Source organism: Crinia signifera, chromosome 7 (assembly GCF_055691185.1).
Source record: "Crinia signifera chromosome 7, ASM5569118v1, whole genome shotgun sequence".
Classification (NCBI taxonomy): domain Eukaryota; kingdom Metazoa; phylum Chordata; class Amphibia; order Anura; family Myobatrachidae; genus Crinia; species Crinia signifera.
In genome coordinates, this window is record NC_139223.1 from 58,784,976 (window position 1) to 58,845,923 (window position 60,948).

A 60,948-nucleotide genomic window follows, 5' to 3' on the forward strand; every position below is an offset into this window, starting at 1 on the left:
ACACATGATGCCACACACCATAGTACCCATTACACATGATGCCGCACACTATAGTACCCATTACACATGATGCCGCGCACCATAGTACCCATTACACAAGAATTGGAGCGAAAGCTGCAGGGGTGACAGTCATTGACAGCTGGGTAGAGAGCAGGGGGCTGCCTGGCTGTATTCAGAGCACTGCAGGTCACGGCTGTTTGAAATAATGCCCCTTTCACAACAGAAAATGCAGGGATTTACCCGGGTATATTGTCTCAGGATCATGCAGGGACATTCCCAGGCTGACCCATATACACCATTTTCTGGTGTGAGGGGGAGAGACAACCACTCCCATCTCCCTACCCCCCTTTAACCAACCAACTCTATCTTCGGAACCAAATGACCCATTTACATGAGACCAGTATCATATTGAAGAACTTTTGAGTTGGCTTCGAATAATTTTGGTCTAGTGAAACTGGGCTGATTGGTTCCAGAGAAATCTGTCCTCAAAGAACATAAACATGTCATGAAATTACATTTAAGAAATGAAAAAAAAAAAACGGTTTAACCTCAATATCCCTGGAACCAATTAACACATTATTGGCAGAGTGTATATAAGTACGTGCAGTGTGGTTGTTACTTAGCTGTAGCGTTTTGGCGCGTGCAGGGTAAATGACAGTCTGCTGGTTTACGCTGCGGTATCTCTCCCAGTCTCGCTGCTGCCAATGATGACTGATCTCCCTGTGCAAAAGGTCACGCTGGTAACGGGTTTACAGCGGGGACTTGCTCCTATGCGCTCCGGTGCACGTGGAGCTACAAACAGCATGGACGGAGTCACACACGATCTGAGGCACACTCTAACGCGGGGACTTCCTCACAGGAAAGAGTAACGCTGCCAGCAGGGTCAGGGGTCTCTGCCCTGCTATTCGCTTAAGCGACCTGTCACTCAGGGTGACGCTTAACTACGTTGGCTGCAAGGGGGAAAGGGAAGACTGTAAGTCTTACACTAAGCAGTGTATGCGGAGACAGGCGCTGAGCGCTGCAATCTAACACTCCCCCTCGCTTAAGGCTGTCTTCGGCTACATAAAAGAACTCAATGCAATGCTTTGTCCTTTTGTAATACCTGTAACCGAAAATATGGTTAGAGAGAAAAAAAGACATTCAGAACATCAAAAACTTCAAATCAACATTTTTGAACTTAGACAAGTCCACAGTCCTTCACGAACTTAATAAGCAAGTTTCTCGACAGTCCTTTAGTAAGCATGTCAGCGACATTCTGTTCACTTGCAATGTATTCAACATCGATGGACTTGTTCTCCACTAGTTCTCTGATGAAGTGATGTCTTATCGCGATGTGCTTTGACCTTCCATGGTGCTTGGTAGTACAGGAAAGATCTATTGCTCCCCTGTTATCACATGCGATACTGATAGTCTCTTCTTCATAAAGTAGACCTAACTCACACAAAGTCTCTTTGATCCAGAGTGCTTCTTTTGATGTCTCTGTGAGAGCCATGTATTCGGCCTCGGTTGTTGAGAGAGCAACGGTCGGTTGTTTTCTACTCGCCCAACTAACTGCTGCTCCGGCCAGTGTGAACAGGTAACCGGTGTGGGAACGACGATCATCTTCATCTGCTCCCCAGTCGGCATCGCAGAAGACTTTCAAATTTGAATTGCTTGTCTTGGCGAATTTTAATTTCAAGGAACTTGTACCTTTTAGGTATCTCAGGATCCTCTTCACTGCGATCCAATGTTGTCTTCCAGGATTTATTTCAAATTGGCTCACCCGACTGACTGCATGAGTGATGTCTGGACGAGTTCCAATACTTGCATACATAAGACTTCCAACCTCGTTCTTGTAAGGAACATCTTGCATTTCCTCTATTTCTTCTTGTGTGGTTGGTGACATACCTTTTGTAATCTTGATGCTTTTGTCAATTGGTGTATTCACTGACTTGGAGTCTGCCATCCCATACTTCAAGATTGTTGCCTCGATGTACGTTTGTTGGTCGACTGTGACTGTTCCCTTTTGCAAGTTTTGAACAATCCTCATGCCCAACAGATGATTGGCTGGACCTAAGTCTTTCAACTTGAATCTCTGTTTCAGTTGATCTCTCACACTTGTGATGTGATCTTCGTGACCTGCTATAAGTATATCATCCACATAGACTGCTATGATGAACAATTTTTCTCCCAGAGTTTTGTGATAAAGGCAGTGGTCAGTCTCTGATCTAATAAAATTCATTTCAAGCAGTACTGTGTCCAATTTTATGTACCAGCAACGACCACTCTGCTTTAGGCCATATATGGATTTCTTCAGAAGACACACTTTCTCTGTCTGAAGTTCATTCTCATCATAATGATCTGGTGATTCCATATAGATCTCTTCAAGTAGTTCTCCATTTAGAAACGCTGAATCGAAGTCTAGTTGGTATAGCAGTAAGTCTTGTAAAGTGGCGACTGCAATTACTAATCTGAGAGTGTTATACCTCGCAACAGGTGAGTATATCTCCCCATAGTCAATTCCGGATCTCTGTGTGTATCCCTTAGCAACAAGACGGGCTTTGTAACGGGCAACTTCTCCGTCTGAATTTAACTTCTTGCAGAAGACCCACTTGTTCTTGACTGTCTTGCGGTTGCTTGGCCTATTTACTATGGTCCAAGTATCGTTCTCTCTCAGTGCTGATAACTCTGTGTCTATTGCAGATTTCCATTTCGCCCAATCACTGCACGCTTTCGCTTCTTGAATACTCTGAGGTTCACTGAAAACAATATTCGCATATTCTTCCTCATATCTTCTGGCTGGTATGCCCTTGTTTCTTCTCACAGAAGCTCTTTTAGTTGGTTCGCTTCCTTCTTCAGTATTTTCTGTTGCAGGTATGCTTTCTATTTCACATACCTCTACTAGTGCTTGCTTTTCTTGCTCTTTTGCTTTTGTGGGTGATGCTGTTTCTTGAAATATCACATCTCTTGATTTCAGGAGACGTCTGTTCTCTGCATCCCAGAGCCTGTACCCTTTGCTCTCCTCACAATAGCCTAGCAATATGCACTGTCTTGATTTTGGGTCAAGTTTCTTCCTTTTCTCCTTTGGTATATGCGCATAAGCTCTGCTCCCAAAGACGCGGAGGTGACTGATGTCTGGCTTCTTCCCAGACCAGGCCTCTAAGGGGGTTTTTCCCTTCACGGCCACTGTAGGTGTTCTGTTTTTCAGGTATACTGCAGTAGATACAGCTTCTGCCCAAAAACTCTTCTCCAGGCCAGCATCGTTCACCATCGCTCGTGCTCTTTCAACGATTGTTCTGTTCGCCCTTTCACTTACGCCATTCTGTTCAGGCGTGTAGGCCATCGTCAGCTGATGCTTTATGCCATGCCTTTTTAGGAAGTCGGTTAGTACTTCATTTTCGTACTCTCCCCCATTGTCGGATCTCAGGACCTTTAGTTTTAGGCCCGTCTGAGTTTCCACTAGGTTCTTGTACTCCACAATTTTCTTGACCACCTCACTTTTCTTCTTTATGAAGTATACGTGTGTCATTCTTGTGGCGTCATCGATGAGAGTCATGAAGTATTTGTAACCACTGGTTGACTCCTCTTCCATTGGTCCGCACACATCTGTGTGCACCAGAGCTAGTTGTGTTTCTGCTCTGCCTGCTGACTTGGGAAATGGGTTGCGGGTCTGCTTGCCTTTTATGCAACTCTCGCACACAGGTCTTCCGGTGTCTTTCACTGTGATTCCTGTTGCCATCCCATCAGCTAATTTCTGGACATTATCATATCCTAAGTGTCCCAAACGTCTGTGCCAGAGCTCCATGGACTCATTTTCAGCAGAGGCTGCCAAAGCTACACATTCATCTGTGTCTAGGACGTATAGTTGGTTGCATCGGGTTGCTGAAGCAATTACAGTCCCTCTTTCATTATGCACCATGCACTTGCCCTTTGCAAACTGGACTCTGTAGCCTTTTGCCTCGAGTACGCTGATAGCGATGAGGTTACTTCCCAATTCTGGTACATACAGGACGTCTTGGATATCTGTGACTACTGTCTGTCCCTCAATTCTTAGTCTCACTGTGATTGTCCCAACACTTGAAGCAGTAAGGATCTTTTCACCAATCCCGGTAACTGTTGTGGGGTTACACTGTGTTAAAGAATTGAACCACTCCTTGTTGCAGCTGAAGTGTCTAGAGGCTCCCGAGTCCATGTACCAGAGATCCCTCCTTGGCTTGTCTGTTACATTCAGTGCTGACTCGTTCTTTTTATCATGCCGCTTGTGCATGCCACTAGTGTTCTTCAGCCTGCATTCTGAAGCCTTGTGCCCTACTTTGTGGCACACATAACATTTGAATGTGCATTTCTTGGGTTTCGCGCCCTTTGCTACTAAGGCAGAACCTTCAGCTATGGCATCCTTGTGGATTCTCTCTTGGAACTGTAGTAGTTTGGCTCTCACAACTTCAGTTGTAAGCTTGGTCTCATTTGACTCTAGTGCGACAACCAGAAAGTCAAATTCCTCTGTCAAATTCTGCAGCATTACCATTGCTACTTCTTCCTCATCCACTTTTGCTCCTACACACGCCAATTGCTGAGCTATCGATAGTATTTTATCAATATAATCGTTCATGTCCTTGCATGCATTCAATTTTGTTCCATACAGTGTGCGTCTCAGACTTATCCTTCTCATTAAGCCTTTATTTTCATAAGCACCTTGTAGAGTTGTCCACATGTCCTTAGCGGACTCCTTCCCACAGATAGTAGAATAAACATGCTGCTCCACAGCCAGGCCTATTGTGCCAATGGCCTTGTCTACCTCTTCTGGGTTTGGACTTTCTCCTGGGGCTATTGTGACTTTCCATAGCTTCTCCCTCTTAAGCTGCATTTCCATAGCGAACTTCCATGTAGTGTAATTCTCTGAGCCTTTGAGCTTTGGAAAGTTCATGCTATGCCCTGTACTGTGCATTCTCGTTAACTCTTCCACAAATGGCAATTTAGAAATAATTCCTTTGTGTTCTTTTATGTACTGCGCTAGCACTTTGTCTTCAGGGGGTTAATCTTCGCGCACGTGACGTGCTGGGCCCATAACCTATTGGCAGAGTGTATATAAGTACGTGCAGTGTGGTTGTTACTTAGCTGTAGCGTTTTGGCGCGTGCAGGGTAAATGACAGTCTGCTGGTTTACGCTGCGGTATCTCTCCCAGTCTCGCTGCTGCCAATGATGACTGATCTCCCTGTGCAAAAGGTCACGCTGGTAACGGGTTTACAGCGGGGACTTGCTCCTATGCGCTCCGGTGCACGTGGAGCTACAAACAGCATGGACGGAGTCACACACGATCTGAGGCACACTCTAACGCGGGGACTTCCTCACAGGAAAGAGTAACGCTGCCAGCAGGGTCAGGGGTCTCTGCCCTGCTATTCGCTTAAGCGACCTGTCACTCAGGGTGACGCTTAACTACGTTGGCTGCAAGGGGGAAAGGGAAGACTGTAAGTCTTACACTAAGCAGTGTATGCGGAGACAGGCGCTGAGCGCTGCAATCTAACACACATATGGATCCAGCCTGGTATCAGATTGAAGGCCCAGCGATTTGGGTTCGACTGAGATCAACCTTGAGCTTTAGTGATGCCGAAGGGGGAACTGGCAGCCGTTGAACTGGGTGGGGGTGGGAATTAGCGGGTCCCATGTTATCCTATAGGGCATGGGTCCTCAAACTGCGGCCCTCCAGATGTTGTGAAACTACAAATCCCAGCATGCCTTGCCACAGTTTTGCTATAAGGGAGTGTTAAAACTGTGGCAATGCATGCTGGGATTTGTAGTTTCACAACATCTGGAGGGCCGCAGTTTGAGGAACCATGCTATAGGGAAAACATTCCAGCTTTGCCTGGCAGTATCTCTGGTTCCCAAGGGGCTAGAGACACAGGGCTGGGCTCGTTGGAAAGCCCCATCCCTCAGCTATACAATGGGCTAAATGGGTGGTCCTGTGCACCCCCGGACCACCCCCTAGATTCGCCTATGTGCATAGGTAGCTATTGTTCCCTAACCCAGGGGGCTGCTGCTACTTGGCCTGCAGTCGTGGCACTAGAAGTTCCAGCATCATAACAGTGTAGCTTGGCTTTCACTTGTAGTGCCTCAACAGCTGGAGAGCATCAGCTTGCTCATACTGTATCTTCCTCAGTCCCTGTATGTAGGTATGTCTGTGTTCCCCTTATGCAAGCACTGTTTACAGGGCAGACAACACAACACACTATACAGCATGCCATGTACTGAGGTGGTGTGGGGGAGGATGAGATTATGTATAAAGTGCACTCCCTCCCCTGCTCTCCATCTAACCTCTCATATTTCTGTCTCTCCACTCCTACTCACAGCCTTCCATTTCTCTTTTCTCCTCCCCCTATATCTCTGACACCCTCTCTCTTTTTCACTCCTCTCTCTCTCTCTCTCTAACCACCCCTCTCTCTCCCCGACACCCTCTTTGACTCTTAATTCCTTCTCTCTTCTGCTACATACCTCCCAACTTTTGATGATTCTGCGGCGGGGCCCAGCTGATGCGCTCCGTAGGTGCGGCGGAAATTTCGGGGGCGTGCCTAATGTTGGGGGCGTGGCCTATACTCGCGGCTCTCCCGCAAGGCCACGCCCCCATTTTGCCGCTATGGGGGCATGACACAGAGGCTCTGTGAGCCTCTAGCCATGCCCCCAGCCCCCTGTCTGCGGGAATAGACGCTGTGTGCATGCGCACAGCGTTTATTCCCCGCTGCCTAGCAGCCGACGGGGGACTCCCAACAGCCCCCCCTCACCGCGGGACACTGCCGGCCGCAGGAGGGACAGCAGGACAGGCCCTGATAATCGGGACTGTCCCGCTGAAATCGTGACTGTTGGGAGGTATGCTGCTACCCCGAGGGTCATTGTAGTGACATTATAAAACAAGGGCCGTATAGGCCCGAGTGCATCTAAGAGCCTGTGAATTTGTGATTGTAAATAAAGCTATTGAAAGATAGGGTAGAGGCCAAAAGGAAATCACAGGTGAGTGGCAGCTAGATCTGCCTATCAGGTAGCAGGTGGGAGTGAGCTTAGAAGAGGGGTATATATAGGCAAGTTGCTTCCTCTTTGAGTTTGGATTTGATCAGGACAGGACAAGCTGACATAAGTACCTCATACCTTCTCTAATCTTTCCTTTTCTCCTTATTGCTTCTACTGTGCCTGTCTCAGCTACCCTGTCAGCATGTCAGGCCGCCCAAAGAGATCCGCTCCCCCCCCCCCCCCGCTGGCTTGCGGAGGCTGCTCGCCCGTTAGCGCATGTGGCGGAGCGTGGCGGAGGTAGTGTGCCTGTTAGGCCTAGTTACTCCACGGCCGCAGCGGGCAGCGCTTACGCCGGCACGCATGAGGCGTCCGCGTCACGCAGCCCTGCTGACCCCCCAGTTACAGACGGCGCATATGCGCCGGTGGATACGCCCCCAGCGTCCCAGGTCCCTGCTGTGTGCAGCAGCGCACCAGCTGACGGGGGGGATGCCAGGCGAATCACGGATGCGCGCGCAGTGACACCGGACCCAGCATCCACCTCCCCTTTGCCCCGGTCCACGCCGGGCACCCTGCTGAGGGATGCCGGCTCCCCTAACAGGTGGCCCAGACCGGTGGTTGCCCATAGCACCCCTGCGCACGCATCGGGCGGGCGGACATCCATTGCTGGTTCCCCGGAGGGGGATTGCAGGGGCAGCCCCCTGCAGGTGATCACGGGGGGGCCTAGTGTGGGGACATCCACATCATTAGGGCCTGCCATATTTACAGGACATCCGGGCATAGGCCCTGCCTTACACCCAGCGGTCGGGCACCTGCTGTCTGCCAGCATGGATGCTGGCCCTGGGCCTTCTCGGGACGGTCGGAGGGTGGCCCCTTCATATGCGCCCTCTCAGGGTTTCCCCTCCCCGATCACGGCCACAGCCGGGTGGCATTCCCCTTGGCATCACGGTGCGGGGCCAGCTGGGCCCCAGCATTTCTCCGGCCAGTGGCACCAGCCTGCAGGCTCAGGTTTCCCTGCTCCCCCTATGGGAGCGGGCCTGCAGTCATTTATGCAGCACCAACCCCCACCACAGGCCCAATCCACCTGGACTTTCACGGGGCCACAGGTTCCCTGTTTCCCGGTTCCCCCGGCCCCACAGTAGTGGGGGTCCCAAGCATCTGGGGGCCACAGCTCGACATTCCCGTATTTTGCGCAGTCGGGCGGGCATTTTGCACCGCATCCCGGGCAGGGTTTCACGGGGTATCCCACACAACAGTGCGGCCACTGGGCACCCGCCCAGCAGCAGGCATACCCACCGTGCGGTTACCCTTCACAGCAGGAGCAGCGGGCTGCCTATCATACCCAGACAATACAGGTCCCCACAGCCCCTCCCACAACTAGTGGTCGTGCTAGGGAGGATGATGAGGGATCTACTGTTTCAAGGTCCAGTGTTAATGTTCTCCCTGTTTTAGCAGACATGACTACAAGTGGAGGATCGGTGGCGGGATCAAGCCGCTCTTCACGGAGGGTTTCAACAGCAGTTTCGGCCCCCAAACGGCCCGTCGTCCCCGCGGGACCGTCCACATCCGGTGGGAACACGCCTCCAACCCCCTTGGCCCAGGTCGGTTCCAGCAGCAGGGGTCAGTCCGATGGGTTTTCGAGGCCTACAGTGGCGGATGCTGCAGCAGCCTTGGCAACACCTGCAGTTGAACAGGACGCTGGATCTACTGATGGTGAGAACATGGATAATTCTTTATGTGATTCCTCCTCTTACCACTCGACTGCTAGTAGTGGGGACGAGGGGACAGCAGAGCGCCCGCGTAAGCTTGCAAAATTGGTGGCGAGGGCTGTAGCCAAACGAGTTAAGGGCCCCAAGCGCACGCGTTAGGACAAGTCCCCGGCCGAGGCTCCTTCGGCGGGGGACATGGTCCACTGCTCCAACACAGCCGTGTCCAGGGGTTTGCGCAGGGGGGTAAAGGATAGGATCAAGAGGGGCAAGTTTGTGGACCTCTTTACCCTCACAGCAGACATGAAAAAGGACTTTGACAAGGCTAAGAAGTCCTCAGCCAATGGGTAGCTCGCCTTTAAGAGCTTCCATAATTGGCTGAAAGGGTTCCGCATTTTTGCCTCTTGCTATCTGAGCACTAGGCCTGAGGAACATTTGAACGTCATTCGTTACCTGTTCCTGGTTAACGAGGCGTTCATCAACTATAAAAACAGCGCCTGGCGAGACTATGACGAAAAGTTTTGTCGCGCCCATGAGGGGTCCACAACCATGCCCATGGGGTGCAAACACGTGGAAATCTTGCAAGGCAGCAAGGACTCCTGAGCAGGGAGATGCTGGACCTAGCAACAAGTAAGGCCCCTTCACCCATAATTGTGGCCCAACTGGCTCACTGGTTGGCATCCTACCCTAACAGGGAGGAGGCCCAATTTTTGTTTAATGGTTTTCAATTTTGTTTCTGTTTGCCCATCCCCGAGTCAGTTTTAGTGGTAGCCAATAGAAACCTGAAGTCAGCAAGGGATTTCCCGTGGGTGGTAAGACAGAAGGTGCAGACGGAGGTAGGGTTGGGCAGGATGGCGGGCCCATTTCCGGCCGAACCCTTACCCCGCATGTGTTTTTCCCAGTTGGGAGTGGTGCCCAAAAAAGCACCGGGAAGTATAATACAACACCTGTCTTTCCCCCACGGGCACTCCATCAATGATGCCATCCCCGAGGACTAATGCAGCGTCCACTATCAGCTGTTTGATGAAGTGCTGGGTTTGGTCAAGGGCTGTGGTCCAGGGGCCCTTATGGTGAAACTGTACATCGAGTCCGCTTTCCGGCTCCTCCCGCTACACCCAGAATCTTTCCGCTTCATGTGTTTCAGGCTTGACGGGGGCCTTTTTATAGAAAAATACATCCAATGGGATACATCCAAGGATACTAAAAGAGCTTAAAGGGGAGCTGGTAAAACCAATAACAGAATTATTCAACCAGTCACTAGCTACTGGAGTAATCCCAGAGGACTGGAAAACAGCGAATGTAGTCCCACTGCACAAAAGTGGAAGCAAGGAAGAGGTAAGCAACTATCGACCAGTGAGCCTTACATCAGTAGTAGGGAAATTGATGGAAACACTCTTAAAACAAGTTGTTGTAGAATATCTCAAAACCAGCAATTTACAGGATCCAAAACAGCATGGGTTTACTGGGGGAAGATCATGTCAAACAAATCTTATTGACTTTTTTGACTGGGTGACTAAAGTAATAGATCAAGGTGGGGCTGTAGATGTAGCTTATCGAGACTTTAGTAAAGCTTACACTGTCCCACATCGCAGACTGTTAAATAAACTTGAAAGCTTGGGATTGGATTCTAAAATAGTTGAATGGATAAGAGCGTGGTTGCAGGACAGAAAACAGAGAGTTGTAGTAAACGGAGTACAGTGAAAGGTTACAAGTGGAGTACCCCAGGGATCTGTACTTGGACCGGTGCTTTTTAATATCTTTATTGGTGATATTGCACATGGAATTGAGGGTAAAATGTGCCTTTTTGCAGATGACACAAAGGTATGCAACAAGGTAGACACACCAGGAGGGGTAAAACAAATGATTGAGGATCTAGGTAGATTAGAGAAATGGTCAAGAGAATGGCAACTACAGTTTAATGCCAAAAAATGCTACTGTAAATCATGCACTTGGGTCTCAGAAATCCAAAGACTCAATATAGTATAAATGGCACTATAATGGAAACTACTGAGGAAGAGAGGGATCTAGATGTCACTATTTCAGGGTACTTAAAAGCAGGTAGGCAATGTAACAAAGCAATGAAGAAGGCAAGTCAGATGCTTGGTTGCATAGGGAGAGGTATCAGCAGTAGAAAGAAAGAAGTAATAATGCCACTGTATAGGTCATTGGTACGACCTCACCTAGAGTATTGTGTTCAGTTCTGGAGGCCATATCTCCAGAAGGATATAAATACATTAGAGACTAGACAAAGAAGAGCAACTAAAATGGTGCATGGCCTACATCACAAAACGTACCAGGAAAGACTAAAAGATCTTAATATGTATACTTTAGAGCAGAGAAGGGAAAGGGGGGACATGATAGAAACTTTCAAATATATCAAGGGTTTTAACAAGGTACAGGTGGGAGACATTCTTCACAGGAAGAGGAGCAACACAACACGAGGACATGCACTGAATCTAGAGGGAGGAAGATTCAGGGGAAATGTGAGGAAGAATTTTTTCACAGAAAGAGTACAGGTTGAGTATCCCCTATCCAAAATGCTCGGGACCGCGAGCATTTCGGATAGGGGAATTTTCCGGTTTTGGGAATATTTTTTTTGCAGCCATACTTACCTGTCCCCTGATGGTCCCCGGGCGTCCCTCGGCGTCCCTCGGCGTCCGCGCAGTCCCCGGGCGTCCACAGCAGGCCTCCGGCATCTTCTCCTGGTCTCCAGCGGTCCCAGGAATGCATTGCGCGAGTGTGCGCGCGCACCGGTGACGTCACCGGCGCGCGCACACTCGCGCAATGCATTCCTGGGACCGCTGGAGACCCTGGAGAAGATGCCGGAGGCCTGCTGTGGACGCCCGGGGACTTGGTAAGTATGAAAAGAGGGTTAGGGGTTAAAAAAAATAAATAAATTCGAATGATTCCAAAAACCACGGTTTTTGGAATAATTCGGATAAGGGATGTCCGGATACCGGATACTCAACCTGTAGTAGATAAGTGGAATAGCCTACCATCAGAGGTGGTAGACGCAAATAGAGTAGTACAATTTAAACATGCTTGGGATAAGCATATTGATATCCTTACAAAAAAATAAGGATCAAATATGGTTTGAGGTAACATGTTTAAAAAAAGGGGCAGACTAGATGGGCAAAGTGGTTCTTATCTGCCGTCAAATTCTATGTTTCTAAATGCCTGCCGATGGGATGCTCGGTCTCCTGCTCCTATTTTGAGAAATTCAGTACCTTCTTACACTGGTGCATCCAAGAAAGCACAGGCCGCGGCTGTGTGGCACATTATTTGGATGATTTTCTCTTTGTAGGACCAGGGGGGGGATGAAACCTGCGCACACATTTTAGTCAGGGCAACGAGCAGACTCGGGTCTTTAGGGGTACCCATAGCTGAGGATAAAACTGTGGGGCCCACCACGGTGCTGTCATACCTGGGCATCGAAATTGACTCAGCAGGGGGCTGCTGTAGGTTGCCCGAGGACAAAGTAGCCAAGCTGCAGGCTCTCATTGAGGAATGTCGGCGAAAGGGGAGGGTTCGGCTGCAACTGATTCAGTCTCTGCTCGGATCTTTCAATTTCGCTTGCCGCATCATCCCTATGGGGCGGGTGTTCTGCAGGAAAATTGAGAGGGCCACGGCTGGGGTACGTGACCCCCATCACACAGTTCGGTTAGGAGGGGAGATTAAGGATGACCTGGGAGTCTGGTCCAGTTTCCTGGAGCATTTTAATAGAGAGTTGCTATGGCCAGCCGACCCTTCCTCTAGCATCAAGCTACGGCTGTACACAGACGCAGCAGGGTCCACGGGCTTTGGGGCTTATTTTCAGGGAGAATGGTGTAGCGCCCCATGGCCGTAGTCCTGGGTTGACCAAGCGGACTGGCATGCCCTTACCATACAGATTGAGGCGGACTTGCTTCACATGCAGTGTTGTTGGCCTGGGCTGTTGATTGTGTGGTCAGACATCGTTCCCCGCTTTCACTGGCGGGGCGGTCGGAACATGGTGGCCATTGAGAGGGCCAGGAGAAAGGTGAACCACACCGTGTCACGGTACGTGGTGGCTAAGGGCGGTAGGGAAGTCAGGCATCCCACTATTGTGAAGGAGACCCCTAGTCTGTACAGGCCGGACGGAGTTCATCTGTCGGACTCGGGCATTGCTGTGTTTTTACAGGATATTTTTACTAGTTTAGTTAAGTTTAGAGTAGTTTGTTTGTTTTGGGTGGCCGGGCCTGGTTCCGCGTGGTGACCCGGCGGGGTCTTTGGAACCAAGGCAGTGGCGAGAAGGCGCTCTCGACCAGCACTCAGGTGGGGTGTCAGGTGGTCTCTGTGAGGTATTGGCCCACCCCCCTGCCAGGATGGCGGGCGAGTCCCGACTCAATGCCGTGGGGCATTGGGCACTTCCTGGAGGTGTCCTCGTAGGGCCATAGGAGGGGTGTGGCATACCCGTCACAGTGCAGGCTGTACCCACATTTGAGTGATGTTAGCGTATTGGAGCGACACGGTCGCTGCCATGAGTGGCATCAGCGCGGGGCTGCTGGTCTCAAGTGCTTTCTTTGCCATACCTTAACAAATAGGGTCATACCACTTATAATAAATATTTCCATGACCTTTAAACTTACGCACTTGGTGTTCGTGTCTTATTTTTAGTATAAAGTTTCAGTGTGAGTTATTTCTAGGCTTAAGAGTTAAGCAAAGGTATAGGCCAAGCAGCATAATTCACTAGGCGCCTTATGGGGGACCCATACCAAGATTTTGCTATGGGGCCCAGAAGGTGGTAGTTACGCCTCTGCATACCTCGTTCACCTCTATATGAGGGATTGGGAAGAGGGTGGCGGTATTTTTCAACGAAACAACTGAGATGGCGTACCCCACTCACATTGAATGGGTTTCGAACAACACATGCAGCGATTTCTTTAAATCAGATATACAATGGATATCTTTTCTAGCGTACCTCGCTCACCTCTATGTGAGGAATATGAAACATATAAAGGTATCTTTCAATAGGTAAAAATAAAACAGGATGGCATAGCCCACTCACAGAATTTGAGTATATGTCCACACATGTACTGGCTTCTTTTCTACTCAACCCCTTTATTCAAACTTCTCTACTTTGTACTGTTTAAATAGTCAACATGGCGTACCGTTACTCACACAGAGTCAGGCTGTATACAAGCACATAACGGTTTCTTTTCATCAGAACCAATCGGTTTCCTTCAAGGATTTCTGAGACACCATTGATCCGGGCTTATTTTTTGGTGTAAAATTAGAATTCATAAACTATTGAGTTGTGTTGTGGAACCAGCAAGCCTATCCCGCATGCAGGGACTTGGAGAACCACAAGCCCCAACATGCGGGGCATTAAAGAGCCCACTGGTACTTGTAGTTCAACAGTTCGATTTTTGGTCATGAAAATGTGCAAATTATTACACACGTGCAATCTTGTTTGCATGGTAATGTACGGTTTTTGATAAAAAAAAAAGGCATGGGTCTGCCCCCGAGCATAAACAGCCCCAGGCTCATTGAACCAGTCCTGGTTTTAGAGATTCAGGGGCCAAAAAACAGGGTATCCCCGTAATTTATAAAACCAGCATAAAGCTCGTGGGCCATCCTGGTTCCCAAAATACGGAGAAACATAGGGGTCCTCCATATTTTGAGAACCAGCACCAGGCCCAAACAGCCAGCAGGGTAATGCTACAGCCAGCGGGAAACTATTTATACTAGTTACCCAGCCAAAGCATTAACCCCCTGACTGATCAGCCCAGGCAGGGACTCTGAGTGAGTGGGGACCCCCCTCCAGAATTAACCCTGCCCAGGCTGTCCCCGGTGCCCCAGGGCGGTGGGCACCGGGCTGATGGTTTAACTGTAAAAAATAGAATTAAAGTATTGTGCATTGCTGTGGTACTACAAGTCCCAGCAAGCCTGCACCGCATGCAGGGACTTGGAGAACCACAAGTCTCAGCATGCAAGACAATAAAGGGCCCGCTGGTACTTGTAGTTCTACAGGGTCCTGTGCCCTGGACTTGTCCCAGAGTAGTCCCTAACCGATTGAGGTTACCTGGACACAGTGGACAAGCCCCTAATAATGGCCATCATTATGCTAACAACCTCTGAAATGCAATACAGCAATGTTATCAATAGGCATAAATGAGCATTTATATTTAGTGTGCACCTGCAATCTCCCCCTACATCTGGCTGAACCACAAGACTCAGCAGGTAGCACCTCACATGTCTAGGGTGTGCAGTTTAGGGCCCCTCCCATAGTAAAAAAAAAAAACACATAGCAGTAAAATATAACTTTATTTCATTCTACAATCATGCATGTCGACATGTCCAGTAGAATCCAAGTCGGCGGACCTGTGGAAGGAAATTATACTTACCAAGGCCTCCGGCGAAGATCGGTCCTCTTCGTTCCATGTAGCATTCCTGGGACAGGTTAAAAACATAATCAACGTAACCCAAAACCAGGAGACCAGGAGTAGCAGAAATAGCCCATCAGCCAATCAGGAGCTGAGCTTCCACTGATGAGCGGCCAATCGCACCCACGGCACCCACAGATTTCATTACCTGGCCTGTGCTATTTTGTCATTCGTCAGTAACAGACACTGATCTCTTCCTTCCGCAGTTTCCCAGGAGCCATTGGCAGGTATTCAATGCTGTGGGGGAGTGGTGACAGCGAGCAGAGCTTCCTGCTCGCTGTCACCACTCACCCTGATAGTATTCAATGCAGCCTCCTCATACGCCAATTCCCCCTCGCTCCATTTTTTGAGCAAGGGGAAATTGGCGTATGCGGCTCCTGAACCAGCGAGACTCGCGGTTAAACACAGCGAGTTTTCTGCACTAGCCGCGGGTCTCTCTGTTTTGGGGAATTCTCGCTGTCCTGACGAGGGGGTTAAACATCGAGGATCGCTGGTTTTCTGCAATCCTCGCTGTTTAACCCCTTCGATGGCCGCTCGCCGCGGCATTAAATACACCCCATTGTCTTCACATGCAGAAGATGGGTGGGGGGGGGGGGAATATGGTCGCTGTGCTGCTTCCGGGGGGGGGGGAGTCGGGTCTAGCTCAGCGGGTGGGAGTGAGAGCTGGAGGTCTGGCTTACCAGGCAAGAGGAAGGGCTGGCTGGATCCAGCATTAACATGTGCCTCCGAATCCCAAAATCCCGGCAGGCACGCTGATCCGGGGGGGGGGTGTTAGTGACCACCGCTCACCTCCATTCGGGGGTCCCTGCTCCAAACTACTGTCCCCAGTGGCCGGCGCCCTAGGCCTAGCACTGCCTAGTGGTGGCGCTGGCTCATGATGTTCCACCCTGAAGATGCCCAAATGTGGTGCCTACACGATCCCCTGTTCTCCCCTGCTCTAGTGGCCGATGGAGTCACTGGCAGGAGGCCTGCTGGTCTCTGGGCTGATGGTGTCAGAGGCAGACTGCAATATTTGGTGGTTTTCCTACTGAGATCCATGGCAAAAGTATTAGCGGGGAAGCTAGCAACTTCATGCATCCTAGTGGAAGATGAAGTAGGGACCACTCACTGGCCATATTGTTGAAAAGCTTATGAACCAGCTGCTTGTGTTTAATACCAGTTTCAAATGATGTTGAGTGAAGCCTGCAGTAGTGGAGTGGTAAATCAATATTCTGCTAATGGCAGATCTTAAAGAAGCAACAAAACAGCCTATCATGCCTTCACAATAAAATGTCTACATGTCTCCGGTTCCAGAAAACAAAGAAAAGTATTCCTACAACATTTAACAATATATACCTCCCAACTTGTGTCCTGTCAGAAACATGACAGTCGCCGTATGCGCGCCCGAAAATGGGGCATGGCCTCAGAAAAGGGTGCGTGGCCTCGTGGGGGTGACACTTTCCAAGACCACGCCCCATTTTTGATCCCTCAGCAGCGCTGAATAGACGCTGTGCATCTATTCTCTTCAGGTTGGGGGGACTCCCAACTGCCCCCACCACAGACACCGGCGGCCACGGGCGGGACGCTGGTACGTCTCCGAAAACCGTGACTTTCCCGCTGAAATAGGGACAGTTGGGAGGTATGCAATATGTTTCTTGATGGTATTATTGCATTGATGGAGTGTCCCAAGAATAACATCAAAAAGGTCTAAAACATAATTTTTAATTGTATTTTAAAATCAGCGAAATATAAAAGAAAAAGGTGAGAATGTGATAAGTAAAAAAATAAAGTGCAATACACTAATAATAAAATTATTAAAAATAATCGCAGAAGACTCCCCGCCAGCCCCCCTCATCCCTACCGTCCCCCTGCTGTATGTGCGGCGCTAACAGGGAGGCTGCCAGCCCCCTGCATTCCGCCATCCTCCATTCGCCGGGGAGGATTATTTTCGCGGTCAGGGGGCAGCGAGCCCCTGACCAGTTGAATAGTGTAGAAGAGGGGCTGGCGGCAAAACGGGGACCCTGGCGAATCACGGCGAGCGCACTTGCCGTAGCATTGAATAGACACCTAAGTGAAAATGGTGAAATTTGACTGCACCCTACCAAAAAAAACAAAACAGTATAGAAGTTTATTGGTCGCCATAATAAAATAATTTTTTACATTTTTGCAACCCATGCATGCTCCACAACGATAAAATCCTACCGAATTATTAATTGATTTCTTTGGAAAAGCACCGCATAGTCTTCTAACTAGCTTAGATTCTAAGGGCCTTATTTTGGTTCACTCTTTCTGACAAAATCCTTCTTAGATGGACAAAACCATGTGCACTGCAGGTGGGGCAGATGTTACTTGTGCAGAGAGAGTTAAGGCCCATACACACTTGTAGACTTTCATTTCAAAAGACTTTGCCAAAATCTCTGATAGATTTATCTTTCACCAAAGTAGTGCGTACACACTGAACTATTTTCCCCAAAGAGCAAAAGATTTTCAGGAGGCAAAAGACTTTGCTGAAAATCTTTCAGTATAAGGCCATTTACATAATGGGTGGGTTTGAATTCCAAGGGTGGGAACAGCGGCCATATTATTCTGTGCATTTCTGTTCTTGAGGCCTGATTCAGAACTGATCGCTGGGCTGCATATTTTCGGAGCCCAGCGATCAGGTAAACGCCACCTCGGTCAGGCAAAATCCCGCCCATGTGTATGGCAACGATTATTTGCAGCCTTGTACATAGGGAGAAATCCATTCGCCTGCGCCAGCAATGAATACGTTACCACCATAACATAATGGCATATATTCAATGCCGTGGGCGAGCGGTGACTGCGAGCAGGACTTTTTGCTCGCACCGGCATTGAATACCTGTCAATGTATATTGGTGGGCAGTGGCGGCTGCAACGTTTACATTGCTGGCAATGTATACATTGTCGCCATAAAAAAATGCATTGGTGGGCAGTGGCCTGTGCCAGCAATATATATACAGATGGGGCCGCTGCATTGTGCTGTCCCACGTTGTCAGTCAGAATGGGGCGTGCGCGCAGGAGATGCTCGCGTGCCACATTCTCAGCAATGAGACACTCGTCCCACCGTCCACCATCTCCTGCCAGCTACAGCAATATGGCAAGCTGGCGGCAAGGGGGAGAGCGGCTCCATCTGTATTAAAGCCTTATAAATATCGTTGGTGGGCAGTGGTGACAGAAATATATACATGACTGGCATGTGCCATCCATGTATATATTACTGACATATATATATATCTCATTGGTGGGCAGTGGTGACAGAAATATATACATGGCTGGCATGTGCCATCCATGTATATATTACTGACATATATATATCTCATTGGTGGGCAGTGGTGACAGAAATATATACATGGCTGGCATGTGCCATCCATGTATATATTACTGATATATATATATATATCTCATTGGTGGGCAGTGGTGACAGAAATATATACATGGCTGGCATGTGCCATCCATGTATATATTACTGACATATATATATATATATCTCATTGGTGGGCAGTGGTGACAGAAATATATACATGGCTGGCATGTGCCATCCATGTATATATTACTGACATATATATATCTCATTGGTGGGCAGTGGTGACAGAAATATATAGATGGCTGGCATGTGCCATCCATGTATATATTACTGATATATATATCTCATTGGTGGGCAGTGGTGACAGAAATATATACATGGCTGGCATGTGCCATCCATGTATATATTACTGACATATATATATCTCATTGGTGGGCAGTGGTGACAGAAATATATACATGGCTGGCATGTGCCATCCATGTATATGTTACTGACATATATATATATATATATATATATATATATATATATCATTGGTGGGCAGTGGTGACAGTAATATATACATGGCTGGCATGTACCATCCATGTATACATAGGTGTGCGCACATTGAGTGTTAAGGGTGCACAGGCACCCCCTAATGCTGTGCCCCACCCCCACACTTATTGCTGCTAGTAATACCAGCAATACCTTCTACCAAAGACTTTTGCCTTTTAGACCTGTATTCCATTAAAATAAGCGCCCATCAATCAATTATGTGTGTTTTGCATTATTAATTGTATTACACCTTTGTCATATCACTACATACCTGTGTCATCCAGATATGATTTTTATTTTATTTGCATGTTTTGTTACTTAGATTAAAACTGACATAGGCAGGATATAATGGTGTGGCTGAGAGACATTTTATATTGTAGTGAGTGCACGCCTGATTGGCGGTGTTAGACAGACCCAATGGCGGTGTTAGACATGCCTAATAGGTGGTGCTAGACATGCCTAATAGGTGGTGCTAGGCACACCGCTTTGACAGTGCACCCCCTAATAAAATGTGCTGCGCACGCCTATGCATGTATATATTACTGACATATATATATCTCATTGGTGGGCAGTGGTGACAGAAATATAGGTACTTATGTATTATCTGGGCTCCCATGTTAAATGCACCTCATTTTTTCATACCCCTACTATCCAATTACGCATGGAGTTGATTTTATATAGTGTGGCGAGCGCAGCGAGCCACCGTGCCCGAAGCGTGGCGAGCACAGCGAGCCCCGCAAGGGGACACGGTCTCATAAGAAAAACGGGAGCCCAGATATTACATAAGTACCGAAATATATACATGGCTGGCATGTGTCAGTCATATATATATATCACTGCCTTTAGAAAAGTCATTGGTGGGCAGTGTATGGAACAGTGCAGGGGGCGGGGCGTTCCGGCGGGCGGGGCATCATGCAGGAATGTGAGGCCGGGTGAGCAGAGCTGCATGCCGGAGCCAGCGTGGGAGAAGGTAGAGCGGTGTATGTGGCAGCGCAGCGGCAGAGCGGCAGGAGCAGGTGAGTATGCTCCATCAACAGCGCGGGGGAGCCGGGGGCGGGAGCTGGGGGAGGGCGCAGGGCGGCAGCCGGGCTGAAAGCAGCTCAGCGTCCAGCCCTCCTGCTGTACACACTCAGCGATGATGGCTGAGAAAGCAGCCATCATCGCTGGCATACTGGTAAAACCAGCAGATGGAAGACTTTGCTAGCGATGATGCGGGAGCGCGCATCATCGCTAGTCTTCCATCGGTGGGCCATACACACTAGGCGATTTTCAGCGGAAAATCGCTCAAAACGGCTGTTTTGACCGATTTTCAGGTGAAAATCGTTAAGTGTGTATGGGCCTTTAGATTTGGGTGGGGTTTTACTTCAAAGTGAGATCTATATTGCAGTGTAAAAATAAAGCAGCCAGTATTTACCCTGCACAGAAACAAAATAACTCACCCAAATCTAATTCTCTCTGCACATTTTACATCTGCCCCCCTGCAGTGCACATGGTTTTGTCCATCTAAAAAGGATTTTGTCAGAAAGACTGAACCAAAATAAGGCCCTAAGTTTGGTGCTCTTCTAAAAATGCCCACTGGATTTGCAAGAACTTCTGTGCCAATAATAGGGTCTTTTTTTCAAAAGACCCCAATGTTTTTGCTGAATTTTTCTCACTTCATGGTGTTGTGAAGAATAGTTTGTAAATGACCATTTATATTTTTCTGTAGTTTTTAATGGTTTTTCCTTCAAAGTTAATAATTCTACCCGATCAATATTTTTTGCTTTAATTAAGGACTCCTCAAACACTTTTTCATCATACACACTACTTATGAATTTGTTCTTCATGTCACTCAGATCAAGCAAATGGTATGAAGAGCAAATTCATCTAAGGGTAAGAGTCCCATCATTCTCTGCTCTAAACTATACATATTAAGATCTTTTAGTCTTTCCTGGTACGTTTTGTGATGTAGGCCAGGCACCATTTTAGTTGCCCTTCTTTGTACAGTCTCTAATGTATTCATATCCTTCTAGAGATATGGCCTCCAGAACTGAACATAGAGTACTGTGTTCAGTTCTGGAGGCCATATCTCCAGAAGGATATAAATACATTAGAGACTGTACAAAGAAGGGCAACTAAAATTGTGCATGGTCCAGTGGCGTAACTAGAAATTTTGCGCCCCCTGCCAAAAAAGTTTCTGGTGCCACCCCCCCCCCCCCCCATACATTAATTCTTTTTTTACCTACATACTCTTTGCCGGGGGTTACCATGCTCATTGCAGCGGTATAGAAGATGTACAATGTCTAGGTACATGATGGGGCAGTACAGATGGTGTAATGGTTAGCTGAGGTTATGGGTTCGATTCCCACCATAGCTCTAACTGTGCAGAGTTTGTATACTCTCCCCGTACTTGCGTAAGTTTCCTCTGGGTACTCTGGTTTCCTCCCACAATTGAAAAATATACTGGTAGGTTAATTGGCTCCCAACTAATTAACCCTAGAATGTCTGTGTGTGTGTGTGTGTGCGTGTTCATGTGGTAGGGAATATAGATTGTAAGCTCCACTGGGGCAGGGACTGATGTGAATGTTCAACTATACTCTGCACAGCGCTGCGGAATATGTGTGCGCTATATAAGAAACTGTTAATAAATAAATAGGTAGACAGTCAGTCAGTCAGTAGGTCCACACCGTATGGCCATCATGCATTAGGCGGACAGATAAATGGACATGACAATGGTGACACACATGACAGCTTTTTGGGACACATCTTGTATGATTAATATTATGTAACCACCATGTGTACAAACACAGGGCCCTATGAGCTCACTGCACTTGCCATGCATCGGGTAAGCCAGCTCACTGCACTTGCCATGCATCAAGTAAGCCAGCTCACTGCACTCGCCATGCATTGGGTAAACCATCTCAGTGCACTCGCCAGGCATTGGGTAACCCAGCTCACTGCACTCACCATGCATCGGGTAACCCAGCTCACTGCACTCACCATGCATTGGGTAAACCAGCTCACTGCACTCACAATGCATTGGGTAAACCAGCTCCCTGCACTCGCCATGCATTAGGTAAACCAGCTCACTGATCTCACCATGCATTGGGTAAGCCAGCTCACTGTACTCAATATGCATTGGGTAAGCCAGCTCACTGTACTCGCCATGCATCAAGTAAGCAGCTCACTGCACTCGCCATGCATTGGGTTAACCATCTCAGTGCACTCGCCAGGCATCGGGTAACCCAGCTCACTGCACTCACCATGCATTGGGTAAGCCAGCTCACTGTACTCGCCATGCATCAGGTAAGCCATAAAACTGCACTCACCATGCATCCGGTAAGGCAACTCACTTCACTCTCCATGCATCGGGTAAGCCAGGTCACTGTACTCGCCATGCATCGGGTAAGCCAACTCATTGCATTCGCCATGCATTGGGTAAGGGGATGCAGTCTTTTGGGCTACAGCACGATGGTCGACAGTCATTAGGTCGAAACCGTTAGGTCGACATGGGGAAAGGTCGACATAGGTCTAGGTCGACATGGTTCTAGGTCGAAAGGTCACTAGTTCGACAGTTCATTCGTTTGACAGTGTCTAGATCGACAGTCAAAAGGTCGACATGGGGTTTTTTGCTGTGTTTTGAGCCAACATGTGCCAACAGGCGGTATTTCATGCCCTACCTTCCACTAGGGCGTGGTGGGAGATTAAAATAGTGTGCCGCGCATAGCAAGGCACTGTGCCCGACGCATTACGAGTGCAGAGAGCGATGCGGGGGGATGCGGTGCACTTTAAACTGTGTCCATGTTGACTGTGTTGACATTCAGGTAAAAAAAAAACATGTCGACCTAGACATTGTCAAACTAATGACCTGTCGAACTGACAACCTGTCGAACGAATGACCTTTTGACCTATAACCATGTCGACATTTTCCCCTGTCGACCTAGACCCATGTCTACCTAACGGTGTCGACCTAATGACTGTCGACCATCATGCTGTAGACCAAATGATTTCAACCCTGATTAAGACAGCTCACTGCACTCACCATGCATCGGGTAAACCAGCTCACTGCACTCGCCATGCATCGGGTAAGTCAGGTCACCGCACTTGCCATGCATCGAGTGGTACTTGTGTAGTTTCACGGCGCCGCCGCGCGCACAGTCTGTCTCAGAAACTTGGCAGCTTGCCAGACGCTCTGTTTAACTGTGCGCGTGCCGCTCTAGCTCTGTTTAACTGTGCGCGTGCCGCTCTAGCTGTAAGATACGTATTGTAAGCTACGTTATCAGCGTAACGCCGGACAGCAGCAGCAGCGCGCTGCCCAGGCGCTGACAGGTCACTGTGGTACTTGTAGTTCCACAGTGAAATAGGCAGTCCTGCGCACCGCTGACAACGGGGGCATGTAAAGTGGACACCCCGGCACACCGCTGACGTGCCAGGGCTTCTAAACTACACACCCCGGCACACCGCTATCAAAGGGGGTGTCCTCCATGTAGACGCTAAAATGTAGGCGCTAAACCGTCTGAATCCAGACTGCCTGCAAGCCGCTAAGAAGGGGGAGTCTGGATTTAGACGCTAAAGCGTCTGAATCCAGACGCCCTGCAAGCCGCTAAGAAGCGGGGTTTCTGGATTTAGACGCTAAAGCATCTGAATCTAGGCTCCCTGCAAGCCGCTAAGGTGGTGGGGCATCTAAATTTAGACGCTAAAGCGTCTGAATTTAGTTTGGTCTAGGGGTACACTATTAAACCTGTCCACAATGACACTAGTCGACGCAACAGCTGTCGACCTTGTAAATTCCACTATCCACGCCAACCCGAAGCATGGCGAGCCCCGCGAGGGGCGGCGGTACGCGTCCTATGACCTTTTCATACCCCACTATCCACGTCGGCGTGAAGTTGATTTTATAAAGTGTGGCGAGCGCAGCGAGCCCGAAGCGTGGCGAGCGGACGCGGATTACCTGTGAAGTAATCCGCGTCCCCTCGCGGGGCTCGCTGCGCTCGCCACGTTTATAAAATCAACTTCACGCCGACGTGGATAGTGGGGGTATGAAAGGTCGTAGGACGCATACCGCCGCCGCTCGCCACGCTTCGGGTTGGCGTGGATAGTGGTGCGGTTTCATGGAACACATTCACACCTGCAAACTCATACACCTGAGACAGTAATGACAACATTTTTTGTAACTATTAACTGGTTTTTAGTTGAATGTAACCGAGAAAACTGAGGTAAAAATCTCAGAAGAAGAAGCTGCTGCTGCGTCATCACCGCCACCACTTGCAGAGGAATCAGCTGCAGATGTGGATGCTGTCGGCTCTGCGTCGTCATCATCCTTCTCAAGTAGGGGGAGCAGGGTCAGTGTATATAGGATGCGCTTGAAGGGGTCCTGGGCGCCTAAACTCTGCCTCCACATAAACTCCTGGAGGTACGAGTCCAGGTGATGGTGCGTGGTCCCCCTTTGGCGCTTATTGCGCCACTTGCAACTGCCCCACAAGCGCTCAATGTTCTGGGTGTGGAACCCAGTGTCAGGATCCACAAAGTTATACTTATGATTCACCTTTCCGTGCTTGTACCCGGCCTGCTCCAGCTGCTGTGTGTTATATGCCCTCCAGCAGTCTGTGAATATTGTTGTGCCCGGTTCCACGTGGGCCTCAATGGCAGCCATTAGGGTGGTTGCATCCCGCCGCTCCACTGCAGTGATGAAACACTGTCCGGTCTCCCTCGAGATGCCCTCGAACACCCACTGCTGGGGTAGGATCCGTCCCACATTACTTTTCCTCTTAACGTAGAGGCTTTCATCTACCTCCACGATAGTACCTGGCCCTCCAATCCTCTGCTGAGGCTGCGCTAGCAGGTCCACCGTGCAGGCCTCCCTCATGAGAGTTTTATAGAGGACTGCTGTCTTCTGGGAGATGTTCAGCTGGCGGTCGCAAAATTTTGGTCAGCTTTTCCGCCCAGCAGTAGATGAAGCGGATCAGGGTGACGAATCTGAGATGAGACCCCCTGAACCACTGCGCTGACCTCACGCTCAACTTCTTGCGCCAGCTGCGAATGTGACAGCGCCACATGCGCTCCTTCACGCTCAGCCTCATGGGGTGGCCATTGGGGCAGGTCTGGGTCTGTGGCAGGAATTGGTGGGCCTGCAGGAATGCCACCGCCTCCTCCTCTGTCTGTGGCAGACTGAACAGAGTCAGACGCTCCATCGCCATAGTCAGGTTCGCCACTGCCATTATGCACCTCCGTCTCTCACACAGTGCTACTACTGACTGACTACACTAACTGCGTAGCGCTCTGACTGACTACGTTACGCTGTCCGCGCGGTACTAAGCACAGACTGTGCGCGTGAAGTGCCGGGAGTGTGAATTCAGATGCTAAAAGCGTCTAAAATGTTAGCGTCTACATTGGGGACACCCCCTTTGATAGCGGTGTGCCGGGGTGTGTACTTTAGAAGCCCCGTTTGTGTGCCGGGGTGTCCTGTTTATACGCTACATTTCATTTTATAGCTAGAGTGGCAAGCGCAGCGCTACGCTACATTACATTATAGCTAGAGTGGCACGCGCTGCGCTACGCTATAGTACATTATAGCTAGAGTGGCACGCGCAGCGCTACGCTACATTACATTATAGCTAGAGGGGCACGCGCAGCGCTACGCTACCTTACATTATAGCTAGAGTGGCAGGCGCAGCGCTACGCTACATTACATTATAGCTAGAGGGGCACGCGCAGCGCTACGCTACATTGCATTATAGCTAGAGGGGCACGCGCAGCACTACGCTACATTACATTATAGCTAGAGTGGCACGCGCAGCGCTACGCTACATTACTTTATAGCTAGAGTGGCACGCGCAGCGCTACATTACATTATAGCTAGAGGGGCACGCGCAGCGCTACGCTATATTACATTATAGCTAGAGTGTCACGCGCAGCGCTACGCTACATTACATTATAGCTAGAGTGGCACGCGCAGCGCTACGCTACATTACATTATAGCTAGAGTGGCACGCGCAGCGCTACGCTACATTACATTATAGCTAGAGTGGCACGCGCAGCGCTACGCTACATTACATTATAGCTAGAGTGGCACGCGCAGCGCTACGCTACATTACATTATAGCTAGAGGGGCACGCAAGCATCTGGCAAGCTGCCAAGTTTCTGAGACACAATAAAGAAGAATAAATTAAATCAGTTTACTTGGACGCACTCCTCATCCACATGGTCTTCAATGACTTAAAAATAGAATTATTATGTCGTACCTTCGGGTATACGTCCAAGTAAACGGATTTATTTTCTTCTTCTTTATTGTGTACCTATATCTAAATCAGTAGACAGCACCCTAAGGGCGGGATGTACTAAAGGGAAAATGCGGTAAAACCCCCGTTTTACCGCATTTTCCTATGTACTATCACCGGTTCGCCCCGTTTTCGCAGGCCAGGGTATCGCCACCCAGAGGGTGGCGATACCCTATAGAAGCCTATGGGCTTCTTTCGCCGCCCGACGTACGCCGTCCGCGCGCCGCCCCCCCTCCTTTAACCTCCTCCTCCCCCTGGTGTGACAGCCGGGAGGACATCCGGCTTCAGGGGGGAGGAGGAGATGCAGGGGGACGCTGGCAGCCGCCGGGAGGTGACGGAGACCCCCGCAGCCCACATCACAGGTATCGCGGGGGTCTCCGTTACCGCAGCCCGATGCTGGCCGCATATGTTAGTACATATGCGGTAGCATCGCGGCGGCTGCCGTGCGAAGGGCGGGGACGTATGTTGATACATCCCGCCCTAAAAGCCAGTAGGGGATATATATTAAAGTCCTTCCTGACTGACAGCCTTGCCATCCACTAATTGTGAATCCTTATTGAAATATATGGTGCGGGTCCCCCACACACTCTCTCTTTGCCAAGTTTCTGAGACAGACTGTGCTCGTGGCGGCGCCGTGAAACTACACAAGTACCCATCGGGTAAACCAGCTCACTGCACTCACCATGCATCGGGTAAGCCAGGTCACTGTACTCCCCATGCATCGGGTAAGCTGCAGGGCCGTCTTTTCGTATGGGCTTAATGGGCACTTGCCCAGGGGCCCCAGGTGTATAAGGGCCCTATGCTGATAGTTGAGGATCCCCTTTTTCCAGGGATACCAGAATTTTGAATATCGGCCCTGGGGAACTGGAGATATCCAACTTCAAAGCAGCAGTCCACATCCGACCTGTTAATTGTCATTCCCAGTCATATTTCTCAGGTTCTCTCTGACTTATGGTGTGTACACACTTGTACAATGTGCATGAGATCTCATGCAGATCACACAGGTTTTATCCCTTGTGATCCCGATGCGCACTCCCGTATCGCAGCCAGAAATACTTGGCTGCATTGAATATATAGTGCAGATCTGCACTATATAGTCTAAATTGTATGCAGATAGTCTAAATTGTATATATTGTATGCAGATAGTCTAAATTGTAATTTAGTCTAAATTTTACAAGTTTGTACACACCATAAGAGTTTTTCTGAGTAAAAGCTGGGACTCTCCCCTTTCTGGCGACACTAGCGGCTTGTCTCTATCATGCCTAGAACCAGAGATATCAGCCTTCCAGCAGCCGGTCTCTGCTCCAGCTCCAAACGTCTGGTGTACAGTTTTATATTTTTGTCAATGGATTGCTCTGGCTCCTGATCTCTGATCCCCAAGTTCCCAGCACCTCCTGAAAGTTGGGACTCTAGGTTTTTATACTATTGAAGGCTAAGAAATCTATTTCCAGATCATGGCGATATCTGCAGTCAAACAAGCTGCACTTCCACCGGAAAATTATGAATATTAAGCCCACTCCATTACCCAACCCTCCCCTGCGTATAAAACACCCCCCACCTCTGTGGAAGTCATTTACAAGGGACCCTTCATTCAGCTCAGTGCCCCCTTCCACACGTTAGTGTTCTCCCTCCCACCACCTGTGCAGTAAAGGAGTAATTAGCAGACGTTACTGCTCCAGGTCCTACATGTTGAGTGGAAGATAGAGCACCCCCTGCCACCCGTGGGACATCAAAGCTGCTGCTGATAGCACCCCCCACCCCTAGGAGGGGAGAATGGGTAAGGGCCCCAGTGCATTGCTTTGCCCAGGGGCCCACACTGCTGTTAAGACGGCCCTAGGTAAGCTAGGTCACTGCACTCGCCATGCATGGGTAAGCCAGCTCACTGCACTCGCCATGCATGGGTAAGCCAGCTCACTGCAGTCACCATGCATCGAATAAACCATCTCACTGCAATCGCCATATATCGGTTTAGCCAGGTCACTGCACTCGCCATGCATCGGTTAAGCCAGCTCACTGCACTAGCTACGCATTGGGTAAGCCAGCTCACTGCACTAGCTACGCATTGGGTAAGCCAGCTCACTGCACTCGCTACGCCTTGGGTAAGCCAGCTCACTGCACTCCCCATGCATCAGGTAAACCAGCTCACTGCACTCATCATGCATTGGGTAATCCAGCTCCCTACGCCCCCCACCCCCACCCCCCACCAGGTTACCAGCCTTTATCCTAGTCCACACACATGAAGAGGAAATCAGGCAAATGCTGCTAAAACCATGTTGGCCTTTTGTCAACCTAATGCATGACGACCATATGGCTCTGACCTGGTGACTATATACCTAGACATGTAATCTACCATCTGGATCCAGTAATGTCTGACGTGATTGGCTGACAAGTGGGCGGCATAGAAACAAAACTATTTACAGTGCTGTAGTCCAATGTATGGATGTGTCCTCATACAGCTAACCGCTCTGTGCCTTGTAGACGCTCCACCACATCCCCATTCACATACTGGAGTCATTGTTCCCGAATGTTTGATCCTAATTGGCTAAAAGTGTACTAGGACGGCTACTAGTGTAGGATTTGCTCTATGTAGGGTTACTATACGTTTGGTGGCAAAGGAATTAATATAAAGTTACAGAGTGTAACGATGTCTGGCCAATTACCTAGACCAGGGCCGCCGATAGGGGGGTGCTATGGGTACAGCTGTCCCAGGCCCCGGGCTCTGAAAGGGCCCGAGCAGCTAATTTTTCCGATCGCAACCCCCTCCGGTTGCCTCCGCTGTGCTGCCTGTGCTGCGCGCAGTGCACTGAACGAAGCACAGGCTTCTTCAATGCAGGACGCCAATGGCCATTTAAAATTCTACACTGGCTTTTGAGCCAATCAGAGCTCATGTACCGTTAGCCAATCAGAGCGGCTGCCAGTACACAAGCTCTGATTGGCTCACCAGCCGGTGCTGCATTTTAATTGGCCGCAGGCGTCCTGCAATGAAGAAGCCTGTTCTTCGGGACCTGCTGCATTCAGCATGAGGGGATGAGGGAGCAGGAGTCGGGTGGTAAATGAAGGGAAAGGGGGAAGATGGGGGGGTGGGACCCGGACTGGAAATCAGTCCCAGGCCCCAAAATTTGTAGTGGCAGCCCTGACCAAGGCTGTGCTTTTTTCTGGGTTTTGCACCTTGATTAAGGACTGGTGTTTGGGTCCGGGGTTATTTTGTGTTTTAAGTATATACCAATGTAGACGGGAGTGCTTACATCCAGGCCTGTCACATAAGCTTTGATGCTGGTAGCTCAGACTATAATGTGATTGAATGGACGTGTACACTCATTGGTTTGTGTTGATTCTGTTACCTACAGAAATCAGAAGCGAGGGAAAAGCCAATGGTAAACGTGTGTAGTACATAATGCAGGGAGGCTTCCACCCACCAGATAGGAGGGATGACAAAGCTCAAAGTTATATAATAAGCCTGGTGTTAGCATCTCCTACTGGGAGCCCGGATGCAGGGACATGGCGTGGATGTGTCTTGGTAATCTCTGATTATTACTGAATGCAAATACCTTAAATATTAGCCCACTACCCTACTCTTGTTATTAGTAGCTTTAGCACAAGCAGGCGTTACACAGATATTATATGGAGGTTATGCTTTATTGATGCTTCTGTAGGTGGTAAGAAGCCGCATACACTTGGCCCATGGTGGCAGATGTTATGTTGCTGGTGTTCCGGGACGGGGTATAGCTTGTCTGTTGGTGAGGGTTACTATGGTAACCGCTGCCTGATGGTATGAATAGGGGTTCTGTCTGAGACACTTGTGATGGGAAGGAGGGGAGGGGGGCGACTGGTGTTATGCCTGGATCATTGCATGGGATGTCTTCGTTGGTCTGAAGCTGTGGCCCTGTGATGATCCGTAGGGCCTACAAAAAAGGTTGGACGCAACTGTCTGAGAGGTAGATGTATGATGCAGTGATAACGGAGGAGAATTGAGCCAGAGGAGAATTGTCACATAGCAACACTACTCCTCTACCTCACTTCTTCTCCATTATCGCTGCTTCATACATCTACCCCTGACACCCACACCAAGAGCGCAGGTTATTTCCTGTGGGGGAATTACCTGCTCTCTTGGTGTGGGACTCAGAAATGATTATCACAAGGAACCCAAATGATCATCACAGGGTCACAGCTTACTGACACCACATGCTCCCCATTATGGTGAACCCCCCCAGTGACCCAGATGATGGATGGAACCCCCTAATTCTGTGGCAGCGGTTACGCTAGAGATGTTACTTGACAGTTGTCACTCGCTATACCCCATCCGAAGCCCATTCCTAATACAGGACTGGGACCACCACGGCCAGCAGGGATCCATAGGAGATTTGCGATGTTACTGCAATAACTGGTGGTGTGTGATCACCCCTGTAAAGAGAAGAGAATCCTGGTTACTGAGACAGGCCATTGGAGTCATGTACGCAATACACACAGCATAGAAGGGCACACAAATCTACATTGTGAGGGAGAGGCACTGGTATAACACTACACTTCTCCTAGCTTATGTAGTAGCTGGGTTACAGGGCCCTGGTGTGAGTGGGTGAGAGGTTGGCGTCCTGTACCCTGTGTGTTCCCTATGTTATAGTGTCAGGGCTGGGTGCCTCATACAGTAGTAGCTGGGTTACAGGGCCCCGGTGTGAGTGGGTGAGAGGTTGGCGGCCTGTACCCTGTGTGTTCCCTATGTTATAGTGTCAGGGCTGGGTGCCTCATACAGTAGTAGCTGGGTTACAGGGCCCCGGTGTGAGTGGGTGAGAGGTTGGCGGCCTGTACCCTGTGTGTTCCCTATGTTATAGTGTCAGGGCTGGGTGCCTCATACAGTAGTAGCTGGGTTACAGGGCCCCGGTGTGAGAGGTTGAAGGCCTGTACCCTGTATGTTCCCTATGTTATAGTGTCAGGGCTGGGTGCCTCATACAGTAGTAGCTGGGTTACAGGGCCCTGGTGTGAGTGGGTGAGAGGTTGGCGGCCTGTACCCTGTGTGTTCCCTATGTTATAGTGTCAGGGCTGGGTGCCTCATACAGTAGTAGCTGGGTTACAGGGCCCCGGTGTGAGAGGTTGAAGGCCTGTACCCTGTATGTTCCCTATGTTATAGTGTCAGGGCTGGGTGCCTCATACAGTAGAACGTTTAGAGAAAGGTTTGTCAGTCGCACAGAGGTAGATTTATTGTAACAAACGGGTGGACCCTCATAGCATAATTGATTAATTGGATATATGTAAATGCGAGGGTGTGCTACCAGAGGCACAGACAGGATATTTTAAGGAGGACAGAAAAGAGTGCCTTTTCTTGGTGCACCTAGAGAAATAATACTTAGTAAAACATCACTTTTATTGAGTTCATTTAAAATAGTTGCGAAGATATAAAAAGGACTGGACTACATGAGCGAGGGAGTGCACACAGGCACACCTCAGACTCAGCTCTGCGGTTGGAACGCAGGTTGTGGAACTACTGGCTCCAGCAAGCCTAACAGCAGCGCTGAAACGGCATCACATCCGTGTTCAAGCGCGTGCTGGTGGCTGCACTAAGTGAGCCTCAGGACTATTGTGATACATTGTATATGATAAAGTTACAAACCTGACTTATCCACATTACATGACTTTGGTAATATAAACAAGTCTTCCGTGCCACACTATATCTATTATAAATAATAACGGTGATAACGGGTAGTGGGGTCCCGCTAGGTGAGGATTCTTATCCTTTTTAAAAATCACTATTTGTTGTCTTACGTGTTGTCCAGTCCTTTTTATATCTTCGCAACTATTTTAAATGAACTCAATAAAAGTGATGTTTTACTAAGTATTATTTCTCTAGGTGCACCAAGAAAAGGCACTCTTTTCTGTCCTCCTTAAAATGCCTCATACAGTAGTAGCTAGGTTACAGGGCCCCGGTGTGAGTGGGTGAGAGGTTGGCGGCCTGTACCCTGTGTGTTCCCTATGTTATAGTGTCAGGGCTGGGTGCCTCATACAGTAGTAACTGGGTTACAGGGCCCCGGTGTGAGTGGGTGAGAGGTTGGAGGCCTGTACCCTGTGTGTTCCCTATGTTATAGTGTCAGGGCTGGGTGCCTCATACAGTGGTAACTGGGTTACAGGGCCCTGGTGTGAGTGGGTGAGAGGTTGGAGGCCTGTACCCTGTGTGTTCCCTATGTTATAGTGTCAGGGCTGGGTGCCTCATACAGTAGTAGCTGGGTTACAGGGCCCCGGTGTGAGTGGGTGAGAGGTTGGAGGCCTGTACCCTGTGTGTTCCCTATGTTATAGTGTCAGGGCTGGGTGCCTCATACAGTAGTAGCTGGGTTACAGGGCCCTGGGGTGAGTGGGTGAGAGGTTTAAGGCCTGTACCCTGTGTGTTCCCTATGTTATAGTGTCAGGGCTGGGTGCCTCATACAGTAGTAACTAGGTTACAGGGCCCTGGTGTGAGTGGGTGAGAGGTTGGCGGCCTGTACCCTGTGTGTTCCCTATGTTATAGTGTCAGGGCTGGGTGCCTCATACAGTAGTAGCTGGGTTACAGGGCCCCGGTGTGAGTGGGTGAGAGGTTGGCGGCCTGTACCCTGTGTGTTCCCTATGTTATAGTGTCAGGGCTGGGTGCCTCATACAGTAGTAGCTGGGTTACAGGGCCCCGGTGTGAGAGGTTGAAGGCCTGTACCCTGTATGTTCCCTATGTTATAGTGTCAGGGCTGGGTGCCTCATATGGTAGTAGCTGGGTTACAGGGCCCTGGTGTGAGTGGGTGAGAGGTTGGCGGCCTGTACCCTGTGTGTTCCCTATGTTGTAGTGTCAGGGCTGGGGGCCTCATACAGTAGTAGCTGGGTTACAGGGCCCCGGTGTGAGTGGGTGAGAGGTTGGCGGCATGTACCCTGTGTGTTCCCTATGTTATAGTGTCAGGGCTGGGTGCCTCATATGGTAGTAGCTGGGTTACAGGGCCCTGGTGTGAGTGGGTGAGAGGTTGGCGGCCTGTACCCTGTGTGTTCCCTATGTTATAGTGTCAGGGCTGGGTGCCTCATACAGTAGTAGCTGGGTTACAGGGCCCTGGTGTGAGTGGGTGAGAGGTTGGCGGCATGTACCCTGTGTGTTCCCTATGTTATAGTGTCAGGGCTGGGTGCCTCATACAGTAGTAGCTGGGTTACAGGGCCCCGGTGTGAGTGGGTGAGAGGTTGGCGGCCTGTACCCTGTGTGTTCCCTATGTTATAGTGTCAGGGCTGGGTGCCTCATACAGTAGTAACTAGGTTACAGGGCCCTGGTGTGAGTGGGTGAGAGGTTGGCGGCCTGTACCCTGTGTGTTCCCTATGTTATAGTGTCAGGGCTGGGTGCCTCATACAGTAGTAGCTGGGTTACAGGGCCCCGGTGTGAGTGGGTGAGAGGTTGGCGGCCTGTACCCTGTGTGTTCCCTATGTTATAGTGTCAGGGCTGGGTGCCTCATACAGTAGTAGCTGGGTTACAGGGCCCTGGGGTGAGTGGGTGAGAGGTTTGAGGCCTGTACCCTGTGTGTTCCCTATGTTATAGTGTCAGGGCTGGGTGCCTCATACAGTAGTAACTAGGTTACAGGGCCCTGGTGTGAGTGGGTGAGAGGTTGGCGGCCTGTACCCTGTGTGTTCCCTATGTTATAGTGTCAGGGCTGGGTGCCTCATACAGTAGTAGCTGGGTTACAGGGCCCCGGTGTGAGTGGGTGAGAGGTTGGCGGCCTGTACCCTGTGTGTTCCCTATGTTATAGTGTCAGGGCTGGGTGCCTCATACAGTAGTAGCTGGGTTACAGGGCCCCGGTGTGAGAGGTTGAAGGCCTGTACCCTGTATGTTCCCTATGTTATAGTGTCAGGGCTGGGTGCCTCATATGGTAGTAGCTGGGTTACAGGGCCCTGGTGTGAGTGGGTGAGAGGTTGGCGGCCTGTACCCTGTGTGTTCCCTATGTTGTAGTGTCAGGGCTGGGGGCCTCATACAGTAGTAGCTGGGTTACAGGGCCCCGGTGTGAGTGGGTGAGAGGTTGGCGGCATGTACCCTGTGTGTTCCCTATGTTATAGTGTCAGGGCTGGGTGCCTCATATGGTAGTAGCTGGGTTACAGGGCCCCGGTGTGAGTGGGTGAGAGGTTGGCGGCCTGTACCCTGTGTGTTCCCTATGTTATAGTGTCAGGGCTGGGTGCCTCATACAGTAGTAGCTGGGTTACAGGGCCCTGGTGTGAGTGGGTGAGAGGTTGGCGGCATGTACCCTGTGTGTTCCCTATGTTATAGTGTCAGGGCTGGGTGCCTCATACAGTAGTAGCTGGGTTACAGGGCCCCGGTGTGAGTGGGTGAGAGGTTGGCGGCCTGTACCCTGTGTGTTCCCTATGTTATAGTGTCAGGGCTGGGTGCCTCATACAGTGGTAGCTGGGTTACAGGGCCCTGGTGTGAGTGGGTGAGAGGTTGGCGGCCTGTACCCTGTGTGCTCCCTATGTTATAGTGTCAGGGCTGGGTGCCTCATACAGTAGTAGCTGGGTTACAGGGCCCCGGTGTGAGTGGGTGAGAGGTTGGAGGCCTGTACCCTGTATGTTCCCTATGTTATAGTGTCAGGGCTGGGTGCCTCATACAGTGGTAGCTGGGTTACAGGGCCCTGGTGTGAGTGGGTGAGAGGTTGGAGGCCTGTACCCTGTGTGTTCCCTATGTTATAGTGTCAGGGCTGGGTGCCTCATACAGTAGTAGCTGAGTTACAGGGCCCTGGTGTGAGTGGGTGAGAGGTTGGTGACCTGTACCCTGTGTGTTCCCTATGTTATAGTGTCAGGGCTGGGTGCCTCATACAGTAGTAGCTGGGTTACAGGGCCCTGGTGTGAGTGGGTGAGAGGTTGGCGGCCTGTACCCTGTGTGTTCCCTATGTTATAGTGTCAGGGCTGGGTGCCTCATACAGTAGTAGCTGGGTTACAGGGCCCTGGTGTGAGTGGGTGAGAGGTTGGCGGCCTGTACCCTGTGTGTTCCCTATGTTATAGTGTCAGGGCTGGGTGCTTCATACAGTAGTAGCTGGGTTACAGGGCCCTGGTGTGAGTGGGTGAGAGGTTGGTGACCTGTACCCTGTGTGTTCCCTATGTTATAGTGTCAGGGCTGGGTGCCTCATACAGTAGTAGCTGGGTTACAGGGCCCTGGTGTGAGTGGGTGAGAGGTTGGCGGCCTGTACCCTGTGTGTTCCCTATGTTATAGTGTCAGGGCTGGGTGCCTCATACAGTAGTAGCTGGGTTACAGGGCCCCGGTGTGAGTGGGTGAGAGGTTGGCGGCCTGTACCCTGTGTGTTCCCTATGTTATAGTGTCAGGGCTGGGTGCCTCATACAGTGGTAGCTGGGTTACAGGGCCCCGGTGTGAGTGGGTGAGAGGTTGGCGGCCTGTACCCTGTGTGCTCCCTATGTTATAGTGTCAGGGCTGGGTGCCTCATACAGTAGTAGCTGGGTTACAGGGCCCCGGTGTGAGTGGGTGAGAGGTTGGAGGCCTGTACCCTGTATGTTCCCTATGTTGTAGTGTCAGGGCTAGGTGCCTCATACAGTGGTAGCTGGGTTACAGGGCCCCGGTGTGAGTGGGTGAGAGGTTGGAGGCCTGTACCCTGTGTGTTCCCTATGTTGTAATGTCAGGGCTGGGTGCCTCATACAGTGGTAGCTGGGTTACAGGGCCCTGGTTTGAGTGGGTGAGAGGTTGGAGACCTGTACCCTGTGTGTTCCCTATGTTATAGTATCAGGGCTGGGTGCCTCATACAGTGGTAGCTGGGTTACAGGGCCCTGGTGTGAGTGGGTGAGAGGTTGGTGACCTGTACCCTGTGTGTTCCCTATGTTATAGTGTCAGGGCTGGGTGCCTCATACAGTAGTAGCTGGGTTACAGGGCCCTGGTGTGAGTGGGTGAGAGGTTGGCGGCCTGTACCCTGTGTGTTCCCTATGTTATAGTGTCAGGGCTGGGTGCTTCATACAGTAGTAGCTGGGTTACAGGGCCCTGGTGTGAGTGGGTGAGAGGTTGGCGGCTTGCACCCTGTGTGTTCCCTATGTTGTAGTGTCATGCTGGGTGCCTCATACAGCAGTCGCTGGGTTACTGTTATATACTGTATGCAGGCCCGGCGACAGGGGGGGTCAAGGAGGACATCTGACCCGGGTCCCAAGGGTCTGAGGGGCCCCATGATCAGTCACTGCTTCTGTATGCACCTCCTCCCCGCAGACGCCGGTGATGTGTGCCCTGCGCTGCTTTCTCCCGCCCCCAGACATTGAAGATATCATTGTTGCCTTTCCCTCCCTTCCCCCAGATGCTGGAGATGTGCGTGCGCCTTGCACCGCACTCAGCTCCCAGATGCCGGTAATGTTACACTGCCCGGAACCTCCCTCCTCCAGCAGCAGCCGTACGTCGAAGGTCCCCCGGCGCACAGACTCCTGCCTGTCACGAACCGGTGAGCCCGCAGCAGAGTCTCTTCAAATTTTCACTTCCCTGCTGCTGGGGAGTATGCCGCGCGCCACCAGCCCTGCCGGAACGGACAGTCAGGTGGGAAAAAAAAGTAAGCGCACGGCACAGCAGTGGTATGCTCAGTTGCTTGGATGTTGATGCCTCTGTCATACTTGGGGTCACCCCCCAGTCAGGCCCACAGCACCCCCCTCAGCAGTGGCAGCAAGATTATAACCAGCGCGATCCCTGCTGTCCCTGGCGAGTCCCTTGCTATATAGAGATGTCTATGTACTGGGCCCCAAGATTTCTGTTGCCGGCCCTGACTGTATGTATATGCACATTCGCACCCAGCATAACATCTTGCAGCAGCATAATCATCCAGTGTTTGTATAGCATTGCTATATAGCAACTACAGCATATATCCCAGTCACCCCACCTACCCCTGCACCTGTCACCATGTCACATGTACAATCAGAAGATATGAAAGTCACTTACAGCATGAAAAGTGCCTCGAAGAGAGATGGCATTTGCTTCCAGAGGGATCTCTGTGGTACATGGAAGAGAATACGATGTATTAGAATGAGCAGAGCATCTAACCAATAGTACAAGCTGTTAATGTAGGTTTGTTACACTAATGGCCCCCATACAGGACATCAGCAATTCATTTCTGCAATGTCCCGATATACTTTAATATTTGCAGGTATCAATGGCAGCTGGTGTCATTCTTTACTCTATTATTATATATATTAGCACGGACAGTGTAATGGTTAGTAATGCTACCTCACAGCACTGAGGTCATGGGTTCGATCCCCACCATGGCCCTAACTGTGCGGAGTTTGTATATTCTCCGTGGGTTTACTCCGGGTACTCAGGTTTCCTCCCACAATCCCCAAAATTATACTAGTAGTTAGTTAATTGGTTCCCAACAGAAACGAACCCCCGAGTGAATGTGTGTGCATGTACATTTGGTAGGGAATATAGATTGTATGACTTATTTTGCCCACCCTTTGGAGGTCTCAAAATCAAACTTAGCATTAGGAACCCACCAGAGGTCACCTAGACTCTGGTTGTTGGGCGATTATGTCTTGGCCAAATAATATACCAAGAACCTTGATATTGATCAGTATCAGATAGCAGAGCTTATTATAGTTATTGTGGATGTGTATCATCTCTGTATTTTTCTTTCTTTGTAGAACTGCAAGTCCCAGCATGATATGCGTGTAATTAGTATGTGCAGTCCATGATTCCTTTCCCCCATGTGCTTGCAGGAGACAGTAAGGAGTACAGCACAGAGTCTATACAGTGTCCTGAGCCGGCTGGCATGGGGACGGTGGAGAGTTATGGATAGATGGAGGTGAGTGAGGACTGAGGGGCCCATTTATCAAGCAATATTTGCGGCTAAATCCTCGAAAACACACGTTTTCGGGGTTAATCGCAAATATTAAGTATCACCTAAATGTATCACAGGGGACCTGCTGCAACCCCTCCCCTGCAGTGCCGCTGGCCGCATCCCCCATAGGTTTCTATGGGGGATGCGAAGCTGCCCGATGTATCAACATCGGGCAGCCCGGCATCGCAGCCCTGGGCTATCGCCATTCTAATGTGGCGATAGCCCGTTGTAGCCTATGGCTACATATCGCACTGCCCGAGTGGCAGTGCGGTCAGCGGGGTCGCGGGGGTCAGCGCATTATTAACATAACCGCGCATGCGCAGACCACCCAGCTTCCGGGTCAGGGCTTCACAGGGACGGGCTCCTTTCGGAGCCCTGTCCCTGCGCCCTGGCAGATAATACATTTGGGGCGAAATGATCGCATTTTACAATTCGATCCTGGGCGGTAATATTTCTCCCAGATCGCATTGGAAATGCGATCATTGATAAATGTGCCCTTGAATGTATTATGGTTGGGAAGCTGAGAGATGAGCCCTATATTCATTTATAATTTACTGTACACTGAAATGCCATAAACTCTGTGACGTAATCTCCAGTGTTTTCCTTTGTCTGTAACATGGGGCCTTATTCTAGTTCACTCTTCCTGACAAAATTCTTCTTAGATGGACAAAACCATGTGCACTCCAGGTGGGGCAGATGTAACTTGTGCAGAGAGAATTAGATTTGGGTGGGGTTTTACTTCAAAGGGAGATCTATATTGCATTGTAAAATTAAAGCAGCCAGTATTGACCCTGCACAGCAACAAAGTAACTCACCCAAATCTAATTCTCTCTGCACAAGTTACATCTGCCCCCCTGCAGTGCACATGGTTTTGTCCTTCTAAGAAGGATTTTGTCAGAAAGAGTGAACAAGAATAAGGCCCATGGTGATGTGTGTATCGTGTGCTCTGTACACACTAGGCAATATAATGAGCGCTTTTGCTAACTTTGACATTTCTGAGTGATATCGTTCATTATATTGTCCAGTGTGTACTGTATGCTTGCAATGACTGCCGACGCACGCTCCTGTCTTCTGTTATAGATGAAGGAGCGGAACATTAACAGGGTCTATGATGCAGAATACATCATTGCCCCCGCTCCCCCCATTACCGGTATACGGTCGCTAGGTCGACACTATTAAGGTCATCACACATTGGGTCGACCACTGAAGGTCGACAGCTTCATTAGGTCGACATGGATTTAGATCGACAGGGTCATATGGTTGATACATGCATCAGGCCGACAATGGGAAGGTCAACTGTCAAAAGGTTGATGCAGGTTTTTCATGTTTTTTTGGAGCCAACATTTGCCGACCGATGTCGACATTCCCATTTTTGACCTAATGCATATGTATAATGAAGGTCGACATAATTGCCCATATCGCCCATACCCCAATTACCACCGCCACTGCTTTCCCCGCTGCCAGCATCGGCAAGTGTGTATGCACTTGCCGATGGTGGGTCCCCGTGGCTGCCGTAATTACTGTATTGTTGCCGTTGGTAATATACAGTAATCGTGTGGTGTTGATTTGTAGTGATCGATAATTATGTACCACAGACCCCCAACACCAACCATTATCATCTAGGGTATACAAGAGGGCATATTCCTAATGTGATGTGCAGATATATAGTGACGTACCAGTTTGTTTGCCACGTTGGGAGCACTTTTTCTTGCCAGATGTAATAGTTCTGTAGATAAAAAGCAAAATAAGAGTCATTCTGGTTCCTTGGCTTCTCCAGACGCCTGTGTATGGGCAGTGCGGCTATACATTATCACATGGCTCCCACCATGACCCATTCCAGGAGAGACAAATGCTCTGTTCCTGGATTTCCCTCTTAATTCCCTAGTTAATTGATGAGACCATTGTGTCGGGCGATCATACATTTACAGGGAATTCCGGAAGAGCAGTTACCCCTCCTGGGCCAGGTCATGTAGATGCTACACATTGGACCTTATTCAGGTCCGTTCGTACAGACCCATTCATTCGCAAGGGGTCCAATGTTTTCCATCTGCCCATGCGCAGGGTCATTTATGCGCATGTGCAGAAACACGCACAAACTGTCCGCAGGGTGCACACACCCATCCTTGCGAGTGGAGGGCGCGCGGGGGGAGGGGGGGGGGGGTTGCAGGTCGATCCAACAGCATATGGGAACGCTCAGCATTTCATGGGCATGACGCGGGTGAGGGGGGCGGGCAGCTGACATCACCAAATGTGAGCTGTCCGCCCACTTCCCTCAGAATGTGCACGCAGATGTAAGGTTGCTCGGAGACCACAGGCTGCATGTTTATGTACCACCATTCGCAAGGTGGGATCTGGCTGATTCGCAAGGAATGCGAATTTGCATCCGAGCGAATCAACCAGAATAATCTCCATTGGACCTTACTCAGGTCCGTTCGTAGGTCCATGTGCGTTCGCACAGGGTCAATGTGCATGCGGCCACGTCAAACAAACTGTTCACTGGGTGTGCCCACCCTTCCTTGCGAGCAGAGGGCATGGGGGGCGGCCCATTAGGATGTTTCATGGGCATTCCCATGAGAACGCTGGGCGTTGTCACGCTAATGGGCCAATAACGTGGGTGTGGGGAGCGGCCATTGTGCCTGATTCAGATGCGTTGTAACTGAGCGATTGTTGGAACATTGTGCATGCATCACAGCCGCAGCGCGCACATGACAAGGTGCCTCCGCTCGCAGCTAGGAATCAGTCACAGAACGATTGTTGGGATGAGGCTCCTGATAGTAATTAGTGATCCTTTCGCAATTCATTTGCACGGGGCGTTTTCTATTTTTGTCTAGGTGGCAGCGATCTACTCGCAGACAACTGCAACTTCTCAGATTAGCGATCAAGTCTGAATCAGGCCCATAGTGCTTCAAACTGCATTGCTACAATGTCGGCATTCTTGGTCCGGCAAAACACCGTCCTGCTTCTAGTTGTCAACATTCTGACCTGCTCCAATGATAGATATATAATATTATGTATCAGAAAAGGGATCAGCTTCATGTCTTCAAGTACTTTGCTTACCGGCAAGGAACCCCTTAAATGCCTTCCACATCCATGATCGATCCATTCTAACAGCTGTTGGATGGAAGAGAGCAGTAATATTATACATATGAACACATTTGTTGGAGTAGGATAAGTCATGGGGCAGCAGCAAAGCCTATTCCGCAGTCAATGGTTTGGTCACTTACAGCATCTATAGAAGGGGTTCTATTGACATTTCCCCCTGAGAGGGTTCCAATCTGATCCCTCCCAGCACCCCCACAGTGCATATGCCCCTTTGCTCATGTGCAAAACAACTCCTGTCAGTCCCTAAACCCGGAAGTCCCCACACCACAAAGGACCGTTCTCTAATAGTGTAATCGAAAGAAAAACTTACCCTTCCAATTGATGATGCAGTATAGATGTTTTACTATATAGCAGGTTACCCACAAGCGTTGATGGACACTGCTGTAGAGCTAGTAATCTGGAAAGGAAAGAGTTAATTCAATATAAGAAACCACAAGGGAGAGTGGAAAGTAAAGGCCCATACACACTAGGCGATTTTCAGCTGAAAATCGCCTAGTGTGTATGCCCCAGTGATGGCCAACTAGCGATGATGCCTGCTCCCGCATCATTTGTTGGCTGGTATTACCAGCATGTTTAGCGATACCAGCATGTTTAGCGATGATGGGTGATTTTTCATCCATCATTGCTGAGGGTGTGTGTATGAATGACGAGCTGAAGGATGAGACAGTGATGCACGCAGGGAAGGGGGGGGGTTGTTCTGAGTACCCAGAAAACCCCCCAGGAGTCTAAGGGCCCTAGGCTGAAAGCTGAGGAGCCACTCTTTCCATGGGTACAAGAATTTTAAAAATTGGCCCTTGGGAACCGGAGATATCTGACTTTAAAGCAGTGGCCTCCATCCAAGCCTGGTAATTGCTCTTCCCAGTCAGATATTTCAGGTTCTATCTGAGTTTTTCTGAGGGTATATTCCAAAAGCTGGGACTCTCTCCCTTTGATGGACACAGTAGCTTGTCTCTACCTTTCCCAGAACCAGAGATATCAGCCTTCCAGCAGCTGGTTACTGCTCCAGCTCCACACACCTGGTATGTAGTAGTAGTTCCCAATACCATTTGGTACGTGGGATTCTCTAGTTTTTAATTCCATTAAAATCTAAGAAATCTATTTCTGGGAACTGGAGGTATCTGCAGTCAAGCAAGCTGTCCTCCCTCCAGAAAATTATTATTATTCATATACGTTTGGTCTATCTATAATACTTTAACTGACCAGGCATATACTGGGTCACCTAAGTGTCCACCTCCGTGCTTTGCTCCGCCCTTCTGGAAACGCCCTTCTGAAAATCCTGCGTTTGCCCCTGCTGACTGCCCCACTCCCTCCCCCTGCTTCCCCACCTGCCCTGCCCCACACAGAGCATACAGTACACCGCTCGGCCACATAGCCTGGCTGACCGCCCGCTCCGTTTTGTCACTCCACACGGAGCAGGGAGAAGAAGCAGCGCCCGCCCGCAGCAAGCTCCAGCTTGCCATAATAATAAAGCAGCTAAATAAACCATTGCCACCAATATGAATCATTACTGTCCGCAATATACTGTATACAGTGCTGGCACAGGACAGCAATGTATGTATTTACACAACTGGCCACCAATGTTTATTAATAAAATAGGTTGTAACATGTACAAATATATGAGCAATATACAGTATATGTTACTGCTGCCAATGCCCACCAATGTTATTAATAATAGGCGGTATGGTATACATTGCTGGCAAGGGCGAGATAAATTATAGTTATGTCTCCCCCAAACCATTTAGCTTTTGTTACAGTTGAATACAGTTATATTCTGATTATTAGTTGTGCTATTTGTAGTTTCTGCATACATTTACTAACCATGTATACAGTAGTAACCCTAGTAAATAGCACTTACATGACACGTGCTCTCCTCTGAAGGTGCAGCAGAAATGGCCGCTACAAGCTTGACTGTGCAGGAAGTGTTCTTATGACATCACAACAGCCTCATTGACCAAGCAGCCACCAGTAAGTGTTCTCATTGAATCGGTGTTCTATTGTCATTTCTATTCAATACATAAAACCATGTAATCTCCTCATATATTAAAGGGTATAAGCAGTGGTGGCCCCTGGAGATGCAGCATAGATCAAAATTCAGTTAGGGGATCTGCACCAACTGCCAGTGAGTCCTGGACACCAATGTTTGGTGACAGTTGGTGTGGCTCCTCTATTTGAGTTTTCACTATACTGCAGTCGCTCCCCTGGGGCCACCATTTGGGTATAAGGTGTCAGAAAATATAGAAGGACAGGTGACATTAATGTCCAAAAGAAAGACAATTACAGTATAAATATATGCAAAATGGTCTTGTGTAGTATCTGTATATCACACTGCCATCAAATGTAAAGCTAGTATTGGCATGTTAATTGGCTTAAAGGCAGTTAGCCCATAATAAAGATGTCTGCGCAGACTGCTGACATCCACCTATACAGATGTAGACGTCCCTTGTTCAGGCAGGGGCTGGTGAAACTTTTGCAAGCCTCCGACAGCCGCCAGCTCCCACCAGAGGGCACGCGTGCACAAGATGCCTGCGTGCCCTGTGGCGACGGAGCTCCCCCCTGGTCCTCACCACCCCGTTCCGGCGCTTCCCCGCACCCCCCCCTAACCCTGCCCATCTCCCTGAAGAGGAAACGGACAGGGTCCCGGCGCCCAGCCACCGCGAGACTTGGACACGCGTGCGCGTGAGACACACATGCTTCCCAGTTTAATGGAGTCCCTGTCCGCCAGGCGATCGCCGAGCAAAGACAAGGAACACTCCATCTGTAGGTACTGTTTAAAAATCATTGATATTATTGAGATTATGGTGATGATTCTGGTTGTTTGCAAAAGCAAACTCCTTCTTTAATGGACAAAACCATGCTGCACTGGGGTATGGATTGTATGGTCGACCTAAAGATGGTCGACACCACTATATCGACATACTGCAAGGTCGACCTGGGTCTATGTCGACATGGGACAAGGTTGATAGGTCGTTAGGTCGACACAAGCATTAGGTCGACATGGTCTAGGTCAGGGGTAGCCAACTCCAGTCCTCGAGAGCTACCAACAGCTAATGATTTCCAGATCTCCTCATAGAATCACAAGTGAAGTAATTAGCTCCACCTGTGGATGTTTCAAACTGTGTCAGAGAGTAAGGAGTGCACCTGTGCAGCAGCTAGGTTGTCTGGAAAATGTGACCTGTTGGTAGCTCTCGAGGACTGGAGTTGGCTACCACTGGTCTAGGTCGACAGTCAAAAAGTCGACATTGGGGGTTTTGACTGTTTTTTTACCCGAATGTTGACACAGTCGACATGGACACAGGATTAAGAGCGCCATGTCCCCTCGCACTCGTTCAGCACACTATTTTATTCGCTCACCACACCCTAGTGGATGGTAGGGCATGAAACAGTGAACAACCCCATGTTGACCTTTTGACTGTCGACATAGACCATGTCGACCTAATGCTTGTGTCGACCTAATGACCTTTCAACCTTGTCCCATGTTGACCTAGACCCATGTCGACCTTGCAGTATGTCGACCTAGTGGTGTTGACCTAATGACTGTCGACCATCTTTTGGTTGACCAACCGACTGTATCCCCTGCACTGCAGGTGGGGTAGATGTAACATGTGCAGTTAGATTTGGGTGGGGTGTGTTCAAACTGAAATGTAAATTGCAGTGTAAGAATAAAGCAGGCAGTATTTACTCTGCACAGAAACAAAATAACTCACCCACTTCATTGCACCTGGTGACGGGATCTCACAATACCGCAACATGGAAGTATCGTCCCTGTCAGCACTGTGAAGCCGGGCTGGTTCTGCGGTCACCACGCCGACTGAGCCGTGACTGAAGGAAAATCGTCATGGGACACACAGAGGACTGAAGGACAAAAGGAGGACCCAGCAAGATACACTGTATCTGCCCCCATCGTGACTCTGTCTGCACTTGCAGATGAACTGTACCACCACCAATTTTACTTTAATTTACCTACCCCAGATAATTCTGCTGCTCAACCAACTGTGTACCTGCAACTTTGCATAATATTCCCAACCCCTCTTACAAAACAGTACTGGTTTTTTTTTTCAGTTCTGTAGAAACTGGCATTGTGACCAGTATAAAGTTTATACAATAAATATTACTATACTAGGTGATTCATCGCGCTGTACGTGTGCTCTTCACACCGTCGTAAAGAGACTCCTCCCCCTTAACCTGAGAATGTCTTTATTGCGTGAAATATAGTTTGTGCGGGAGGGGCGGGTGTGGTATACTGCGCCCCCTTAACCTGTGAGAAATATAGTTTGGAGGAGCGGGTGGGGAAATACTGCGGGTGCAGGAGAGTCGGGCGTGATATTTTCACAGGTGGATGTAGGGGTGCTGCAGGTGGTGGAGTGGCGGGTGGGTGTGGTGGTGGTGTGGGTGAGGGTCAGTTGCAAGGGTGCCGTGGGTGGGGGGGAGGTTGATTGGGAGTGGTGTGGGTGGGCGAGTGGCGGGTGCGTGGACACTGCGGGTGGAGGAGTTGAAGGTGCAGGGGTGCACCGTGTGGGTTAGTGGGGTGCGGGGGTGCACCGGTTGAGTGAGGGGCAGTTGCAGGGGTGCTCTGTGTGTGGAACCGATGGTGGGGTGGTGGGGGAGGTTTGTATAATGCATAGTATATACATGGTATAATGGCTGATGACAGGTGCACTGCGGTGTATAAGGAGAGGTACAGCTGGTATAATAATACATGGTATATATGTGGCAGGTGCATGGGAGGCCAGTGCTGCCATCTTTAGTGAGGGCAGCAAGGTGATTTGGCCAGGTAGCCTTCTTCCCTGCCTCCTGCACTGACAGCCAATGGAAGCCACCCTCTACCTACATAGGGGATCTGCCTAGGCTGATCAGTGTCAGTGCAAAAATTCTTTCATGCTGGTTGCGTCTGGAAGACTCCTGACTGCTGCTCATACGGTGTGCCTTCCGTCAGCCTGTCCTTCGCCACGGACACAGGGTCGCCTTTCTGCATTACTTGTTCCTGCCAACCCCTATCCATTTCACCCGGATGCAATCTGACTATATCTGTCTAGTTTAACCCTGTGTTTTCCGGTCTCCTGCTACCTCCACCGTTCCACAAAGTCTGGACCCGATCCTCTCAACTCTTCTCCATTTACTCCGCTGGATCACTATACACATCTCCATAGGTCATTATGGGAGTCATTATTCTTCTCATCCCCATTCTTCTACCAGGACGCTATCATCCTCGTCACTCCCATTCTTCTACCAGATACCGCCTTCTTCACGTTATTCCCATTCTTCAACTGAGACCCAATTTCTTCCAAGAACTCTATTCAAGAACTTATTGCTTTTATTCCTAGTTAAAATAAACAATATTGAAAACAGAATTAGGTGCAATAATATCAGGATCACCGGTATACCTGAGACACTAAAGGGACACCAGCTAGAGCATTTTGCATGCAGCACACTTCCTAAATACATCCATATTAAAACAGCTTGTTCAGACATAGTTATAAAGTTGGGAAAAAAGGGGACTAGTGACCATAGTTCTAAGTGCAGTGCTGCCTTCAGATTAGTCGATACCTAGATAGATACCTCCTGATCTATAAACACAATATTTGCCTCCAAGCTCCTAGAACGTCTGACCTATAATCGTCTCCTAAGCCACCTTACTGCCAACACCATTCTAGACCCCCTCCAATCTGGGTTCCGCCCTTTACATTCCACTGAAACTGCCCTGACCAAAGTCACTAACGATCTACTATCGGCTAAATCCAAAGGCCTCTTCTCTATCCTCATCCAGCTTGATCTGTCGGCTGCCTTTGACACTGATGACCACCCTCTCCTGCTCAACACCCTCCGCTCCTTTGGCATAACTGGCACAGTCTTCTCCTGGTTCACCTCATACCTCTCCGATCGCTGCTTCTCCGTCTCCACTCCGAGCTCCTCCTCTCCTACTACCCCGCAGCCAGTCGGTGTTCCCCAAGGGTCAGTCCTTGGCCCTCTCCTCTTCTCCCTCTACACCACCTCTCTGGGCACCCTCATCAGCTCCTATGGTTTTCATTACCACCTTTATGCTGATGATACCCTAATCTACCTCTCCTCCCCCGACCTATCCCCATCACTCCTGTGCAAAGTCTCCAAATGCCTCACGGCCATCTCAGCCTGGATGACCCAACGCTTCCTGAAACTAAACATGGCTAAAACTGAACTTCTAATCTTCCATCCCCCGAACATCCCCTCTTCTCCCACTATCTCCATCAGCATTGGTGAAACAGAGATCACCTCCACCGACCAAACGCGCTGCCTCGGTGTCATCATTGACTCCTCCCTCTCTTTCACCCCCCACATTCGTGCTCTCTCACAGTCTTGCCGCTTTCACCTACGCAACATCTCACGCATCAGACCATTCCTCTCCACTGACGCAACCAAAATTCTCATTCACTCTCTTGTCATCTCCCGCCTTGACTACTGCAACATCCTTCTCTCTGGCTACCTCTCACCCGCCTTGCACCTCTCCAATCCATTCTTAACGCTGCTGCTAGGCTTATCTTCCTCTCCCGCTGCTCTACCTCTGCCTCCCCCTCTGTCTATCTCTTCACTGGCTCCCCATTCCCTTCCGAGTTCTCTTTAAACGGGATGCGGTCATTTGGTCTACTGCATTATGGTCGACAGTCATTAGGTCGAATCCATTAGGTCGACATGCTAAAAGGTCGACATGACTCTAGGTCGACATGGGAAAAGGTCGACATGATTCTAGTTCGAAAGGTCATTAGTTCGACAGGTCATTAGTTCTACAAGGTCATTAGTTCGACATTGTCTATGTCGACATTCACAAGGTCGACATGGAGTTTTTCACTGTTTTTTGAGCCAACATGTGCCGACAGGCGGTATTTCATGCCCTACCATCCACTAGGGCGTGGTGGGAGAATAAAATAGTGTGCCGAGCGTAGCGAGGCACCGTGCCCGACGCATTGCGAGCGCAGCGAGCGATGCGAGGGGATGCAGTGCACTTTAAACTGTGTCCATGTTGACTGTGTTGACATTCAGGTAAAAAACAGTGATAAACCCCATGTCGACCTTGTGAATGTCGACATAGACAATGTCAAACTAATGACCTTGTCGAACTAATGACCTGTCGAACTAATGACCTTTCGACCTAGAATCATGTCGACCTTTTCCCATGTCGACCTAGAGTCATGTCGACCTTTTAGCATGTCGACCTAATGGATTCGACCTAATGACTTTCGACCATAATGCAATAGACCAAATGATCCCAACTCCTCACCACCACCTACAAGGCTCTCTCCTCCTCCACCGCTTCTTACCTCTCTTCACTGATCTCTATCCACACTCCCTCCCGTCCTCTTCGCTCCATCGCTGACCGCCGACTGACCTCTCACCTAATCACCTCGCCACACTCCCGTGTCCAAGACTTCTCTCATGCTGCCCCCCTGCACTGGAACAACCTCCCACCACCCATCAGGCTTTCTGATTCCCTTACCTCCTTCAAGCGCTCCCTCAAAACCCACTTTTTTCGACTAGCCTATCCCTCCTCCTAACCTCTTTTGATCCTCCTATCCTGCTTCCGTTCCCATCCGTTCCTACTTTCCTATTGTTTTTCATTCGTCCACCCACCTCCTTTTAGTATGTTAACTCTTATGAGTAGGGTCCTCCTTCCTCACGTACTCACCCTACCTCTTTACCTCACCTGTGCTCCTGTCCTGTTCTTCCCTTCGTCTACTTTATCCTCAGTCTCCTCGACAATTTTGACACCTACTGTTGCACGCCGCCGCCCGGGCTGCAAGGCACCCGGATGGACGGCGGATGCGGCATTGAGTGACGCGGCCGGGGGCGTTGCCAAGCAGCGTCCCAAGCCTCACTCTAGCGCTGAGCGTCGGGACGTTGCTAGGCAACGTTCCCGAGCTCTCGCGCGGCGGCCGCAGACACGCGCACCTGACGTCAGTCAGGTGGCGCGAAAATTAAATAAATAGCCGGCGTCTGCTGGGCACAGACGCCGGTTATAGCTTTTGGTCTTTTCACTGCCTAAGCACGCTTCCCGGTCCCCGAGGCTTCCAGGTCCTCGGTCCTAGTGGCCTGTCAGCTCCAGTGTCCTGCTCCTGTCAGTGTCCTGTCTGCTGCAGTGCCCAACTTCTGCCTGTGTCCCAGCTTCAGCGTGAGCTTGCGTTCGGCCCACATCTTCCATCATCCGTGGGTCACGTAAGTGCTCCTTTGGAGCTTTGGTCTCTATTTCTCATATCCCGTGGCCCGCCGTGGCTGTGCCCCTCCGTGGGCTTACTTTTCATTGTCCTGTTTCTTCCCGTGGCCCGCCGTGGCCGTGCCCCTCCGTGGGCTTACTTTTCATTGTCCTGCTCCTTCTCGTGGCCCGCCGTGGCCGTGCCCCTCCGTGGGCTTACTTTTCCTTGTCCTGTTCCTGCTCGTGGCCCGCCGTGGCCGTACCCCGCAGTGGGTACAGTGTTATCCTCACCAGCGGTTATCCCTCTTATTCTACCTCCCATTAGTCGATTATCCAATCCATTAGGCAGGGAGTGTTCCTTGACTTTACAGTGTTTTAAGGAGTCGTGGTGCTTCCTGCTGGGGATTAATCTACCGGTCCTCCTTGTGTCTGCGACTCGGTCGCATCCCGGTTTGGCCAGGTGCCGGCAGTCAGGGGTCTACTCCCAGCTAGGCCCGGTAGCCAGTGGTCCTCCTGAGTACTCTGTGGCGATCGTCTACCCCTTGTCCATTCCTAAGACCTGGCTGCATCGGGGTCGGAGCGGGCTTAACTCGCTCCTTCGGACGCGGCGGCCACAGGTGAAGCCTAGCTCTGCAGGGGTTTACCATCTGCCTCAGGGACTCAATAGAGTTAGAGTAGCATCCGCTGTGGCCGTCCTAACCGGCGGTCCCGGCTGCGGGCTCACGCCTGACCACCTGCTCTCACCACCAACATTCACTCCCCAGGTCCCGGTGGACAACATAACACCTACTTCTGAACTGATGCTGATTTTAGTTCTACCAGCTATACCCCTATTCATACTGTATTTTTCAACACACCCTGTACGTTACCTTGTAATTTGTTTTTTGTTTGCTATGTATGGCGCTGCGGACACTTTGTGGCGCCTTATAAATAAACGTACTACTACTACTACTACAATATACAACAAAAAAAGAAGTAGAATCAACGTGATCTATTGGCGCAAAAGAAGTGAATGAATAATAAAATATCATAAAAATAAAAATAACCATCAAAATAGTGTTACGTTCCTTGCACTGCGTAGTGAAAGTCCGTTAGGAACAAATATGGATCCCTTTGACCCGATGATGAAAAGAAAATTAAGTCCTGTGATGTCCCAAATTCTTAGCTGGTGATCTCGACGTTGTTTCTGTGAATGTTGCTCAACGAATATGTGGGAAGATAAAAATAAAAACCAATGTGTAAAATCGTTCAGTACAAGGAATTTATCACAGAAAGCAAAATTTCTGAGCTGTTAAGCTAATGATGTATTCCTATGCATACCTCCAGTGGCGGAACTATGGAGGGTGCAATTGCTATGGGGCCCGGGCCTTTGGGGGGCCCGAGGGCTCTGCAGGCACCCCCTGCACCCTTTTATTCTATTTGTCCTGTACAGTGCAGCGGCAGTGCGGCACTGTTACTGAAGGGAGAAAGGAGCAAGTGGTGATCACGTCCCCCGCCCCTCTCCGACCTCTCTGATGCTGTTACTTACTGTATGCGCCGTCCGTCTGTTCCAGCCCCCCTCCCCTCTCTACTGCTGCCGGGGCTCGACGTCACTAACTAGTGACCAGCCCCGGCGTGAATCACGCAGGAGTGAGGAGTGGACTTAGGAGGACCCATGCTGCTGCCAGTGCTGTGCGCCGCGGTAGACATAGGAGGCAGCTAGTGTGACAGTGCCCCTGTACGGTGTGGTGCAAGATGGCGTACCTTAATCTGGAGCTGGTGACGGCGGCGGCTTCTGGATTCTTCGCGGCTTCTGCTGGGGAACCTGTGGCAGGGAACGGCACAACCCAAGGGACCCACAAAAGACAACTCTACCACGATTAGCAGCGACAGTAATTTATTTACTAACACAAGGATTGACCGCTGCAATATCTCAATGACAAATGACAAGAAGAAATACTCAATGAACAAACACCTACAGTAAAGCATACAATCAAACAATAATCATTCTATCTAGCAATCAATTTAAATGGCTCAGAAACCTCAATATAATCTATTGGCAAATGAATCAACATACACAGTCACGTGTCAACATAATGGTCCCACGTCAACATATATCCTCACTTTGAATTAGGACTTAACTTAGTGTGCACACTGACTACGAGCATGGCAGAGCAAATTAACAATCCCTTCAATAGGGTACAGGCGGGTTCCCGTTACCTAGGGCAACCCCCTGCTAGACATACAACGAAGGCTGTAGATATAGGCTTGGCAGTGGTGGCAAATCTGGCATGCAGCCAGAGGGGTGTTGCAGGTGTCTCTGGGCTGCTAATGTCGCAGGGTGATCAGCACCCCAATAACAGTTGTCCCCTATGCAGTGGAGAGCCACTTCAATAGCTGGGTAAAGTGGGCCAATGTGGGGTGCAGGCCAGCCTGGGGGTAGGGGTGCTCCTGTACCTTAACTCTCAGCTGCAGATGCCAGCTCCTGCTGGTCATGAGTCTTCAGGGTCTCTCACTCCTCTCTGGGTCTCTCACTCCTCTCTGGGTCTCTCACTCCTCTCTAGGTCTCACTCTTCTGGCCAGTCACGCTGCCTGGCACCTATCAGCAGCACCTGATCTCCTCTTCAGTGCAGGACAGGGGAACAGCTTCTCCATTCACTGCACACACGCTGCTGGGTTTTCTACTTCTCCTCTCTCTGCCTGAGTATCACCCTGCTTCCAGCATGTCTTCTTAAGGTGGCCATACATCAGAACGAGATTGTATGCAATCATACAATCTCGACTGGTCGTATGATCAATTGCATGCAGATTGTGTGCACATCGTGTGCACACAATCGTGCAATGCGCGCTCCCGCAGGTTGGGGGATTGATCAACTGATCGGACCTGCTGCACGTCCGATCAGTTGGGATTGTGACCTGATTGTATGTGCTTTTATAAGGACATGCAATCGGTCGTACGATGGGTCCAGGAAGTTGGCACTACTTACCTGGGTCACTTGCGGAACCGGAAATAGGTCAGTGAAGTGTTGGCGCCTTCCCCTTGTGGAGAATGTGTCTCAGGTACAATTTCCAGTGATGGATGTTGTGTGGCAGCGGCGGTCTTCAGAGCGGAGTTGTGGAGTCTGCATTGTTTTTAAGTGCGGAGCGTCCCCCTCTGTGTCCACTCTCCCCGGCAGCCTGTGTTCCTTGCTGCAGACATGTTAGCTCCGGCTGCCGCTATCTCCCGGGGTGTCCTGCAGGCAGCGGGTCCTGGAGCTGTGGAGCAGGCTGCACCGGGTCCCTGGGTCTCCTGTCATCAGCGCCGGCATCGCAGGGTGCCCTGTCATCATCTCCCCGCCTGTGTTCTCGCAGGGTGTCCTGCAGGCAGCGGGTCCTGATGCTGTGGAGCAGGCTGCACCGGGTCCCCTGTCATCATCGCATGGTGCCGTCATCATCTCCCTGCCTGTATTCTTCCGGGGTGTCCTGCAGGCACTTAGTGGAACCCCCGCCCCTCCCCCAATCACGGCACTTCCGACCCCCGCCCCTCCCCCACTCGCGGCACTTCCACCCCCCCCCCCTCCCCCACTCGCGGCACTTCCAACCCCCCCCCCCCTCCCCCACTCGCGGCACTTCCGACCCCCCCCTCCCCCACTCGCGGCACTTCCGACCCCCCCCTACCCCACTCGCGGCACTTCCGACCCCCCCCTCCCCCATTCGCGGCACTTCCGACCCCCCCCCCCTCCCCCATTCGCGGCACTTCCGACCCCCCACTCGCGGCACTTCCGACCCCCCCCCACTTGCTGCATTTCCGATACAACCTCCCCCCCCCCCCCCACTTCTGAACCACCCTCACCCTCAATAAACTCACCCTGGTGGTGGCATCGGAGGCGGTCCTGGTCCCCATGGGTGGTGGTCCGGGTCCCCCTCATTCATTGGTGCGGTGGTGGCAGCGGCGCTGAGAAAAAAAATTCAAAAATTCAAAATGGCTGCGACCAGCCAATCACGGCTTGCCGTGTCATTGCCCCGCCCCCTAGAGCTGGCTATATTAGCCAGCTCCAGACAGGGGGCAGCCAGTCCTACGGTGGAGGAGGAGCAGAGAAGAGCTCCAGAAGAACAAGCCTGGGAGGTGGCAGCCCCCAGTTGAAGAACAGAGATGAAGAGGCTGAAGCCCTGGGAAGCAGCGGCCTTGCAAAAGAGCTCAAAAGGCCGCTGCCCCAGGTGAAGAACAGAGATGAAGAGGCTGAAGCCCTGGGAAGCAGCGGCCTTGCAAAAGAGCTCTAAAGGCCGCTGCCCCAGGTGAAGAACAGAGATGAAGAGGCTGAAGCCCTGGGAAGCAGCGGCCTTGCAAAAGAGCTCAAAAGGCCGCTGCCCCAGGTGAAGAACAGAGATGAAGAGGCTGAAGCCCTGGGAAGTAGCGGCCTTGCAAAAGAGCTCAAAAGGCCGCTGCCCCAGGTGAAGAACAGAGATGAAGAGGCTGAAGCCCTGGGAAGCAGCGGCCTTGCAAAAGAGCTCAAAAGGCCGCTGCCCCAGGTGAAGAACAGAGATGAAGAGGCTGAAGCCCTGGGAAGCAGCGGCCTTGCAAAAGAGCTCTAAAGGCCGCTGCCCCAGGTGAAGAACAGAGATGAAGAGGCTGAAGCCCTGGGAAGCAGCGGCCTTGCAAAAGAGCTCAAAAGGCCGCTGCCCCAGGTGAAGAACAGAGATGAAGAGGCTGAAGCCCTGGGAAGCAGCGGCCTTGCAAAAGAGCTCAAAAGGCCGCTGCCCCAGGTGAAGAACAGAGATGAAGAGGCTGAAGCCCTGGGAAGCAGCGGCCTTGCAAAAGAGCTCAAAAGGCCGCTGCCCCAGGTGAAGAACAGAGATGAAGAGGCTGAAGCCCTGGGAAGCAGCGGCCTTGCAAAAGAGCTCAAAAGGCCGCTGCCCCAGGTGAAGAACAGAGATGAAGAGGCTGAAGCCCTGGGAAGCAGCGGCCTTGCAAAAGAGCTCAAAAGGCCGCTGCCCCAGGTGAAGAACAGAGATGAAGAGGCTGAAGCCCTGGGAAGCAGCGGCCTTGCAAAAGAGCTCAAAAGGCCGCTGCCCCAGGTGAAGAACAGAGATGAAGAGGCTGAAGCCCTGGGAAGCAGCGGCCTTGCAAAAGAGCTCAAAAGGCCGCTGCCCCAGGTGAAGAACAGAGATGAAGAGGCTGAAGCCCTGGGAAGCAGCGGCCTTGCAAAAGAGCTCTAAAGGCCGCTGCCCCAGGTGAAGAACAGAGATGAAGAGGCTGAAGCCCTGGGAAGCAGCGGCCTTGCAAAAGAGCTCAAAAGGCCGCTGCCCCAGGTGAAGAACAGAGATGAAGAGGCTGAAGCCCTGGGAAGCAGCGGCCTTGCAAAAGAGCTCAAAAGGCCGCTGCCCCAGGTGAAGAACAGAGATGAAGAGGCTGAAGCCCTGGGAAGCAGCGGCCTTGCAAAAGAGCTCAAAAGGCCGCTGCCCCAGGTGAAGAACAGAGATGAAGAGGCTGAAGCCCTGGGAAGCAGCGGCCTTGCAAAAGAGCTCAAAAGGCCGCTGCCCCAGGTGAAGAACAGAGATGAAGAGGCTGAAGCCCTGGGAAGCAGCGGCCTTGCAAAAGAGCTCAAAAGGCCGCTGCCCCAGGTGAAGAACAGAGATGAAGAGGCTGAAGCCCTGGGAAGCAGCGGCCTTGCAAAAGAGCTCAAAAGGCCGCTGCCCCAGGTGAAGAACAGAGATGAAGAGGCTGAAGCCCTGGGAAGCAGCGGCCTTGCAAAAGAGCTCAAAAGGCCGCTGCCCCAGGTGAAGAACAGAGATGAAGAGGCTGAAGCCCTGGGAAGCAGCGGCCTTGCAAAAGAGCTCAAAAGGCCGCTGCCCAGGTGAAGAACAGAGATGAAGAGGCTGAAGCCCTGGGAAGCAGCGGCCTTGCAAAAGAGCTCAAAAGGCCGCTGCCCCAGGTGAAGAACAGAGATGAAGAGGCTGAAGCCCTGGGAAGCAGCGGCCTTGCAAAAGAGCTCAAAAGGCCGCTGCCCCAGGTGAAGAACAGAGATGAAGAGGCTGAAGCCCTGGGAAGCAGCGGCCTTGCAAAAGAGCTTTAAAGGCCGCTGCCCCAGGTGAAGACTCTGCAGAAGCCCTGGGGTGGCAGGAGCTTCCCTGGGTGAAGACAAGATGCAGTTAATAAAATATTTAAAAACCTGTGTTTGTTTTTATTTTAATATTTCCTTTACAGGGGGGTTATAGGTACTGGTGGGCCTTTAATGCCCCATATGCTGGTACCTGTGGTTCTCCCAAGTACCAGCATGTGGGGCAGGCTTGCTGGGACCTGTAGTCCTACTGTAAAGGACAATATTACTGTTTAAACAAGCTATCAACCCTGCACCCACCGCCCAGGGGTGCAGGGGATAGCCCTGGGCTTCAGCCCAGGCCTGGGGTGCCATGGAGAGGGGGGAACCCTTTATTTGGGGGGATCCCCACCTCCCAAAAACACCCGGCCTGGGCTGACTAGTTAGGGTGGGTAATGCTTTGGCCACGGGACCACATCAAGTGTGTCCCCTGGCTATGGCATTACACCCCCTGCTAGTGGAGCCTGGTGCTGGTCCCCAAAATAAGGGGGACTCCCTATCCATTTTGTCCCCCATATTTTGGAAACCAGGGCCAGCTCAAGAGCCTGGTGCTGGTTGCCAAAATACGGGGGACCCCTACTCACTTTGTCCTCTGTATTTTGGGAACCAGAACCACTCATAGAGCCCGGGGCTGGTCATGCTTGTGGGAGAGACCCGCACCTTTATTTTTTATGTTTTTTTATATTTTTCTTTGCCACTGGCCACCAATGTTTTTGGGTTGGGGGAGGGGGGACACTATGCCACCAATGTTTACTTGTTTGGAGTGAGGGGGGGCACTATGCCACCAATGTTTATTTATTAAACAAATTTATTTATATGTTTAGTAAATTACTGTCATCCTAAACCAAATGTACATGCTAATAAAGAGCTTATGTTGAAGTCAATATAGACTACTAATGGTGCGCATGTCCGCGCACAGTCCCGCCCGCCCCAGCCAGCACATTCAGCTCCGCCGCGTCCCACTGCTAAGAGGACAGAGCGCGGAAGGATTTTAAGGGGACAGCGCGCCGAAGGTTTTTTTTTTAATCAGCACGGCATTTAATAAAAAAAACGCAATTCATTTGCAGGCCACCTAAAACAACTCGGTGGGCCACTCGTGGCCCGCTGGCCACGGGTTTAAGACCCCTGCCTTAAGTTAAGGCATGCAATTTGTAATATTGCCCACCCAGATATTACACAAGTACCCTACTAACAAACACTAATTGTGGTTTTAGGTGATAATATAATTTGGTCACCTACTCTCATAAATGTGAAAGTTTGCATTTAAACAACAAATTTAAAGCACTTTGAGCCCTATTGGAGAAAAGTTGTGCTATATAAATATCATTATTATTATTATTATTATTATTATTATTATTATTATTATTATTATTATTATATATATATATACATCTGCAGACCATATAAAGGGCTCATATTAAACTGTGACAAATAAAGTGATACAATTTATTAAGGAGCCTTTTAACTTGTGAAGCTACAAATCTGTCTTTTTCAGCAAAAATTCTAAAACAAATGTAAGTTTACTTGCAACATTGTGGCAGAGAAAAGAGCATTCCAAGCCACAAGTGTGTAGAAAAATAAAGGGATTCTACACAAATACATATTGACTTTGGAATTGGTTAATATCTCTTTATCCTTCTCAAGTTATATTTTCTCCAGAGAGGTGGAAGATTGGATAGCAAGCTATCATAAAAACAACACACAGCCTAATATATATATTTTAATACTTATGGGGGCTATTCTGGTCTATTCGCTAGGCGGCAGATTAGCAGCCTTGCAGTCCACCAGCAGCCGAATACTGGTCGGCCCACCCCCATTGCACGCTGCATATGGTCGCAGAGGCTGCAAATGGATGTTTAACATGAACATCCTTTCGCAGGCTGCAGGGGAACACCCACATTAGTCGATGGTCGCTGACTGTCAAATGGTGTGGAAGGTCCACACATATCTAAGGGCATTTTTAATAAAAGTACACCTTGTACAAGTTTTCAGTCACTTTAATAGTTTTGGGAGATTTACTTTGTCTGGCTCTTAAACTTTTGTTCTGGCTCCTTGATGTTTGTAAAAATTGACAAACCATGATAATGTAATTCTTGTAATGTATGTCTATATATATATATATATATATATATATATATATATATATATATATATATATATATATATATATCTGCTTTCTCTGTAGTTCATAGATTTTTGAATAAAAGGTTTGAGGTCCCTCATGAGCACGTGGAGAGTTTTACAGGAACAGTGGAACCAAAGTTCAAGTACACTGTGGAGCTCATACAGAATCCCTTTGGCATTAAGGTTGTGAGGAAGATGCCGGATATCCTGTAAGCACCATGTGTCTGCTATCACATCGTCTTAAGGCCCATACACACTTGCCGACTTTAAGCTGAAACTCGCTCAAAACAGCCGTTTGGAGTGAGTTTCAGCTTAAAGTCTGCAAGTGTGTATGTGCCACCGACGCCCGACTTTCGATGATGCGCGCTCCCGCATCATCGCTAGCAATGTGGGCAATCTGCAGGTTTTACGAGCACTTCTAGCGATGATGGCTCATATTTGAGCCATCATCGCTAGGCGTGTACGGCAGCTGGGCTGAAAGATGAGAGACTTTCAGCCCAGCTGACTGCCCGCTTCCCCCCCCCCCACCCTGCAACGCCCCACTGGTGCATACTACTCACCCCACCGTTGTCTGTGCGCACGCCACCACGCTCTGCTCTACAGCCACTGTGACGCTCTCCCCGGCCAGGCAACACAGCCCGGTGGTACACCCTGGCCCCCGGCCCATTGCCCCGCCCCCGCCTGAGGCTGAATGCAATGCGCTCGTCACACTATATAAAGTCAACTCCATGCGTAGATGGATAGTGGGAAGATGAAAAGGTACATACAAAGTGTCCACTGGCCACCAATGTGATTTTTAAGCCAGTAATATATAGAATACTGGCACATGCCAGCAAACTTTATATTACTAGCACCACTGGCCATCCATCAATTTATATATAAGCCAGTAACATACAGTATACATTGCTGTCGCAAGTGAATGGAGTTCTCCCTACGTGCACAGCTGCAAATTAAATGTTTGCCGTGCACATGGGTGGGATTTTGCCAGGTAAGGGCGGCACGGATTGGAGTTTATCTGATTGCTGGGCTCTGAATATATACGCAGCCCAATAATCAGTTCTGAATCAGGCCTCAAGAATAGAAATGCACTGAATAAAATGTTCCCCGCTCTCACCCTTGTAATTCACACCACCCATTATGTAAATCACCTTTTATATAAAAGAATGGTACTTATGTAGTATCTGGGCATCCGATTTTGTGATTGTATGCCTTACCTTAAGGCATACAATCAGATGCGATGCGATTCGATGCGATTTTGCATAGGATTCAATGTTAAGAAGGTCCTGTTCATTTCCCTACTATCCAAGTGGGCATAGAGTTGATTCTATATAGCGTGGCGAGCGCAGCGAGCCACCGAGCCCGAAGCATGGCGAGCGAACGCATATTTCCTAAAAAGTATTCTGTGTCCCCTCGCGGGGCTCGCTATGCTCGCCACGCTTTGGGCTCGGTGGTTTGCTACGCTGGCCACAGGTTTATATTCAACTCCATGCCCACTTGGATAGTGGGCATGGAAAAGGACCCCTTTTTCCCATTGAATTCTATGTTAAAATGGACTCAGACCATTTTAACATTGAATCCTATGGAAAAATCTTGGCCATCGCATCGCATACGATTTGGTCGCATGCGATGCGATGCGATCCGATCCGATTTCTAAATCGGACGCCCAGATACTACATAAGTACCAAAAGAATTTCAGCAAAGTCTTTCGCCTTCCGAAAATCTATTGCTCTTTGAGGCAAATAGATCAGTGTGTATGCACTACTTTGGTGAAAGATATATATTTCAAAGATTTTGGCAAAGTCTTTTGAAATGAAAATCTTCTAGTGTGTATGGGCATTTACTGTAGGAGGAAAGAAATGCTCGGTTATCAGAGACAGCCTGTATGTCGATAACGATTACACAATGGACATCAGGACAAAAAGTCAGTGAACCATCATCAAGGTCGCAATTATCTTAGTGTTGGTAAATCTGAGGTCATGGTAGTGATATGTATCACATCATCACTTTTTTTTGTATTAATATTATTTAATAGGTCTCGCTTTTATTATTATTATTATTATTTATAAAATAAAAGCTAAGCCCTTATGAAGACTGTCTGACTTTAGGCTCCCACTCACCAACATACTGTCATTTTGACAGAAAGTAACAATTTTGCAGCCATCTATTCTCACATTCACCAAGTACTTCCATGTAGCATTTGTTTTGTGATGCTTTTCTTGTTTACAGGTGCAGCGTTCCTAGCTAGAAAAACAGTAAACTGCATGAGGAGAGTAAATCTGGCTTTGTTGGTCATAGAGCTTGGTCTATATAGCTGGATTGGAGGCGTTGTGTAAGTGAGTGTTCTTTTTTCCTGTGTATATACAGTACTTGAAATTGGGATTTATACATAATTTACAGTTAATTAAAATCTCCCAAAATATCCTTTTGTACTTTTAGTTAAACATACATTTAAACAGACTTTCAAAAGTGGAAGAACATAGAGGAGCCGCTGAAGACTGCCGGACCCACTTAGATTTTGGAGCAGTTCACGGAGGTAGAGGCTTGCTGACAGCCATCTTTTCGGGTAAGCCCTCTTTGCAGTAGCACAGAGTGTTATTTTCTAAATATGGATATCTACATATGGTAATTATTAATCATAATGTATATTTGTTTGGTTGTTTTTTTTAAATGATCTGTTCCATTGTGCCCCTGTCTTACCTTTGCTCCTGTACCTGCTCTTTTACCCCTTTTTGAACATGCTACTGTATGTCCCCCCTCCTCGTTCACCTCCTTGATGTGTCCTTAGTGGCTTCATGACATCTTTTAAACTTACTACTGCGCATAAGTGCAACTCCACGTGATGCGGACCACCCCGTTCTTCTGCGCATTCGCGGCTAAGTCATGTTTGGAAACATCGATGGTCATGATATAATGTTTTTTACACATCGGTGGTCCCTGCCTTAGAAGCTATCGATCACGTATGTGCCGGTGGGTGGTTTAATGTGTAATTGGCATTACAGAGTGTGGCATAATGTGGGGATGGACAAATATTTTCTTTGATCATGATTATTGTTCATTAAAATATTATACATTCACATTCAAATGCTTTTATTTTTAGAAATAATAGAATTATGTCTGTTTCTTATCTATTTCAGAAATGTCACCCGACACAGAACGAGACTTTATACAAGGTTTCATAAACATTTACAGAGACAACGAATGTTTGTGGAAGATTAAGTCACGGGACTATATGAATAAACAGAAAAGGTTGGCCGCTTTAGAAGAACTACTTCGTTTTAGCAAGCCATTTCATGATGTTGCATCCATCGACTGGTGTCGTAGGAAAATCCAGAACATCCGCACAGTTTTCCTAAAAGAATACAATAAATATAAGAGTTCCATGAAGTCTGGAGCTGGGGCGGATGAAATATACCAACCGAATTTATGGTATTTTAATCAAATGATGTTTACGGTCCAACAAGACCCCTTGAGGCCATCTGTTGTTGTAATGGCAGAAACTGAAGACACAAGTGCGCAGCTAGCAGAAGTTCACGAAACTTCAGAATCCGCCTTCGT

At 49.7% G+C, this 60,948-nt stretch overlaps 1 long non-coding RNA gene across 1 annotated transcript; it reads right to left on the reverse strand.

The window, feature by feature from the left end:
* Positions 1-30,227: 30,227 nt before the first annotated feature.
* LOC146019459 (uncharacterized) lies at positions 30,228-43,030 on the reverse strand. Its single transcript, XR_014450553.1, has 6 exons — positions 42,911-43,030; positions 41,366-41,452; positions 41,011-41,064; positions 39,630-39,679; positions 37,059-37,108; positions 30,228-30,574 (listed from the first exon to the last, which is right to left on the reverse strand). It is a non-coding gene; the product is annotated as an uncharacterized LOC146019459 (long non-coding RNA).
* Positions 43,031-60,948: the final 17,918 nt, after the last annotated feature.